At 38.9% G+C, this 72,089-nt stretch overlaps 1 protein-coding gene across 1 annotated transcript; it reads left to right on the forward strand.

Moving 5' to 3' along the window:
• The first annotated feature begins 18,868 nt into the window (after positions 1 to 18,868).
• On the forward strand, positions 18,869 to 49,968 carry HAS2 (hyaluronan synthase 2). The gene is made up of 4 exons (XM_003782374.3): positions 18,869 to 19,510; positions 30,871 to 31,497; positions 46,126 to 46,227; positions 47,952 to 49,968. The coding sequence occupies exons 2-4, from the start codon at positions 30,871 to 30,873 to the stop codon at positions 48,879 to 48,881; spliced, it is 1,659 nt and encodes a 552-aa protein (XP_003782422.1). The 5' UTR covers positions 18,869 to 19,510; the 3' UTR covers positions 48,882 to 49,968.
• Positions 49,969 to 72,089: the final 22,121 nt, after the last annotated feature.

Here is a 72,089-nt window from a genome sequence, read left to right on the forward strand (position 1 = left end):
ACTGCCCACCTGTCTGGTGGTAATGAGGACTCCCTCCCCTGAGGTATCAGTGGAGATGACTTGGGGAACATGGAGCACTGATTCCACCTGACACTAATGAAGAACCATTCTTCATCCATGCAAGTGATGCTGCTAGTGAGGCCCAGTGGAGGTAAAGGGCTTTTACCAATGCCCAATGGTCAGGGAGATATACCCTTCCCCCACCCATGGTGTCAGTGAAGGATGTACTAAGAATAGTAACACCCACAGTTACTCTCTCAGTCAAGAATGCATCTGTGGAGTCTCTTGGGGAGCTGAACTCCCACCTGCACCAAACAATAATGAGATACCCCCTCAGGTGTCAATGGTAGCCACGTGGAGAACCTGGACATCTACCATAACTTTTTACTCCCCAGAGTGATGTCAAGAGAAATATCCCAAGTGTACAAGTTTCACCTGAAACTCATGTAACATACTACAAATGAGGAAGATCTCAAACTGACAACCAAAAAATTCTGTTGATACCAATACCAAGATGACAGATACATTGAATTGTCTCACAATGATTTTAAACAATTATTAGAAAAATCTTCATTTCTTCCTAATTAGCATAGAAATGAGCAATTATGAACACTCACAAACATATGAAAAATACAAAGCCTCAGGAAGGAAATGAAAAAACTAGGCAAAGAAATAGAAGCTATATGCATTAATTATAGTATGTTTCAATACCTCACTTTGGATAACAGAAAGAATGTCCCAACAGAACATCAGTAAAGGAAGAGAGTTCTTGAATGACACTACAGACCAAATGGACAGAAAAGACATCTTACAGAATATTCCACCCAATAGAAGCAGAATTCATATTCTTCTCAAGTGTGGAGAATCTTTCTCCAGGATATGTCACATTAGAGGCACAAAAAAAAAATACTGAAAAATTTAATAAGACTAAAATTAAACAATGCATCTTTTATGAGAATGAAACTAGAATCAATAGCAGAAAAAAACTGGAAAAACTCTCAAATATTGGTAAACTGAGCAACACACTCTTGAAAAATTATTGAGTCAAAGAAATTGTGAAAGAAATTAGAAAATACCTTGAGATGAATGAAAAATGAAATACACCATACCGAAATTTATGGGATGCAGCAAAAGCCGTACAACAGGATAATTCATAGTAATGAATGCCTACAATGAATAGGAAGAAAGATGCCAAATAAATAACTTAACTTTATGTATCAGGGAACTAGGAAAGTTAGAACAAAGTAACTCCAAAGTCAGCAGAAGGGAGGAAAAACAATGATTAGAGAAGAAATAAACATAATACAAAACAGAAAAACAATCTACAAATCAATAGCTCTAAGAGATTTTTTTAAGATAAAATAAACCACTAGCTACACTAAGTAAGAAAAGAAAAAGAGAATATTAGAATGAATAAAGTTAGAAATGAAAGAAGAAACATTACAATGATGCCACAGAAATAAAAATGAGACTATAGTCATATGTCACTTAACAGGAATATGCTCTGAGAAATACATCATTTGACAATTTGTTATCTGAATGTCACAGAGTGTACTTAAAAAAACCTAGATGATATAGTTTAATATATCCCAGGGCCATGTGGTATAGACTATCATTCCTGGGTTGCTAACCTTTACAACATGTTACTGTACTGAATACTGTAGGCAATTGTAACACCATGGTAAGTATTTGTATATCCTAACATATCTAAATGTAGACAAAGCACAAAATGAAATATGGTGTTATAATCTTACAGGACCACTGTAACATAAGTAATTTATCATTGACCCAAACATCATTATGTACCACATGACTGTACTATCAACAATTATCTGCCAACAAACTGGGTAACCTAAAAAATGGATACATTGCTAGAAGCATACAAGTTACCCAAGCTAAACTATGAAGAAATAGAAAGTCTGAATGGAACTATAACTAATATATAGATTGAATCAGTAGTCTAGACTTTCTAAAGCCTCCCAGCAAAGAAAAGTCCTGAGCCAAATGGCTTCACTGATGAATTCTACCAAACATTTAAAAAAATGCCACGGCTTCTCAAATTCTTTCAATAAATTAAGGAGGAAAGAATACTTCAAGTGTATTTTATAAGACATTACTATAATGCCAAAGCCAGACAAAGATATCAAAAGAAAACCACAGACCAATATCCCTGATGAATATAGATTAAAAAAATCCACAGTACAAAATACAGCAAATCAAATTAAGAACAAATTAAAAGGATCATACACCGTGATCAAGTAGGATTTTTTCCAGAGATCCAAGGACAGATCAATAGACAAAAATCAATTAATGTGATAGACCTCAGTAACAGAATAAAAGATAAAAATCATCTGATTATGTTAATAAAGTCAGAAAAAACATTTGACAAAACTCAATACCCCTTGGTAATAAAAAGTCTTAACAAAGTAGGAGTAGAAAAAATTTTTTTCAACATAATAAAGAGCATCTACCAAAAGTCCAACCTAGCATCAGACATGCATATAAAAAACTAAGGCCGGGCATGATGGCTCATACCTGTAATTCCAGCACTTGGGAGGCCACGGCAGGTAGATTGACTGAGCTCACAGGTTCCAGAGCAGCCTGAGCTAGGGCAAGACCTGATCTCTAAAAATAGCCAGGGGTTGTGGTGGGCACCTGTAGTCCCAGCTACTCAGGAGGCTGAGGCAAGAGAATCACTTAAGCCAGTAGGTTGAGAACTGGTCAGTGGGTCACGACCCTTTTTGGGGTCGAATTACCCTTTTCACGGGGGTCATTTAAGACCGTCCTGTATATCAGATATTTATATTATGATTCATAAAAGTAATAAAATTATAGTTATAAAGTAGCAACAAAAATAATTTTATGGTTGGGGGTCAACATAAGATGAGTAAAGGTCTTTAGGAAGGTTGAGAACCACTGACCTAAGCCCACAAGTTTTAGGTTGCTATGAGCTGTAATGCCATGGCACTCCAGCAAGGGTGACACAGTGAGATTCTGTCTCAAAAAAAAAGGAAAAGAAGAGAAAAAGAATACACAATGGGGAAAGTATAGTCTCTTCAACCAAAGGTGTTGGGGAAACTACATACCCACATAGCAAAGAATAAAATTGGACTCTTATGCCACATAAAATAATCAATTCAAAATGGATGAAAGATTTAAATGTAAGACCACAAAACTGTAAAACTAGGAAAACAACAGAAGAAAAGCTTCATGACATTAGCTTTTATGGTGATTTCATGAATAATACACCAAAAACACAGGCAACGGAAATAAACATGAACAAATGGGATTACAAAAACTAAAAAGCTAAGTACATCAAAAGAAACAATCAACGCAGTGAAAAAGCAAAATGAGGAATGGAAGAGAAACTTGCAAACAATATATCTGAAAAGGGGTTAATCTCCAAAGTTCACAAGAAACTCCTACAACTCAATAGCACAAAACTAAAACCCACCTCTGCAAATAAGTCCCACAAAATCCCAATTAAAATATGAACTAAGGACTTGAATAAACATTTCTCCAAAGAAGACATACAAATGACCAAAAGCTATATAAAAAAATGCTCAATATCATTAGAATTAATCATCAAAGAAATTCAAATCAAAGACACAGCTTTTACCTTATGCTGTCAGAATAGCTCTTATTGTAAAAACCAAAAAAGCAGTAAGTATTGGCAAGGATATGGAGAAATTGGAAATGTTGCCCACTGTTGTTGGGAATTAAAAAAGGGTGTAGCCACTATGCTTTGGAAGGTTTCACAAAAAAAGTAAAACTAAGTTTATTATCTAATTCAGCAATCCTATTTGGGGGTATTTATCCAAAAGGATTGAAATCAGAATTTTTTTTTTTTTTTTTTTTGCAATAGAGTCTCACTTTGTCACCCTCGGTAGAGTGCTGTGGTGTCAGAGTTCACAGCATCCTCAAACTCTTGGGCTTAAGTGATTCTCTTGCCTCAGCCTCTCAAGTAGCTGGGAATGCAGGTGTCCACCACAACACTCAGCTATTTTTAGAGACAGGATCTGGCTCTCACTCAGGCTGGTCTTGAACTCCTGAGCTCAAGCAGTCCACCCATCTGGGCCTCTCAGAGTATTAGGATTATAGGCCTGAGCCACTGTACCCAGGCTGAACTCAGGATCATGAAGAGATGTTTGCATTTTGTCTAAATTCATTAGGAATATCATAACAAAATACTTTAGACTGGGTAATTTATAAACAGTAGAAATTTATTTTTTACAGTTCCAGAGGCTAAAAAGACCAAGACTAAGGCTCAAGTCCACTTAGTGCCAGATGAGGGCTTCACAGATGGCACCTGCTTGCTGCATCCTATCATGTGGGAAGGAGCAGATGAGCTCCACAGGGCCTCCTTTATAAGGAAACTGATCCCATTCATGAGGCCTTCATCACCTAAATTCATCATCTCTTAAAAGTACCACATTGAGGCCGGAGCCTGTGGCTCAAAGGAGTAGGGTGCTGGCCCCATATGCAGGAGGTGGTGGGTTCAAACCCAGCCCTGGCCAAAAGCTGCAAAAAAAAAAAAAAAAAAAAAAAAAATTACCACATTGGAGATTAGGCTTTAACTTATAAATTTTGGGGTTTCACAAGCACTGTTATGTTTTTTACAGCAAATAACCTATGAGCAGATATATGCTCAGTTCTGAGCAGAAGCTTCATGACTCCAGTCTGGTCTACAATCTTTTATTACTCCTTTGATGAGATAACCCGTGTCTCCCAGACAGAAACTGGTCTGTCAGCATGGGCATCACCATAAAGAGTGATGAAGTGGTCTTAGTCAATCACGAGGTACACAGTGAGAAATAAACCTTTGCTTTCTTAAATTACTATGATCTAGGAGGCCTTTTTTGTGTGTGTATTGTAGCATAAATAAGACTTAGCTGACTTACATAGGCTGATAACTCTTCTTACTAACCTATCAGAGCACATTCTTTTTTATGAGCTGTACAGGTATTGACACCACTTTTTCTTCTAAATACAAGGATTGAATAGATTGTTTGTTACACAGTCATTCCCGGTTCCAGGTCCTTTTGGATACCAAAATCTAAAGATGCTCAAGTTCTTATATATTAATACAATTATATTTTTGTATAATCTATGCAAATCTTCCCCTATACTATAAATCATCTCTAAGTTACCTATAATACCTGATCTAATGTGAAAGCTAAGTAAGTATTTGTAATACTGTATTGTTTAAGAAATAATAAGAAAAATGTCTATACATGTTCAGTATAGGTGCAACCATTCATTTTTTAAAAATATTTTCTAGCTACTGTAGATGTAACGCACAGATACAGAACCCAGAGATATGAAGGGATGATGGGATAGTAAGTGAACGAGAGTTTTAAATATTTGAAATTGGTTCTACCTAGTAAATCCTGGCTAAGTGCTCAATTTATTTAAAGGGAGGGTGAACACACAATTATTTTAACTTAATAACATTACTTGTTACAACAATAGAAACGTTTTACATTTATCTGTGTAAAGAAAAGGAATGTAAATAAAACTACATTAAAAATGAGAGAATAAATAATAAAAAGTCTTGGAAAATTGATCTAATCTTAACTGGGTCAGTCACTGAGGAAGTTTTGAGAAAATTAGAATTATTTATCAAAATAAAAACAGGTCAATGGCAGGGATTGTTAAGGCACACTATTTCGTAATAGATATCAATATCTAACTCTTTTTTTCCTCCCTCCTTCACTCCTTTAATATAAATACATATCATTTTATACTTTAACTAGTACAAGACAGCGTTCAAGTGGTAGGGATGAATCAAACAGTGGGACAGAATCTCTGCCTGCTCTTAGGGAACTATTAATACACCTGCTTAGTTAGTAGGACACATTCCTTCCCCACCCAAACAAGTCACAAGATTTTCAACAAACATCAATCTTCACTTACTGGAAAAAAAGCGAGACAGGTTACTAAGTAAATGTCCAGTCACCCTCAGGTGTTGCTGGTCTGTTGAAGGCCACTGAAAAAATGGAAAAATATTTAGTCTTCTTCTCCAATTTGTGTTTTCATTCCCATAAAAGAAGAGCCTTCTTGAACACGCGGCTATTCTAAGAAGCCAGTTCCTACAGCAGAGTTCTTTATTATAATGAAATGGGTGAAAAAACTATATTCGGTTAAAAGGCAGAGTGGTATGTTTGGGAAAACACTGGATTTGTGGAAAGACTGTGTGAGGCTCCTGTTGGCCGTAGACAAGTAATTTGTTCCATCTGAGTTCAAGATTCTTCATGTGCAAAATGCACACCATGAATATCAGCTTTATCCTCACATAGCAACGTTAGAAAGATCAAATAAACACAGGAGGCAATGTTCACTCAAATGCCTCTTATTCCACTTATTTGAAGCCCTATGACTTTTTTTTCCCTGCGTTTTATTTTATTGCTGTTCTGTGAAAAGAAGTAGCGTAAATCTGGTCTGGCTTCTCCCAGAACATCCAATGGCAGCACACATTAGGTCATTAATATAAACAGATGTTAATTAATCAATCACTAATTTACTCAACCTGTGTTTATTAACTATATATTAACTACATATTACTTTGAAGGCTTTGTATCAGATGCCCCGGCAGACACAAAGGTCAATGGCACAGTTCCCTTTGACATTATAGAAACCCTAGTTTAATACGTGTATCTCAATTTAACTGTACATTCTTTTTTTTTTTTTTTTGAGACAGTCTCATTTTGTTGCCCTCAGTAGAGGGCCATAGCATCACAGGTTACAATAACCTAAAACACTTGGGCTGAAGCAATTCTCTTGACTCAGTCTCTCGAGTAGCTGGGACTTAACAGGTGCTGGCCACAACGCTGAGCTATTTTTAGAGATAAGGTCCCGCTCTGGCTTAGGCTGGTTTCAAACTTGTGAGCTGAGGCCATCCACCCACCTCGGCCTCCCAGAGTGCTAGGATTATAGGCGTGAGCCACTGCGCCTGGCCTTAACTGTACATTCTTGAAATATTTTAAATAAAGAATATGTCTTATAGAGAGACTTCTGACTTGGGTCTTCCCTTTTGCCAGAAGCTCTGGTTCTTTTTTGCTCCTTCTATATTCCTTTCTGTCTAATAAAATGCTATCTGACCACTAAAAAAAAAAAAATAATATGTCTTATAAAATCTTTATAATAGATAACAAGGAACAACATTCAATAAAAACATATCAGAGCCAGGCGTTGTGGCAGGCTCCTATGCTCCCAGCTACTCGGGAGGCTGAGGCAACAGAATCGCCTAAGCCCAAGAGCTGGAGGTTGCTGTGAGCTGTGACACCACAGCACTCTACCAAAGGTGACAAAGTGAGACTCTGTCTCTAAAAAAATAAAAATAAAACCATATCAGTCAAGGGATATTGGTTAAGTAAATTCTAAAGTATTGCCAGCAAGAATAATAGTATATGGTTATTCAAAAAGACTATGTAGATTTCTATACCCTTTTGTAGTGAACATGTAGAAAAACTAAATGAAGAAAAAGTTACCAAAACCAAATGCTCCTCCTGGTAGAATGTCTGTACATTGATTCATGTGTCTGTATGAATAAACTGGCAACATTTCTCCATTTTTACTTTGTTCTTATACTCTTTTGTGACATGACTCATTTACAATGAATAAGCACGAATTTTACACAAACAATTAAACTATTTTATTGTTTCAATAGATTTGGGGGTATAAGCATTTTTGGTTAGGTGGATGAATTACATAATGCTGAAGTAAGGGCTTTTAGTGTACCCATCAGAATAGTGTACATTGGATCCGATAGGTAATTTGTTTATTCCTCACATCCTTCTGCGCCTCTCTCCTTCATGGTTTTCACTACACCACTTTGTGACCATATATACCCTTCATTTACCTTCCACTTATAAGTTAGAACATGAATCAAAAAAAACACCCTATACCTAAATGTTTACTGCAGCACAATTCATGATTGCAGAGCTGTGGAATCAATCTAAGTGCCCATCAACTGATGAATGGACAAAGAAAATGTGGTGTATATATATTGGAGGAGGTAAGGAAATTTCATACCAAAATATGAGTCGCTGATATAGAGAATGGTTTTAATTGAAGACCATTCAAGGTCAAGAAACACTGGAGGAGAACTTTCCTCTATCAGCATAAACTGGACTGCCCTGATTAAGGATCAAAGGGAACAATTAACTCCCCTTCCCCCTGCCTATTATCTCAAAACACTTTAATAATGAAGGGTCAGGAATATAGGTGGGCCTGGCCTAAATCATTTGGGTCATAAACACCTGTCTCCTGGGTTAATCTACAAGTGAATCTACTTCCCCCTAGCCATTCCTCCTCCCTAGCAACTGTTTATGCCCTATACTGCTCAATTTTCCCCCTCCCCACTAAAGACCTGTAAGGTATCTGAACTTCTTAGAAAACTGGGTTATCACTCTGTGATTTCTCCCATGAGCATGGAAAATAAATCCTTTTTCTTATTAATCTGCTTCACTGTGAGTTGATCTTTCAGCAAACTTCCAGGGGGAAAGGGCAAGTTTCCCCTCACTCCTACGATACTATATGGAGTACTACTTTGCCATAAAAAGGAATAAAATGTTTTCTGTAGCAACTTAGATAAAACTGGAGACCACTTAGCTAAGCGAAGTATCTCAAGAATGGAAAAACAATAAGGCTATTTTCAAAGAATTGCAAGGAAATGAATAGCACAGGCCTAGTCTTCAAAGATCTCACAACCACAGCTAGGAGAAATGGCATGTATAAAATGTAACTATGCAAGTTAGTAAGGGAGAAATAAGTATGATGCGAAAGATAGGCCTGGAGTATCAGAGCTCAGAAAGAGCGATGAAAATTTTTCAACTGGGTTGGAATGTTTAAGGTCAGATCAGACTAAGGAGTTGAGTCTTTGCTGAGCTGACAATGCAAAATGATATTTTTGGAAGGGGAGAATGATACAGTCAGATTGCACAGTGAAGCAATTTAGCCTTCTGTGGATGCCTCAGTAGGAAGGCTGGCAGTACAGCTCTTAGTCCCAGGCATGAATGGCCCAGCTATGACACATTTCCAGAGCCAGAATAAGTTTTTATGCCAGAGTTTGGAGGACAGAGTCCAAAGAATGCAGCGGTGGTGCCTGATTGCTGGAGTTGAGGATGAGCTTCAATGTGCCTGTGAGAGTACTCAGTGCATGTGTGCGAGGCCCATCATGTTATGGGATGTAGCCAGGGGTGGGAGAAAAAAGTGTGCTGAGGACCAGAGGCAGGAGACTAGTACCGGGGGCTGCTGGCCAGCTCTCTTCTTTTCTTTTCTTGTCATAGTAGTAAGAAGAACCAATTTTATCAAATACCTTGCCAGCTTGATTTATAAATATCAGGCATTTAGAAATAAGGCATACTAACACGTTATTCACCAGCAATTTGACATGGAAGCTATCCCATGTCACCAGCTATTATTCTGGTGACACAGTCAATGAAAGCATTTCTATATCCCACATTATCCTGTGATTTAAAAATTGCAATAGCTAATGCAAGTGCAAACAAGAGTTAACTTGTGATCGGTCAACAGTGTTGGGGAATGAAAACACAAGTTAACTCGTGAACCTGTCAAGAATGTGTTAATACTCTTGTGCTGAGTGTCACAAATGCTAATGGCAAGACTTGTGCCTGGCTCACAGTATATGGTCAGTAATCATTTGGTGACTAAATATATGGTGAACATAGTGGCTCAAAATGTGGAGAGATGACATAGAGTAGACCAAATGGCCCAGAATTGTCAAGAGGCAAATTTGACCTCTTCTGCTAGGGGTCAAATTTAATAATAGCATCAATTCAGCTATTTGAAAGGGAGGTTACAAGTCTTATTTGAGTTATTATATTTAGAATTATCTTTCATTTTATTTAGAAATGTAAACTGAATAAAAACATGAATAATAGCAAAGATCTGTTCTCATTGCTCTAAAAACAGAGGTGTAAAGGCTTATTTTCAGTTAACTATTTATTCTTGGATGCTCTTAGAAACTTGCCAGAAGCCCAGACACAAAACTCCTTGATGCAATCTAGCCTGAATCACTGACTCACTGAGCATGACCTGGGCTAGCCGTTTGACCTGCATGCACCTCAGACCATTCCGCAGGAAACGGGGTAAACCAAGGGTGTGCTGAAAACCAGATGATACCTCTTAAGTTAGTTTCTCTGAGTAAATACAGTAGGGAAAAAAAGGCCATTCAGTCTCTAAAACAGTATTTTTAACTTGGATTTTAAAACTTTTTTTACAGAGTGGTTCGTATAATTTAGGTAGGCATAGTAAATACTCATGTAGCTAAGTATTTCTGAATTCCATACTTACTGCTAATACTTAATGAGGATTTTAAAGGAATTTTCTTAAGGACTTAAAAACATCATAATGGTAACTTTGTTCGTTTTTCAAGAACACTTGACTAGTTCTTTAAATTTTTGAATTCTGGGCATCATCCTGAAATAGACAAAAGTGGGAAGCTTACCAGGTCAGGAGAAATCAAACTTCTCCATTGCAACCAGGGAGCCAGTCCTTAGGGATGAATGGACTTGTCATCTTTCAACCTAACAGTGTTTATTGCAACACCCATAATTACAACCGTTTATTTCACACTTATCAGAGGTTTAAAAAGATAATTTTATTTACTCCTATAATAAACTTCTAATTAAGGTTTTACCACCACACCCATTTTTCATAGAATAAAACTGAGGCTTACAGAGATTATGCAATTTTCCCAAGAACACAAAGGTATTAAGTGTAGGGTTACCCAAAAGAGGTCGTTCAAGTCTAGAGCCCTCCTCTGTAATAAAAATCACTAGAATAATGTGCTAGCCCATAACCTAATGACTACATAAACTTTTGTGTTCAAGACGAACATACTGTCACTGAACAGAAACCCTTTGGAATTCATAATCATATTTTGCAAAAGGTCAGTCATTGTTACTCTTTTGTTATCCAATTAGAATACAGTTCTAATTGTATTCTACAATTATACAGGGGACAAAAATACAGTTTTCAAGAGTTATGTGTAAAAAGCTTAGGAAAGATATTTTTTTCATCTGTAACATTCCTAAAGCAAAAGTTCCCAAACTTCAGAGTATATAAAAACCATTATAAGGTAAACATTCAAGGGAGGCATATTCCTAGGGACAACCATTATAAATTCTAATCAGATAGGTCCAGGGTTTGAATATAGAATCTGTATTTATAAAACCAGCCAGGTGATGGCAATGGAGGCCACCCTCAGATCACTTTGAGAAGCATGGCTCTACATTTATTTTCATCTCTTATTCTTGAAGCCATCTGGCTTTTCAAAACAAACAATGAATCTACTTCCCAAATTGCCTAATTAGAAGCCTGACAAATTTGGTGTGAACAAACAACAGGTGCTGTTTACAAGGGTTGAGCTGGGAAGAAAATCAAAATAGGTAATAGGTCCTGTATCTTTGATTAAGGATAATGTAAGAGTTGGATCTGTTCCCTACTAAGTTGTGAAACCCACACTGATGTTGGTGGAACGATGAACCTTCAAAAATGCTATGGGACAAAACATGCCTGTAATTCAGAAAAATATAATTCTTTTTATAAGCATCTCACTTGCATTCATCCTCACGTTATCCTCCCATGGCTTTCAGGGGAGGCAGGATGTGACTAATGCTTGTAAGTCACACTTCTTAATGGCACTTTTAGGAGGATGGGATGGTGGCAGTACCAGTCCTCAAGTGCCATTGGAATGGTAATTCAACTAATTCGGTCTTGGAGCTAACACCTCTCTTGGATAAAGGTAGGGAAATTTTACTGAATTGATTTAGGTTTTTACCCCCAAGGTTTTAGCCACCTCTATTTGAAGGCAAGCTTCTTAATTTGGTAACTTGGAATACAATTTGGATTTCTCTTGTCTTCTGAAAAATATGAAATCAGGTGTTAATACCTGGGGAAAGGGCAATGTAATGGATTCTTGAAAAGTTTTATACTATGTATTCTCAAATGACTAACCCTTTCCCCAAATGACAAATATTTTTTTAATTTAAGATTCATTCTCTCACATTGATGCATTCAAAGAAAATGAATGTATATCATTAGAAAAAATAATGGTTGGCTTAGTTTATTTCTCTGTCTTCTTTTTAAACTGTTAAGTATATGGTATGGTTTCTATTTAATTAGAAAGATGCGGGATTTCATAGTCTTCCCAAAGAATGCACGATACTTCTAATAGACAAGAGAAGTTTTCATCTGCCCATGACAGATTTGAGGAGAAGCAGTCTGTGAAACTCCTGAAATTGTGAGGAATGTTTTAAATGCATATTCATTATCCTAGGGCCAGAGTCATTTTTTTTATCCCCAATTATCAGAAAAATGTCCCTTTATTTAGAGAATTTTAACAAATACACCCTAATAAGAAATAAATCTGTTTCTAGAAGTCCAGTATTATCTTCTTAAGTTTTAAAATGTAAGATAACTTTTCAGGAATAAAATGAGATGCCATATAATTTTTAAAGAAGATAATTGTGTAATGTTACTTTAACCCATTTCCCCAATCAAGGACTATTAGCAATTGCTTGTGGATGTACATATACATTTCAAAATCTTATAATCTATAGCCATTATATATTAGCCATTATAATTAAGAACATTAAAATATCAAGGGACACTTAGCTCCCCTCCCCCAGTAGCACTTTCTGTTTTTGTCCTGTAAAGCATAACCTTTGTTGACAGAAGTTGTTAGCATTTAAAAATCAGGGATAGTTTTGTCCTTTTCTATAATCTGGGTCTGAAAAATACAAGTGACAAACACGTTATTTAGGCTTTGTAAAATGTCGCTCCCTCTAGTCTGAAACATACATGAATCTGGAGCTAATTCTTAAAATTTAAGTTCCATAGTATGAAAGTAAAGCTCGCACATAATTAATCCATGATTTAAGGTTGAAGTTCCAAATTACAGGGTGTTCTTTTCATTGTAATATTAATGCTCTAGGTAGCATTTTGGGATTTTGTTGTCAATCAAATCACAATCATTGACCTCAGATATTTTTGAGTACCTATCTTTCAATTTTTAACCTAAGTCATGTAATATTTTAAAGCTGGTCTCTTCATCTGGGGAAAGGGCAATTGAGGGCGATTTGGATTTTTCTTGTCTTCCTAAAAATATGAAATCAAGTGTTAATACCTGGGGAAAGGGCAATGTAAGGGATTCCCTCAACTGTGGAAAGAGCAATTGAGAGATGATTGTAAAGAGTTTTCAGTGACTTTTGATTTTTGTCCCGTTCCTTTCATTTTGATAATGTTTAAAAAATAGCTTAAAAGTATTCAGAGTCTAATTTGAAATGATCAAAGACTGATAAATAACTACCTCAGTACAGTAAAATATTCAAAAACCATGATTAGAAATAATTCATTAATGGATCAACAAATATTTTGATCTCTTTCAGTCTATTCATTCTAATTTCTTGGGTGTCTGATAGATATTTCGATCTCTCCACAATTTCTTTTTTTATTCTTACTTTTTAAATCCAGAAGTGGATCAGAATCCTTTTGCTTTGCAGTAGATATTAGATTCACTTGCTTAATAAATCTCTCCAGTAAAGAGCTTCAAATACTCAGAGAATAAATCATAATTTTAAAATTCCATGGGTGAGTCCAGTGTACAGTCAAGTTTGAGAACCACTGCACCAGTTGAAGAAACCAAAAGGGACCAAGGTCCTGTCTTTATGAAAGTGGGTGCTATTTTAGTATATAATATCTTTTTTATTTTGTCATGTTTATGTTTTATTTTAAATGTTTACTTTTTTTATTGTTTGGGATTCATTGAGGATATACCTCTTGTACTTGTGCCCCACCCCCAAAAGGGGTGCAAACACTTGACCCCCCGTGTCCCTCCCCTCGCTCTTATCTCTCATTCTCCTATCCTACTCCTTGTATTAAACCATCTACTATCTCATATTAGAATGGAGTACATTGGATTCTTGCTTCTCCATTCTTGTGATGCTTTACTAAGAAGAATGTGTTCTACCTACATCCAGTTAATACAAAAGATGTAAAGTCTCCATTTTTTTAATGGTTGAATAGTATTCCATGGTGTACATATACCACAGCCTGTTAGTCCATTCCTGGTTTGGTGGGCATTTACGCTGTTTCCACACTTTGAAGATTGTAAACTGAGCTGCAATAAACAGTCTAGTGCAAATGTCCTTATGATAAAACATTTTTTTTTTCTTCTGGCTAGATGCCTCGTAATGGGATTGCAGGATCAAATGGGATTTCTAATTTGAGTTCTTTGAGGGTTCTCCATACTTCTTTCCAAAAGGGTTATATTTATTAGTTTGCAGTCCCACCAGAAGTATAAAAGTGTTCCCTTCTCTCCACCTCCATGCTAGCATCTGCAGCTTTGAGATTTTGTGATATGGGCTATTCTCCCTGGGGTTAGGTGATATCTCAGGGTGGTTTTGATTTGTATTTCTTTGATGATCAGGGACCCTGAGCAGTTTTTCAAATGTTTGTTAGCCATTTGGTTATCTTTGTCAGAGAAGATTCTGTTCATATCTCTTGCCCAGAGGTAGATGGAATTGTTCGTTCTTTCTCTGCTGATTAATTTGAGTTCTCTATAGATCTAGTTATCAACCCTTTGTCAGATTGATACCCTGCAAATATCTTTCCCCATGCTGAAGGTTGTCTTTTTGCTTTACTTGTAGCATGTCCTTAGCTATGCAGAAGCTTTTTGGCTTAATTAATTCCCATTTGTTAATTTTTGTTGTTGTTGTGATGGCTGCTGAAGTCTTTGTCATAAAATCTTTCTCTAGTACAACATCAAGAGTTTTCCCCACACTTTCTTCTAAGATTTTTATTGTTTCCCATCTTAGATTTAAGTCTTTTATCCATCTTGAGTCAATTTTTGTAAGGAGTGAAAGGTGTGGGTTGAGTTTCAGTCTCTTAAATGTGGTTATCCAGTTCTCCCAGCACCATTTATTGAACAGGGATTCTTTTCCCCACTGCATGCTTTCGTTTGGTTTATCAAAGGTTGGATGGCAAGTAGAGACTGGTTTCATCTCCTGGTTTTGTATTGTTCCATATGTCTATGTCTCTATTTCTGTGCCAATACCATGCTATTTTGGTTACTGTGGTCTTGTAATATAGCCTGAAGTCTGGTAGGGTGATGCCTCTGACTTTGTTTTTATTACCAAGATTAGCCTTAGTTATATGGTTTTTTCTGGTTCCAACAAAATGAAGTTCTATTTTTTCCAGTTCTTCAAAATATGATGTTGGTATGTTAATGGAGATTGCATTGAATCTGTAGATTGCTTTGGGGAGAATAGGCATTTTGATGATGTTGATTCTTCTCAGCCAACAGCAGCCAAGTTGAAGATCTCTCCACGCTTTCAAAGTTAGCATTGGGGCTCAAAAAATAGTAGCCTAACATGAAGGTCTCAGAGGCAAAAGTTTTTCTCTGATCTTCTCACGTCCTTCTGACTCTTAGTCCCATTCTTTCCTGAGGGTAGAATCCCTCAGGTCATAAAAGCCAGAATCTCTTTTCCCCCAAAGCCACAAAATCGAAAATTACTCTTTGTAATGATTAGCCATAAAGAAGTTATCTGACCTATGTTGTTTGAGACCTTCATTTCAGTCAAGAGACCTTCATTCCAGTAAGGGTCATGAGACCTTCATTCCAGTAAGGGTCCTGCCCCACACCCAAAAAGATGGGTGCATACTCAGAGAGTCCAAGAAGAATCTAGCTAGACTGACAGGCCTTGCTGGGGTTCCCCACTCAATCTGTTGACATTAGATCATACTCTTTTAGTCCAATCATATTTCCACATAGTTCTCCATGCTTTGTTGAACCTAAGCATAAAACATGCCCAATTTTCCCTGTATCTGTGGGACTTCATTCTGAAGGCTCTGTGTATACATGTTAAATAAATGTGTATGCCTTTTGCCCAATTAATCAATCTGTCTCAGGTCACCGATTGTTTAACAAACATTTAAGGCACCAAGGGCTACCAAGGGATACTTTGTCTCTTAGACACAAGAACATTTATTCAGTGTTGTGGAAGGAAGATCGGGAATAAGGGAATAATATATTGCTAACTCTCATTTGCAGGAGCAAAACCTTCTGTGTCTAAAATTGTTTGCTCTATTGTCTTGTACAGCTAAAAAATAATAGGCATGGGGCGGTGGCACCTGTGGCTCAAAGGAGTAAGGCGCCAGTCCCATATGCTGGAGGTGGTGGGTTCAAATCCAGTCCTGGCCAACAAACAAAACAAAACAAAACAAAACAAAAACCAGGCATGGGTTGGAGAAGGTATGCTTTAGAATGTCAAAAGCAGAAAGAGATGGATCAAAGGATGTTATCTTCTGATGTAATAAATACTCATGCTTAAGAAAGAAAGTTATCTGGGCCCAGCGACTCAAGTCAGTAATCCTGGGACTTTAAGTAGGCCTAGATGGGAGGATTGCTTCAGGCCAGTAGATTAAGACCAGCCTGACCAACAAATCCTATCTCTATAAGAAAGATAAATTAGCCAGGTGTAAGGGGGCTTATTTGAAGTCCCAGCTGCTCAGGAGGCTGAAGAGAGAGGATCACTTGAGCCGAGGAGTTGAGATTAAAAAGGAAAAGAAAAGAAAAAAAGTTGAAATGTAAATTCATTATCTAATGTTATTCATTCGGGACGTGACATAGTTTACTTATGAAACTGGAACTTATGTTTCCTGATTTGGTGTTTATGAATTAACTGGATGGCTCGTAGCTATGATTTCAGCCGGGAACTCAGAAAGAAGTTGGGATAAATGTGAAGGTTTGGGAGGTATCTGCAGACACGTAGAATAATTCAATCTACAAGAGTCAGTGAGGTGAACTGTGTCCCGGATCCCACAAAGTGAGCACTGAAAGATTTGAATTTACAGTCTGTCTTATCTGGGATTCTCTTTGCCTTCAAGGAACTTCCACCTCTGGCTTTAAATAGTGCTTAATAGCCTCTTTCCCTGTAGCCTTAGGAGAGGGTAGGGAATGAGGGAAAGTCAAGTCACAGATGTATGATTCGCCATTATATCTCTCCATAGTCAGAGAACATTTTACTTTTGTTCTGAGGTCATGAAATACAAGGGGAGAAACAGCAAATGTGTTTTTTCTTTAATAAAGAAACCCAGTTTTACTAAATGTTTTCATTGCTTGAACTATTAGCATAGGAACAGTTAATTATTGCTGAGTAATAATCAATATTCTTGCATAACATAATAATCATGGAAGTTTAGAGCTGGAAGGTTTAAGTGTCCCCCTGGAGTCTCACAGCTGGACACTTAGCACCCCACAATACCCATCCTACCTCTAAATCAGTTTAATCCATGTTATATGGCAGACCCTAGAAATAAGATAGCATATTTAAAATAATAATTTGGCAATTGAAAACTACTGGAAAAGGAGACATCGGGAAGCTCCAGTCTGATTAAGTGGAATGAAATTGTTTTTTTGAAATTTAAGCCAGTCTCTCAAAAGTTGAACCACCTAAAGTAGAGTTCAAACAAAAGCTGAAGCCATGAAAGTTGCTGAGGGAAATGAATAAGTGGGTTTCCACTGAGCAGGGCGAAGTCCTCAGGCCTTCCCAGAGTGTTAACGCTGTGTGGGGGGGGGGGGGACGGAAACGCCAAGCTCTTTGCAGGTCGGCCCCTGGGGAGCTGGATCACTGGCTACCTGCTACTATAGTAAAATTCTTGATCACTAATCACACCCTCCAACACCACACCTCCTACAAAGTGTTGAAAGCATCATTTCCAGTTTATTCGACTTTTCTGTTTCAACTTGTTCATTATAGCCCAAATATGTCATGAGGACTAAGAATCTAGTCTTCAAGATCTGGTCGAGTTCGAAAGAAGTCCACCCCTCAGCGGAGCCTTGAAGGACAAGAAAAAGAAAGAAAGAAACCCGTTTTTAACCTACGACAATTTCAGGAGAATCTCCAAAGACTAAGTTATTACAGTTACCGGTAATTTCTAAACTCTCTCATTTTTTCCTAAACAGTGCCACCTACTGTCCACATTAAGTCATCAGCAGACTTACTGGCAAGGACCAAAAAGGAAGGTGGCGGGGGCAGGGGGGAGGTGGGGGGACGATGAAGAAAATGATCAGGCTTGGGGATTGTAAGAATAAGAAAAAGCCATCTCCAAGCCAGAACACAAAATTTTGACGCTTTACCTTTGTAGAAGGTTCACGAGGAAAAGCTACTTTCAAACTATTTCTTGATAGATGGTTACACGTGAGCCCTCCAGAAAACAATTCTATTATTTTATATTTAATTTTTAATGCATTCTGCTTTGTACTTTTTCGGTAGGGGACCAGGCTGAACAAAACAATACAATTTTTTCCCGCCCACCTACAGGAGGCTGTAAAGCAGGCTGGATCGTTGATGTCTGCTCAGAAGTTTGAGTTGAGGAAAGAAAGGGTTAACAAGTTGTAGACCCGTCGCTTTAGAGTCCCAGCCTTCTTAGAGACGCCAGGTACTCACTCGGTCGCTTACACAGATCCTCCCCAACTGTTCCTCCTCCGGGCGGTTATTTAGCCTAAGGGCACCATTTGGCTTTAAAACAAATTACTTAAACACAACGGGGAATTTATCGCTTAGTGAGAACTTGTAACTCAGGGATATCGACCAAGTTGGGGCTCCCACCTCCGCCCCCGCAGGAAAGCTGGGAATCAGGTGGTGGCCTCCAAGTACGCACTGCCTTTCTCTGCACACGTTAGCAATCAAGTTAATTGAATTCATTGGAGTTTAGAACCGGCCTCTAGCTCAGAGAGGGCTTTGAATGGCCAATTTCTCTTTCCCTCTCCCCCTCCCCGCCTCCCGCCCGCCCTCCCGCCCGCGCTCCCGGTCCCCTCCCCTCAGGGTTCCCCAGTCCACACCTCCCTCTCCACTCCCCTCACCCTCACTCCCCTCCTTCTCCCTATTAAAACACCCACCAGCTCACTAGTTAAGACCCCCTTAAGTTGGAGGAGGCAGAAAGGCAACAACCGCGAGGAAGGAGAAGTCAAGACGTATGGAAAGAATTACCCAGACCTGGCTTCAAGCAGCCCATTGAACCAGGGACTTGAACCAGCCCCAGCCAAAGACTTTTCTCCCGATTCTGCGCTTCCTGAGTTCTGAGTTTTCACCCGGATTTTTTTTTTTTTTTTTTTTTTTGATACGAAAAAGAAACTTTCCGTTATCGGGGGAAGGGGGACTGGAGCGAAAAAAAAAAAGAAAGAAAAAAAGTTAATTTATTTTTAAAACACAGATAATTATTTAAACAATTAGAAGACTGAAGTGCAACGGAAGATAAAACGAATCATTAGTGAAATTTCCCTTTAAAGTGGGGGAGAATCAAACATTTAAGACTCCCCCATCCTTTTTAAATGATGTTATTAAATTTCTTATTTTTTCTGGCCGGTCGTCTCAAATTCATCTGATCTTTTATTACCTCAATTTTGGAAACTGCCCGCCACCGACCCTCCGGGACCACACAGACAGGCTGAGGACGACTTGATGACCAAGAGCTGAACAAGGTACGTTACACTGGAGCACTTTGGTGAACGATGAAGGTCCTCAAGTAGGCCAGGGAGAGGGAAGAAATTAGCGACGCAAGTGTTAAAAAAATTAAGTCAGTTTTAGCAGAAAAGTTGGCGGTCTGAAAATTTCGAACAGACTGAAAATCAGGGAATATTTCAGTTCACCGTCAGGCTTAGCAACGTATCCGTTTTCTCACATCTGCGCCTCTCGCCAGAAATCCGCTGCCTTTCTGGGGACACAGGTAACCTCTCTGCCTGGGAAAGGCTGCACGTCCCGAGAGGTACTTTTCCATTGCATCTTCCGGAGAGTCAGAGGGGCTCCTGAGTTAGGTAACAAGGATTTCCACTGTGTAAGGAAAATGCACTCCGCACAGCCGCCCCCCTTCCCCTCACCTTCCCACCCCTTTCCATTTTTTTTTTTTTTTTTTTTGGCCCACACACGCTACCTGGGGAGGAAAACCTTGAACAGCCCAGCGAGTTAAAGTTTTTAAGTGAGAAACTCGCTTCTTGCTGGGAATACAAAGGGTTAAGCGATCAGAGTTCTCAGCTCCAAGGTTCTGGGACCCCAGAGAAGGAGGGTCCTCCGTTACCTCAGCGGTGCTACCGGCCTCTCGGCCACTCCTCCTCCCCCCAGCCCCGTCCCCGGCCTCCCCTCCTTTGCACTTCCCGCACCCCATTAAAGTGTCAGGCTGGCTCTGTCCTGGCTCGGCTGAGCTCCGGAAGCCTCATTTTGGCCAGGGGTCCCAGACACTGGCGGTGGCGCTCGCAGGGACCAGCAGGAGGAGGGCGCGCATCCCTCCTCCGAGCCGGGCCAGCCAGCCGGCGGCCCGGGGGCAGGGCGTGTGTTGGGACCGCGCGCTGCGCTGCGGCAGCTGCAACGTCCCGAGAGCCAGTTCCGACGTGGCACCGAGCACGCCGCCGCTTCTTGCCTTGGCTGCAGCTGGGGGACCGTCCCGAGCGCCCAGCCGGGGGATAGGGGCCGAGGGGCCGGCGGGAGCCCGGAGGGAAGCCAGAGTCTGGGTCGGGATGGATAATCAACACCTTGGGTGGAATTCGTCAGGCCAGTTCCCGCCCAGCGGGAGCCAGGGCTGCGAAATGGGTCCCTGTGAACAGGAGGGCGGATCTGAAAGGAGGGTCTGTGTGAGGGTGAGAAATGGGAGGCGAGAAAGCCTTTTTCCTCTGGCCACGGAAACGCAGCCGAGGGGAAACGGCGCTGAAAGGATAATTAACTCTGGAAAGAGGCGCAGGGAGCAGAGGGGCGGTGCCTGGGGAGGAGGGCTTCCAGGACCCGGGTCCTGTTACACCGCCGTAGGTGCCAGTTTCCCCCCGCGTCTCTCTCTCCTTGCCCAGAACGTCAGCGTTGAAGGCTGGGACTCGGGCAGAGCGCGCCTCGGCGGCCAGCGAGCTGCTGTGTCCGCCCCCAAGGGAACGTGTAGAAGCCCTGTCGGCCCCTCCCTGCCCAGCTCCCCACCCTATGGGACCGTTGCTGTTTAACGGGTGTTTAGAGCAGCTGCTCAGAAAGGCTGCATTTCTCCAGCCCACTTGGCTGGGCTGGGATTGCCTTTGACGTCACACCCAGGGGGGAGGTGTGACGCAATAGACCGGGCAGACCTGATTGGCTACGAAGGGCTTCCCCCAACTGGAGGCCTGGGTATATATAGACCGTCAGCACAGCGCCAGAAGAAAGCTAGGGAAACTTAGCTGGGAGATGAGTTTGCTGAGGAAGTGAAACAGCTGATAAGACAACAACTTCTCTGTCCATTGTAGATGTCAAAGTTTTGGCTCAGGTTTCTCACTGTGGTGAAAGCTAGGATAATGTACCTTTGGAAGTGTTAAACTGGATTTTGATTTTTTTAAAGTCTTTTTTTAAGAATAGGATTTCTAACGGTCAACACATATTCGAAATTATGATGCCAGGTTTAAAATTAAAATATGTACTTCTATAGAATGGACTGGAACAAATAACTATGCCCGTCAACTTATTTGTTTAGATTTCATGAAACAATTGGGATGAAAAGAACTCATAAATTTTGAACTTTTTCTTCTTTTCTATCCAATATGTGCTAGATGACTCATTCACTAAATTGATCTTTACATTTTTCTAGAGGCTTAAGATTTACACACCCAGCGGAGATACTGTTTTTTGAATAACCACCGTACTGCACCACGGATTGTCCTAGTTTGACAATTTGTTCACGTTTTCAGTGAAAGTTTAACATTTTAAAGTACTATTGTGGTATAGATATTGTGTTGTGTTTGCAATTCTGGAACAAATAATTTTGAATCTAGGTGGCATAGAATGTCCCTTCTATTTTCTTTTTCTTATATATTACCTAAGTCGGAAGAATAAAAAACTGCATTGTGGCTGTATTGACAAATGCATTATTACCGGAGCTGTTTGTATTGTACCTAAAATTGAATCTTTTATTAAAGAAAGTAACGCAGTTTATAAAAATTCCAAGACTTAACAAATCGGTGACTAGCATTGCATCTTAATGTCACTCTCTTGAAAGCAAAGATATTTTATTAGCCTTCCTGGAAAAAAAGAATTGTACAACAGATAAGTAAGAAACTGTTACTAAAAGTTAAGTCAGCTCGGAACTAATGATTTATGTTAAGTCTATGGAATATACACCATGATATTGAATCTCGTAAGTACCCTTCCATACCGTTTTCTTACCAGCCAAGATTTCTATGAAAGCATTTTTTTCTTGAATTTTTAAACACATACCTTTCACTGGTTGATTTAGTTTCCACTGTTGGCACTAAAGTAAAAGCCATTAGGGATGGATCAAGGTAGTCATCACCTTTGATAGAGTTATACGTGTATTACACAGTTACATTTTAAATCTGAGAAAATCTGAGAAAAAGTTCTACTGTATCAGCTTCCTGGATCTTGCGTGGAGTGTGACCCATGAAGTAATGTAATGGGAGAACAGAGAATAAACCCACGTCTCTTTCTGGGTTCTCCTTTTTATCTATGCACAGTCTGGCTGTGTTCCTCTAAGGCTATAAGGACAGAGTCAGTGGTAGCTGGTCTATCAACTGAGAGGGCTCCCTGTGTAGAAAACTCATTTCCACCACCCCTACTGCGTTTAATCCTCTCCCCTCTCCATAGTAGTAATCTATGGAGAGTAAATATTGTCCTACCGCTTATACCCCTAAATTATTTCAGCATATCTTTAATGTCAGCTATGTGGAGTTCATGGATATGCTGCTTTTCCTGCAATCTAGGAAAATGTTACTAATTTTAGTCAATTAAATATAAAAAGGTCTTACTGCTAAATATTTTATTAAAATTAAATATGCATTAATGAATGCCCCGTTCCTGAATATATCTGTACTGTAGATAATTAAAAATGAGTTAAAATTATACTTATTGAAGTTTTAAAATAACCACATTATAAGGCAAAATCTGACCTGGCTTTTAAGTAATAATAGCTATTGTTTATCCCATATCTAGTGTGTTTTAGGCCCTGAATTAGACATTTTGCATACATTATGTTTAATCCTAATGTGTAAAGGAAAGTTAAGCAACTCACTCAAAACTGCGGTATTAGGAAAGAATACTGATGGAATTTAAGAATTCTTGAATACGATGCCCTGGAATTGGACTGTGTTCCAGCTGAATTAATCTAGTTTTCTAATAGCTCGAATTGAGTAGAAATAACATCTTATTCACAGACCAGTAAAGATTTCATGAAGAGATTTGGCCTTTGTGCTACATGTGACTACACAGAGTTTTGACCTGGAGAGACCATTCCCAAGAGCCAATGTAGTTGTGTGTAGAACTGAGCTTCCATGCCAAGTCTGTCTGTGATTTTCCCCTTTGCTGTAAACTAAGTTTAGGATGATGACGTTTAGGAACCAATAAAGCTTTGGGGAGAATTGACATTCTAGAAATAATTGATAAATACGGATGGTGCAAAGGAAGAAAAACAAAAAATGTAAGTCCAGACACTGCTGAGGACACAAGGGCTTTAAACAGCTATATCCTAACCCTGCCAGCTTGATCTTTGCCAGTAGAACTGGAGCCAGAAAGACAGACTTCTAAGCCTGAGAGGAAGAGGAGGTCAGAAGAGGGGAGTCTTCATGCTCTGTGTTCCAGAGGATAGTGGGCGCTGATGTGAAGACTAGTGTGTGGGGGACGTCATTTGGGTACTTTTATTTCAGATTTCTAATTGGGGATTGTAGCAGAGGAAATGTACATAAAGGACGTGTGTGAATGCAAATGAGGTTATGAAAGTCTTTAACTTTAACCCAGTGGTTGTCAAACATTGCTGTACCTTTCAATCACCTGGGGAGATTTTAAAAATTTGTGATGCCCTAGTCACGCCCCGTACCAGTTAACTCAGAATGTTGTGGGAGCCACACATCACATTTTACAGATCCCCAAGTAATTTGGGTATAAGGCAAAATTTGGAAACCCTGCCTTGTTTATTTTTGAGGCAGGGTCTCATTCTGTCACCCAGGCTGGACTGCAGTTGCCTCATCACAGCTCACTGAAACCTCAATCTCCTGGATTCAAGAGATCCTCTTGCACCAGCCTCCTGAGTAACTAGGACTGGAGGTGCCCATCACCACACCTGGCTAATTTTTCTTTTCGATTTTTTGTTGAGAGGGGAATCTCACTCTTGCTCAGGCTGATCTCAAACTCCTGGCCTCAAGGAACACTTTGAAAGTGCTGGGATTACAGCTGTGAGCCAGGGTGCTTGCCAGAACCACTGCTTTTTAACCTTTTGCTTACCATTCCTACATAAGCCTCTATTTGACTATCATCCGAATACATCTTGTTACAAAGAAGCAGGTTTCCATATTGCTTGCTAGTATCAGCAGTCAAGATTAATATTCCCAATTCTAATTATTCTACATATGAGGTAAAGCCTATTCTCTCCCCCTGCCATACAATATGAGTTTGTGGATAAAGAAAGCTTGTGTTTAAGAACCAGTTCTACTATTTATTAGACATGCTCTTGAGCAATGCCTCATTAGAGAAACATTTTAAAAATGTTTCTTATCATTTTTTGTCTTTAAATATTGAATACAAGTTAAAAAAATTGATGGAATTTTCAGTGGATTTTAGAATATAATGAGAATGAGAGACAAGTGCATTTTATAACTCCAGTTACTCTGCCTTTGGCTTAAAACATTGGCTTGCAACAATTGAGTGAATACCATATATCAAATACTAGGCTTCTATATAAGATATTTTATTTTATTTTATGTATTTATTTTGAGACAGAGCCTCAAGCTATCCCCCTGGGCAGAGTGCCGTGGCACCACAGCTCACAGCAACCTCCAACTCCTGGGCTCAAGCAAGTCTCCTGCCTCAGCCTCCCAAGTAGCTGGGACCACAGGCGCCTGCCACAACACCTGGCTATTTTTTTTGGTTGCAGCCATCATTGTTGTTTGGTGGGTCTGGGCTGGATTTGAACCCGCCACCTTAGGTGTATGTGGCTGGCACCTTAGCCACTTGAGCCACAGGTGCCAAGCCATATATAAGATATTTTAATTAGTTACAGTAACTCTGCAAAAAAGGCATTAATCTCCATGTTGTAGATGAGGAAATGAAGCTGAGAGATTAGATACCGATGAAGATCATGGAAATGGAGCACTTAAGGAAACCTATAGTTATCCTTTTTACAGATACCAGCTATGAGAGGTTACAATATTAAAATTAGGAATTGTAATCATAAAGAAAATTGTAAATCATATCCCTAAAAATCTAAAGTTCAAAGAAATTAACTGAATTGTCCAAGGACATATATCCTACTGACAGATCCTCAAGTGATTTTCCTGAAGTGGCAGAGAGATTGATAGACACAGAATTTAGACTTGAATCCATTTCTTCTGATTACCAGTCTTTTTTTTTTTTTTTTAAACTGTACCCTGGTTGTTATTACTTGCTGACTGACAAGCAGTGGATTAACGGGAAGGAGAGTCAGGTTGATTAGGTATTTTCTGGTAGGAAGCTAGTATCACTGAGATCTAATTGTTAATGATTTCTTTTTTGAAGTACATAGATAAACCGTTTTTTTAATCTCATAATATGTTTTGTGAGTCAATATGATTATCTTCATTTTATAGATGAAAAACAGAAGATAGAAATTATTATGTAACTTGTTAAAGATCATCATTTAAAGGAAGAGCCAGGTTTCTATTCCAACTCAATCTCGTTCCAGAGGCCAAATTTTCTAAGATGGATAGTAGATGGGATTTGCATACTAATTATATCTGACTTTTCTCTAGCTGGAGAAATTAGACAGATTAGCAAACCTACAACTCATTAGAGCCAAAATACAAAGCAGCATATGGATTAATGGGCAATAAATCCTATAAAGGTATTGGAGGTCAATTTGTTAAAAGATGATGCCTCAAACTTGAACCCTGAATGTATGAGATTGGTTGGATTGCAATTTACAATTGCTGTAAATGCTTTTGGGGACCATCTATGTTGTCTATTTTGTTATCTAAAAGTCTTATAGAACTGGTCTGAGACTCCTCACAACCCTTAACTTCAGGCATCTGGTCAAGAAATTATGGATTTTTTTTAAAGTGAAAAAATGGCTGGTTGAGGGGTACCTTTAAGGGCTTGGTTGGCTGTCAGCATCTGTGTACTCTAGCCCTGCCATAAAGATAAAGGTGGCACCTGTGCCCATCAGTCTGCATTGACTTCCTGAGTCCAGATGGACTTATCCATTGATTCAGAATGTATTCATCGAGTACCTACTATGTACCAAGCCCTGTTTTTGGTCCAGGGGCACAATCAGTCATTGAGTCACACAAACTCCTGTAGCTCTGGAGTATGTATATGTGCTGGGTGGAAAATCCAGTGGGGAAAAGGGAGAGGGAATGGCAGGGGCTGAAGGAAGGGCAAGGGTGGCGGAGCTCCCTGTAGAACAGAGTGGCAAGCTACAACCTCTCAGAAGGAGTGGGATCTGACCTAACCTCGTCAGCCTCTCTCAGATGCTGACTCAGCAAATTTGAATCTACTTCAGATTCTCCCACATCCAAAATAGAAAGACGACTTTATGAAAACTGTGGGAACTCAGTTCTCAGCTCTGCTCTAGGGCAGTGAGAGCAGCTGTTATTTTCTCTTCGTGCAACATTTTCCTCTCTGATGAATAAAAGGTCAAGGGGAGGAAAATGCTTGGACGCCCAATGGCCCAGAGGCCCATTGGAGGTATGTGAGCTAACAGCAAGGTGTTTTGTTTGATCTCTTCCACAGGTGGAAGCAATGGAAATAGTAGTGCTTTTTTTATGGTAAAACAGGATTTGGGCTGCTAGCAATACAAGGTGAATTGCTCCCTACAGGTGGGACCAGCAGCTTCCTTTGAAACATCCCTTTTCCATGTCCCTTTAGTTTTACCCACAGAGGGAAATAGGAGTCCATAAGTCTTCCCATTAATGAGCCTGTATTGTACCTGAGTAAATGCTAATTCTCTATTTTCTATAATAGCAATGAATAATTTTCAAAGTTTTCTTCTAATCACTCCTTATACAACATGGTTTTATTAGTCAGAAACAAAAGAATGCCCCGTATGTTGTCTTGAGGATTCACATATATTCAGCAGATGTTCATTGGGAATACTCTAATCATCTGGCCCTAGGCTACTATGTGGATCCAACTCTTGGTTTTGTGACAAGTAATTTAATGAATCAGAATCTTGTTTTACTCATCATTTATATGTTATTTGTGAAATGAGATTAATAATATATTCCCCCCCAAAAGTCACTAAGATAAAATAGGATCATGCTATTTAAAAAAAAAACAACAAAATTTGCCAACTGCCTGAAACCTAATAAATAGTAATTAAATGTTAGCTGATATCCTAACAATAATGATGGTAAATCATGGTAATGTTGATAAATAAACTTACATTCACTCAAAAATATTTATTAAAGACCAACTGTAAGCCAGAAAGTATTTCACGCCCTTGGAGCACATGTATATATGTATATATACACCCATACACACATCTAGAAAACATGTTATTAACGCTGTGGCCCTTGCATTATAGTGTATCAAACTATTCCTTACCGCTTGATTTGGCCTCAACTTTTGGGGAGAATAGTAGTTAGTTAATAATTGATATATTAACAGGCCCAAATGTATCTGATCCTGGGAAAAAGAAATTGAGTTTTAGATTTTAAATTTTTATAGAACGTAGATTTCTTAATTCTGTTTCTCTCTAGCAGTAAGCACTTATGACCTAGGATTGAACTAACCCTATTTTCCAATGTGACAGTAAAGCCATACGACTGAAACAGAGAGTATGCTTAGGAAACAGTGTTTGTCCTGGAGGCTGTCTCCAAAAGGCTAACACATATGGTGCCCATAACTAGGAAATGGTTCCGGGGAAATATAAAGAGACACATCCTGTGTGTCACTCCCTGAGATCAATGCCTTCCGTCAGCATAGGTGGCTCTAAAATGGATCCTTTGCCCTCTGGCCAGTGCTGAGATGCTGTGTGTATCATACCAGGCAGTGCTGAGATACCTGGCAGAAATATAAAAGTTCAATTCTAGCCACGTTGTTGCAGTTTACTCGAAACTTTTCCCAGGCTTCAAAAGGACATTCTGTAGACGCCTATGATGTCAGAGGGCGTTCCCGCTTCAGCTGTGGCCAGCAGATGCTATGTCAACACTCTCTCTGTCCACGTGTGCTGATAAAAGCAAGGAAAATGTGAATAATGGAAAGGAATGGCAGGCAGTTCTTTTGCTGGCTATGGTGATTTTAAACACAAGCTAAACACACACTTAAGCTTCTCCCTGGCAAAGTGTTTTAGTCCTCTTGAAATTTTTCACTCTTGTGAGAATGACTCATGTCTTGGAAATGACAAGTTCCAAGTCTGGTGCTCCCAGCACCTTTAGGCACCGGTTAATGTACCACTGGGGAGTTTTCAGCATCTCCTCAGCTGTGTTAATTAACAAGAGATGCTGGACTCACTGTTTCTGAAAACTCAGCATTTCACCATCCTTTAACCCTGTAAACCTACCATTTGTATTGTGGTTACTTTTATCATTCTCCCCTACTACAGAGTGTGGTGTCCTAGGAATAGGCTGCTGGAAGTAGAACAGAGAAGTTGGGTTTTTTTTTTTATATGTTCTTCAGCTTCCTAGTTAACGGATACATTAAACTGCAATGTGTTTCTTGCTTTATAAACACTTTCACAGACACTATTTCGTTTTGCTTCTCACCATAGCCCCGTGAAGGGTCTTTGACAAGTTCTATTATTTCCATTCAATAAAGGAAAATGAGGTCTACATACTACAGTTCTGATCTCTAGGCTGATTTATATCACCTACCGTATAATAGTTGAGAGAACTGATGCCCAAAATGCATAACAAACAAGGAAAAATCCATCAATTATTTCCTCCTAGTATGAGTGTCTAAGACAGGTATTCCCAGGTGATGGTGGCTCCCTTCTATATGGGAATTCAAGGACCAAACTCTGTCTATCTGGGGGCTCTGAAATCTCCTAGAACCTTATGTGTAGCAAGTTTCCTAAAAACCCTACTGGGGCCTGGCTCACATTTCCAAAAGTAGGGATGCTGTGGTCACACCATGTAGCATGGTCATACCATGCTCAGGAAGGAGAGGTAAGACAGTTGGTAAGCAGACACGCTGACGTTTCCTAGAAGTACTGCATATCTGCTCTGGATCACTGAATGTACAATTATAGGGGATAGTGAGTGACTATGTGAATGCCTCTGGAGCTGTGCAGCGTGGTGCCCATGCAAACTTTTAACAGGCAAGATGAGACTAGATTCTATGTGGATGTGCAATTTCAAGTTTGGATCTGGATTAGAAACATATAAATAGCTAATCAGACAAGAGGGTTTGCAGAGATTAATTGCTTAGCCTAAGTTTCCATTTAAAATGAATTCAGCTTTCAAAACTAAATTGAATTAAAGAAAGAGATTAAGCATTAAATATATGTAGATAGCACAAAAAACCCCAAAATAGAATGGCTAAGGATGCAGATAACTACCTTTATATCAATTATGTCTCTCAGGCTAGTTCATTCTTGGAAGAGAAGGAAAATAAAACTTCAGAGGGAAAAGTGGTTTGCCCAGCACCACTGGAGTACTCAGCACTGGAAATGCATTGAGAAACAGAGAAAAGTGGTCCTCTTAGCCTTATGTTGTCTAATAATTTAATATGGGGATATACAGAATTTCGTGATGACTGCAAGACTGTTATTGCGTAGAAGTGATTCTCCGGTCTAGCGTATGTAGCTTTGCATAGGGTGGAAACTCACCTGCTGAAATTAAGCATGATGTTATTTCTTCTTTCATTTATTCATTATTTCTACAAACATTTATCGTGTGCTTACTATGTTTCAGGAAGGTTCCTGATCAGCAGGATCTAACTGTCTAGTGTTGCTGATGGTGGATGGTGGAGAAAGATATCTGAGCCAAGGAGTATAAAGAGTACACTTCAGAATCACAGGGGCTCTGATAGGTATCTGGGCAGGGTACCTAAAGATGGAGGAGTTTTAAAAATGTCAATAATGACTTTGGAAATAAACCTAAAGTCCCTCATCTAACAGATTTAAAATAAGAACAAAACCTGAGGCCCAGAGAGGTACAGCGACTTATCCAAGGTCACACAGCTAGTTCATGAGATAGTACTAGAATCCAGGTATCCTGATCTCTAATCTCAGCTGGCTGTATGGAAATAATGTAAGTTGACAGATTTACATTGGAAATGAGATGAAATTACACATGAAAAATTCAGCAAAATTCAGTATCAAGGGGTGAGATGACTACATCGTGTAGGAGGAATGGTTGCTTTCGGTGTTAGGAAAGTTATAGGTTGCGTGCCTAGCTGTGAACACATACACAGAGCCTTAGACAAATGATATAACCCACTAAATGTGATGCATACAGGTACTGGTTTAATGCACTGTGGTTTTCAATAGTCTAATACCCTGCATCATCATCTAAATTGGTTCTTTTTTTTTTTTTCTTTGAGTCTCATTTTGTTGCCCTGGGTAGACTGCATAGCATGCCATGGCATCATCATAGTTTACAGCAACCTCTAACTCCTGGGTTAAAGTGATTCTCTTACCTCAGCCTCCTGTGTAGCTGAGACTACAGGCCCTGGCCAGAGCTCCTGGCTATCATTTGGTTCTTAAAACACTTCTCTGAGGCGTGCCAGAAGGGCACCTTTATCCTTATTTTGTAGATGAGCAGAATGAGGTGCAGAAAGTTATACAGCAAGTTAAGTGAGAAAGTCAGTGTCAAAGCTCCTGGATGCTTCTAATCCAACGCTCTCCCCACGGTGCCGGGTATATAACAAACCTGCAGCAATGGTGGTTAACCAAGAGTATCGTTTGATTATATTGCAGATGCATTGTGAGAGGTTTATATGCATCCTGAGAATAATCGGAACCACACTTTTTGGAGTCTCTCTCCTCCTTGGAATCACAGCTGCTTATATTGTTGGCTACCAGTTTATCCAAACGGATAATTATTATTTCTCTTTTGGACTGTATGGTGCCTTTCTAGCATCACACCTCATCATCCAAAGCCTGTTTGCTTTTTTGGAGCACCGAAAAATGAAAAAATCTCTAGAAACCCCCATTAAATTGAACAAAACAGTTGCTCTCTGCATCGCTGCATATCAAGAAGACCCAGACTACTTAAGGAAATGTTTGCAATCTGTGAAAAGGCTAACCTATCCTGGGATTAAAGTTGTCATGGTCATAGATGGGAACTCGGAAGATGACATTTACATGATGGACATCTTCAGTGAAGTCATGGGCAGGGACAAATCAGCCACTTACATCTGGAAGAACAACTTCCATGAAAAGGGTCCTGGTGAGACGGACGAGTCACATAAAGAAAGCTCTCAACACGTAACCCAATTGGTCTTGTCCAACAAAAGTGTCTGCATCATGCAAAAATGGGGTGGAAAGAGAGAAGTCATGTACACGGCCTTCAGAGCCCTGGGACGAAGTGTGGATTATGTACAGGTAGGTCTCCAAATTCCTGCCAGGGCAAACATACATTTAAATAAAGCAGCTTTTGTATCTCTCCAGTCATATGCTATAGCCCATCCTTGTCCCTTCTGAACACAGTGCTTCTTTCAGTTCATTTGAAAACAGCATAACTGTTGAAAGCACATTTGGAACGAGAGGAAAAAAAAATGTAGTAAAACTGTTAAGACTATCTATGAAAATGCCCCACTTGCACTGTGTGATTGGTTAAAAGTCAATATTATTTTGACAGGAGATCCTTCCTTTCCTCTCTCTCTCCCTTACCTCCTCTGTCCCCTTGCTTCTGCCAAGTCAAATCCAACATCATTTTCCACCCTCTAAATATCTCCAGCTTAGTAAGGAAATAGTGTCTGCCTGAGCAGAAGGGTCTTGAAAAACTCTGCAGGCCAAAGGGAGGCTATAAAATGTTTCTTGCAGAGACGGGGCAAAAACGGGGTGGTGAGAACAATTTGGATTTAAAAGAGCAAAAAAGCTCAACATTGAGAGAGAGACGGGGAGGGAAAAGAAAAATGAAAAATAAAAAATATTAGAGCAAAACAAAAGTAATGTTTACTTTGCTTCCCAAACAGCATTACCTCATTCACTGCAACTTGAACTTTGAAAGCATTTGTGATGGTGTTTGCTTGCATGAAAATTAGACAGGCTGTGTCTCTCATTAATTCCCAGCAGCTCACCATAGGCTTCTCCTCCCCTAGTTCTCACTCAAGCTTTCCTCTTGAGAACATTAATAGGGTCCTTGTGAACTTTTTAGTTTGAGTTTTTAAATCCACTGGGACACTCTTCATCTCCTCTTAAAAATGAAAGCCTAGGTTTCAGAAGACTCATTCTACACTTTAGTGGACTTTATTGCCACAAAGTCACACCTGGTATTCTCCAGAAATGGGATTGGAATGGGCATTGGCTATAGAGGCAATTGACTAAGGTTCTAATCACAAGTACTACTAGCTGGTTGACCTTAAGCATAAACATCTCTCTGAGCCTTGGTTTATTAAATAGAATAAACCAATCTCAGAAGTGGCTTGAGATAATTTATTTCAGATGATGTATTCCAAGTGTTCAGAAAAAGTCATTTATGAGATTGTTAGTGTTCATATAATTAAAGCTTTTTCTGTCAATAGTGTTATTTATTATATTATCATTTAGTCCTTCCTCAAAGACTATACTATATGTCAATTGTCACCATAGTATTAATTTCAGTTAACATCTGAAGACTTTGGGGGCATTTCTTCATTATACTAATATGCATAGTAACCTCACTTCTAAGGAGTTGGGAGACTTTCTTTACCAAATTTCTCCTAATTTCTCAATAGTAGAGCTTTCACAGTTAGGGTAGTTTAGGAGTTGGGAGAGTTTCTCTACCAAATTTCTCCTAATTTCTCAATAGTAGAGCTTTCATAGTTAGGGGAGTTTCGGTTATCCTGGGACATTTGGAATTTATATACTCCAACTTTGGGTCTAAATAGGAGGATAAGAGAGTATTTTTAAAGGCAGGGATAATGGGAGAAGTTATAGAGGCTATGAAAAATGAAACTCTGGTCCTAACACAAGAAAACATCTGTTTTGATAATTTGTCTTCAGTTAGAACAACTGCTACATTTGCCATTTCTAATCAAGGCCTCATTGTAGACGGTTTGGTTTTGTTTTCTTTATTTTTTAAATCTGCTCCTCCCAAGCCCTCTTCTCCCATCATTCTTGTTTTGAATTTTGTTTGTATCCTTGACAACTTTACACTGTGCCTGTCCGGGAAGAAATAATGCAAAATATGAAATGTTAGAGTAGCCTTCCCGTTAGAGCCATAGTTAGGCTTGAGAACTTTGGTTTCTTCACTCTGAAAGGGGGGAAATCTCCAGATAGACTGACTTGGAAACTGCTGTAACTAGGTCCTGATGCCTCCTGGGACACACCACCAGTTCCAAGCGCTCCAATGAGGGTACAATCTCGTAGCATTCTGAGACTGGTAATTGTATTCTGCCATCATCATTAAATCCCAGATAGGTAATCATGTCTTACATGTAAGAACAGCAATGTCATAAGGTCAAAACTAAACACTAAACACTCTCTTACCCTGACTGACTGGGGTTTGAGGATTACAAAGCAAAAGCCACAGAAAGCCAAAGGGGAGAGAGGATTGAGGGTGTTGGCTACTAAGCATTACCAGTGAGGGAACTTAGAGTGCAGATTGGTGAGGGAAAGAAGGAAGCAGAATTCAGGTGGCAAAAACACAAGAGAGAGTGGGGCGAGGGATGGAATTGGCCATCTGCTTACAGGCTCGCTGGAGAATACTGCTAACTGTGAAGAGAGACAGCCAAAAGGGTGGCTTCCAGTTGCAGCTGGATCCTTGTCGCTCACCAGCACTTTTTTCACTTGCTTGTGTGCCTCGCTTACTGCTCTCATAACCTATTATTTCATATCTTCCTCACTCTCCCGGGGCCCCACCCAAGCTCCTCCCTGCCTAACTGCTCACACATAACCTTGCCTCCTATTAAAGAGAAAGTTGAAAGTACTGGTTCTGAATACTGTCAAGATCACCTTTACTTTCTTCTGTTTAGATGGTTTCAAGAATATCCAACCTCACCTCCTGTCTTAAAATTATGCTTCCCATCTACACTCCTGGGACCTCTGGGTCTGCCTCCCCTGGCCTTCTTCGGAGCAAGGCTCTGCTAGTTACTGCCACCTCTCCCTCTATCTCTTTCTGCTTTTATCTCTAGTCTTCTCAGCTGACCTGTCTCTGTCTTAGCCATCCGAATAATGGATGCTTGCATGGAACACTGAGGGAAGTTCAAGTCAAGGAGAAAGCCTTGAAGCCAGTGTAATAGCCCATTTATCTGATGATGCTGATGGCTGATTTGAGAGAGAAGACAGAAAACCAGAAGAAAAAAGTGAGAACAGAAGATATAAAGGCAATGAAAAATTAGAAAAATGATGAGGAAGATTTAAAAAATTCAGAATCACTCTATTTCTCAGAGAAACTTTTTCAAAAAGAGACAGATTCTGACCTGTTTGGGGTATGGCTTAACATAGGGTAAAAATGTTGCTTATCTTTTCAAAATAGTGTTCACATTGGCCTTTAGACTTAACTAAAGTAGCACATTTATAGAAGCATGTTTCTAGAAATACAAAAAGCACAATGAGCAAAATTTAAATTATCTACAACGAATTTACAACCTATAGATCACTTTCTGATATATACTATCCTGTTTTGCCTATGTCTTTGTCCAGATTATATACCTTATGTCTGTCTTTTATCATTGAATGCGCATATTACCATTGAATGGCCACCAACCTATGCAACAAAGGAAAAAATTAGCAATAGCCCTGGATATGTGAATTAGGGATTTCCTAGACCCGACATTTATAAAATATATGAACATGTTCTATGCAGGAAGATAACAGCTGGTAGTTTTATTGTTAATTTAATCTGGCAATATCTTAGGTATCAAAATTCTTTAGGGAAAAAAGTACAGCCATATCATTCATAATAACAGAATTAACCCTCATTATCCATGGATTCTGGATATTTGCCAATTGGCCTACTCACTGAAATTCAATCATATCCCCAAAGTCAATTCTCAGAGTGATTTGGTCATCATTTGCATTCACGCTCACAGTGGCAAAAAGTTTGAATCATCTAATATGTATATGTTACAGCTGAGGTTGAACAAGGTGAGGCTTTGCTCTCTTCTTTCAAGCTTTTATACTGTAAATAATTGTTCTCTTCATGGTCTATTTAGTGCCATGTTTTCCACCTTGTTGTGCTTTTTCTCGGTGATATAGTTATTTTAAACTGCCCCTAAGTGTAATGCTGAAGTGCTATCTAGTGTCCTAACCATAGGGACGCTGAGCATCCCTTATGGAGATGGTTTCCTTCAGGCATGGGATATCCTGCTGTTAGACAGGAGTTCCATATTAGTGGCACAACAATACATATTAAATAAGTCGTGTAAACAGAAGCACAGCAAGATTATGTATTGATCAGTAGATGAATATGGTGTGACCAGAGGCTTGGAGGAACCTAAAACTATGTATTTACTAGAAGAAAATGTTCAATATTCAGTAATTCAGCATTCTTGGCCATATTACAGAATATAACTACTATGACAAATAATCATCAGCTATGTGTAACATTTGTAAGCAACTGAAATATTATAAGTCCAGTGTTGAGAAGGGTGTTTCTGTGTACCAATCACTTTGGAGGATAAGATTAAGAGCCCACAGAAATAGGAAAAAGGAAGTCTGAGTTCTGTACCCAAGTCTGGTGTTCACTTGCCAAGGGCCTGGCTTCCAACTGACTCATCAATTTGATCTGATAGAACAGATGATCTCTAAGATCCCTCCTGGTACAGAGGCTAAGATTCCTCTGACATCATAGCTCTTTCCAGCAACATGCTAGAGGCTCAGCTAGAGAGAGATCAAAACAAAAAAGGGGTATCAGAATTTTGTTTTCATTTATCAGTTACTGTCATGTCTCTTCCTTGGATTTATAATCTGCCCTTCCCCCCAAAGTTGGGTTTTGAATTTAGCCTTAATTTTAGGGCCAACATGATGGGTTTTCCTGATTCTTTTCTTTGGAACAAGAATTACAAATAAATTCAGTGTTTCATGCTTTAAGCCCCAGAGGTGACAGCATTTGGTTTCCCACATTTCCAGCTGGCTTGTCACCTTTCCTTTGTGCCTTTTATAAATTTCACTCATGTCTAAGTTTTCCCAGAAAGGAAAAGAGAATAACCAAATGACTCCTTGCTTCTTGCTTTGATGATTAGAAGAGATTATTGGTTGACTTAAGGCAGGAATTATGACAACATGGATAATTAATTCTACTAAAGAAGTCTTATATCTTTTGAATTCTTTTTAAAAAGAGCATCAAAGAAGTGCCAAGCTGCTTAGGTGTCCATAATGTCAAGGCTTTCTGTTGGCTGAGGCTTGAGATCTAGAACATAAACCAAAATGCTGTAAGAGAAGATTGTCCTCCCTATTCCCCGATTCCTTTCTCTAAAGAAAAGTTATCTTTTCTTTGGGGATTTTTTTTTACTTATTAATTTCAAAGGGTTTTTGTAGCTCTAACATTTTTAGATTCTATGATCTTGTATTTGCTGCTTACTCTGAGGCTGGCTAACTTAGTTTTCTGCTTACATATAAATTCCATTTATCTAGAATCCATCTAAATAGAAAATCAAGATTAAAAAAAACAATGAAGTACTACACAGTATTAATAGTCTTAGAAATTTTGTAATATGATTAATGGTCATATACTATGAGTCCTGACTGGCCCTTTTGATTACTGTCATGAGAAATTTAAAATTGCGTGTAAAGGTTATATTCTGTCCTCACGCTGTAGTTTACCACATATTTTGCATGTAAATGGTCCCACAAAAATTACCAGTCATTGTGTACTCTTTTTCACCAATAGTAAACGTTTTAACTATTTAAAAAATGAAATTCTCAGGGTTTAGATTCAAAAACAAGTTTGTCATCTACATTTAAATATTTCTGAAACCAAAGGTGGTGTTCCTTTGTTAGGCAGCATTGCATGGGGCAAGTTCAATGTTAGTGAAGAGATAGCAAGTCAGTTAAAACAAATACTTCGTTTTAAGTATAAGTTGCAATGGGTGCCAGGGCAACCCTTTGCTAATGTGGATGAACTTTCACCTATTGTACCCCAAGGGTATATTCCAGGTCATAAATGAGTGATAATCAGCTGCAAAGTACTTTCTAATTTTTTTTATTCCCCTCTGCCCCAGTTAACAGTCCAATTTAAGGAGTTTTACATTGTCTGCTTAAGAATTCCACTCATTTAAATTTTTGAGTGTTGGATGAGGCATTGGTTTCCATCTTTCTGAGTGAATCCTAGTTTACATATGGTAATTACAGGGAGAACTCCTCTCTTTAGACTACTGTCGTGAATTTGTGCCTCTGGTTTTGGCTTATCACTTGCTACCGTGTTTCCCTGAAAATAAGACCTACCCCCAAAATAAGCCCTAGAAGGATTTCTATGTATTTGTTAAATATAAACCCACCCCAATAAGACCTAGTGATGGGTGTGGCTATGCAGCATATGCAGGAGTTCACGTATCACTAGCGCCAGCCCCACCAACAAGGTCAGCTCCCCTGTCAGGTTCCAGAAGATGACTTAACTGTATTTGAATAAATGTAGATTGTTGTATTATAAATGAGACATCCCCTCAAAATAAGCCCTAGTGTGTCTTCTTGAGAAAAAATAAATATAAGACAGTGTCTTATTTTCAGGGAAACACGGTATACATGACTTTCACTTAAGGACCATTTACTTTGAGGTAGCCACTATTCAGAGCTTTATGTACCTTATCTCATTAGCTAACCAACCATTACAACAAATTTGTGATGTAGATATGATTATTCATATTTTTCACCTAAGGAATTGAGGCATAGGGATGTGAGGTAAGGAGTCCACAGTTAAGAAACCAGCCTATATTTACAAAACTGGTAAGTAGGAAATCTCTCTGATTCCAAGCCCTTGTAAGCATGCTTTCTTTTCTTCTCAGTAGTATATTTACTCTGGGGCTGCATTGTTAGCAGTTCAGGGAGAATGGCACCATATGCTTTTTGCCAGTAAGTAATTACTTGTGAAACTTCTTGTTCTGGCCCATCCCTTTTTATTGCAGAAGTTGAAGGAGAGGGTGCAAAATTTCCATTTACTTTTTTTTTTTTTTAAGGGAGGGTCTTGGTCTGTTGCCTTAGCTAGAGCATAGTAGTGTTATCACAGCTCACGGCAATTTCAAACTCCTCGGCTGAAGCAATCCTCCTGCCTCAGCCTTCCAAGTAACTGGGATTACAGGGACATGCCACCTAGCCTGGGCTAATGCTATTTACTTTTAAATGAAGTCATGGCAGGGACAAAGAGCAAATTCTACCTGTTCTAGATGATAGGTCATGGTTAAGATGAAGAGTTTAAAGTTAAGAAAGAGTTGAGCCTTATAAACAGTTAAAAGGTAAAGCCAGTAGCTATAGGAATCTGGATTTATTTACCACCTGTTACCTCCTTGAAGGAAGCCAGAGCAATTAAGATTTTTCTCTTGCTTTGCTGGCTCTTTGCAAATGCTTTTTGAATTGGTATAAAGAGTAGGGAGGACAGCCATTGGTCTGTTTAGTGAATTTTTTTTTATTATGTCATTTGTACATAGATCATACATTTATGCCATTGTGGGATTCAATGTGTTGATTATTTGTACAAATTGGAGTGTTTACATCCTACTAAACAACATAACCTTCACCTCTGTTACCAATTATAGGATTAAGACCTTTGTGTTCTACACCTGATAGATCCAACTTGTACTTGCCGTATGCTCCACAGGTGTGGTGCCCCTACCGACCCTCCCTCTATTGACCCACCCCACCTTCCTTTCCCTCTCCCTCCCCTTCCCTCCTTCATCCTAGGCTATAATTGTGTTTCATTTATCATATGCTTGTGTGAGTGATTGTAAATTGGTTTCACAGTAGTACTGAGTACATTGGATATTTTTTTTCATTCCTGAGATACTTTACTGAGAAGAATATTTTCCAGTTCCATCTCATGTAAACATAAAAGAGGTAAAGTCTTCATTTTTTAATGCTGCATAGTATTCCATGGTATACATATACTGCAATTTGTTAATCCATTCATGAGTCAATGGGCACTTGGGCTTCTTCCATGACTTGGCAATTATCAATTGAGCTGCAATGAACAATCTGGTGCAAATATCTTTATTGCCAAATGATTTTTTGTCCTTTGGATATACACCTAGAAGAGGAATTCCAGGATCAAATGGCAGGTCTATATTTAGATCCCTGTGTGTTCTCCAATCTTCCTTCCAAAAGAATGTACTAGCTTGCATTCCTACCAGCAGTGCAGAAGTGTTCCCTTTTCTCCATATCCATGCCAAGATCTGTAGTTTTGGGATTTTTGTGATGTGGGCTACCCTTACTGAAGTTAGATGGTATTTCAGAGTAGTTTTGGTTTGCATTTCTCTGATGATTAATGATGATGAGCATTTTTTTATGTGTCTGTAGACCATGTACCTATCTTCTTCAGAGAAGCTTCTGTTCATGTCTCTTGCCTACAATGAAATGGGATCACTTGGGTTTTTTTTTTTTTTTTAGTAATTAGTTCTCTGTGGATTCTGGTTATTAGACTTTTGTTGGAAATATAACTTGCAAAAATTCTCTCCTATTCTGAGAGCTGTCTATTTGCTTTACTTAATATGTTCTTGGCAGTGCAGAAGCTTTTTAATTTGATTAGATCCCAGTAATGTATTTTTGATTTTGCTTCAATTACCCAGGGTATCCTCCTCATAAAGTATTCTCCCAGGCCAATTTTTTCAAGTGTTTCCCCTGCACTCTCTCTAAGAATTTTTATTGTTTTGTGTCTTAAGTTTAAGTCCTTTAACTAGTGAGAGTCAATTTTTGTTAGAGGAGAAAGGTATGGGTCCAGTTTCAGTTTTCTACAAGTCTCCAGCCAATTCACCCAGCACCATTTGTTGAATAGGGAATCTTTCCCCCGATTTATATTTTTAATAGGCTTATCAAAAATCAAATGATGATAAGTGTTTGTGTTCACCTCTTGGTTTTCAATTCTGTCCCATACCTCTCTATTTTTGTGCCAGTACCATGCTGTTGATTGCTATAGTTTGATCACTATTGATTTATAGTATAATCTGAAGTCTGGAAGTATGATTCCTCCCAATTTTTTTTTTTTTTATTTCTGAGTAATGTCTTGGCTATTCGAGGTTTTTTATGTTTCCATATAAAACAAAGTACTAATTTTTCCACTTCTTTAAAGTATGACAGAGATGCTTTAATAGGGATTGCATTAAATCTGTAGATTGCTTTAGGTAGTATAGACATTTTAACAATGTTGATTCTTCCAAGCCGTGAGTATGGTATACTGTGTTTCCCTGAAAATAAGACACTATCTTATATTTATTTTTTCTCATGAAGACACACTAGGACTTATTTTTAGAGGATGTCTTATTTATAATACAACAATCTACATTTATTCAAATATAGTTAAGTCATCTTCTTCTGGAACCTGACAGGGGAGCCAACCTTGTTGGTGGGGCTGGCGCTAGTGATGCATGAACTCCTTTCCGCTAGCTGTTTGCACGTGTGCAATAGGATGCCTATGACCCCAGTTACCACATGCACACCCACGTAAGTGCAAATGGCTAGGAGAAAGGAGCTGTGGCAGATAAAAGGTATTCCAGTCTTCCTTACCACTCTGCTCCAAAATGCATAGCCACACCCATCACTAGGTCCTATTATTGGGGTAGGGCTTATATTTAACAAATACATAGAAATCCTGCTAGGGCTTATTTTCTGGGTAGGTCTTATTTTGGGGGAAACGTGGTATTTTTCCATTTGTTGATGTCTTCATCTATTTCTTTTCTCAAGGTTTCATAGTTCTCTTTATAGAGATCTTTCGTGTCCTTAGATACACTCCCAGATATTTCATCTTCTTTGGCACTACTATAAAGGGAATAGAGTCCTTGACTGTTTTTTCCCCTTGATTATTGTTGGTATATATAAAGGCTACAGATTTGTGAGTGTTAATTTTGTAACCTGAGATTTTGCTGTATTCCTTGATCAATTCTAGGAGTTTTGTAGTTGATTTCCTGGGGTTTTCCAGATATATAATCATATCGTCTGCAAAGAGTGACAGTTTGATCTCCTCTGGGCCTATTTGGATCCCCTTGATTGCCTTCTCTTGCCTGATTGTGGTGGCTAAGACTTCCATTACAATATTAAAAAGCAGTGAAGACAGTGGGCATTATTGCCTGGTTCCTGATCTGAGTGGAAATGATTTGAATTTTACTCCATTCATTATGATATTGGCTGTGGTTTTGTTGTAGATGGCCTTTATCAGTTTAAGAAATGTTCCTTTCTATACCTATTTTCTTAAGCATTCTGATCAAGAAAGGATGCTGGATATTGTCAAAAGATTTTTCTGCATCAATTGAGAGAATCATACGGTCTTTGTTTTTTCATTTGTTTATGTGATGTATTATATTTATGGATTTACCTATGTTGAACCATCCTTGGAACCCTGGGATGAAACCCACCTGGTTGGGTTGTATAATTTGTTTGATGTGTTGTTGCCAAAAATCTATCTGAAAGGAAAGACATTTCATAAAGTGAAACATGGAGACTTAGCATTTGAGACATGGGTTTTAGAATATAAAAGGCATTTGGTAATCACAGTATTTCTAGAAGGAATTTTGATTCAGATTGTTGTTAGGTAAATCAGGAAAGTAAGTTGGAACGGACAGAAATGCTATAGATGATTCCGGATAAATTTGAATTTATCTGTGTGCTATTTGTAATCAATTCTCATATTCCTTTTAGTGATTCTTTTTAAGGAAGCATCTACATATATTTGTAGTAATAATTGCCATAATTAGGTGTAGGTTTACTTTGGACATTAAAACTGAAAGATTATTACCTTATACTAATGGAATATTTCCATGTAGTTCTTTGTAATTCACCCAGTACTTTTACATGCAGTGTCTCACTAGTGTGCCACGATGGTGGCAAATGGCTTGTTCAGGGTGATAGAAGTAGTAAGTTATAGGACTCAAGACTTTAAGTGATGCTTCTTGATTCTAAGCACCTTTATTCTTATAATAAGCAAAATCCTGGCTAGAGAAAATCTAGCTTATTAATATTCTACACTTTATGCAGTTACTGCTCTTCACACTTATTGATAGAGGTAAAAGCTATCTACCAAATTAAAATTGTGGCTTTAAACATAGGTAATCTCAACTTTCTGGTTGTCTTTTTGAAAGCAGAACTCTCCTTCTATGTCCAGTTATTTTGAACCCAGCATTGGCAAACTTTGTGTAAGAAAGGCTATCTAGTAAATATTAGACACCATGGGCTCTATGGTCTCTGTTGTAATATTCAACTCTGCTGTTGTGATGTGAAAGCAGCCGTAAATAACACAACATAGATGAGCCTGGCTGGATTTCAATAACATTTTATTTATAAAGGTAAAATTCAAATGTTATATAATTTCCATGTGTCATAAATACTCTTCTTTTGATTTTTTTTTAAGTATTTAAAATGTAAAACCATTCTTAGCCCATAAGCCATTATCAAAACAAGTGGCAGACTGCACTTGACCTGTAGGTCTCAGTTTGCCAACTCCTGTTTTAGACAGAGAGGAAAGGGAAGGAATTCACTCCTGGCTAGAGTAGGGAGGCAGGAAGGTGATGGTCTGTGTACCGAAGATTCTGTGGTTAAAACTGAGGTAGCCGGTTCTTCCCAATGATGTCTTTTAATTTTGATCTGTTTCATTCTGTTTCTTCAAAAGTTGGTGACTTTGCTTCATTTCCACATCTCCTAGTGAGACATCTTATAAGTAGCGATCATGTGGTTTTACCAAATGACAGTGGTACACTCAGTGTGGCCAAAAAGGTGTTTTGATTTGTTCTGTGTCCCGTGTTCAAAGTGTATCCTGCAATTATTCCCTATGTGAGGTTCAGCTCTGCATGAACTGGTGTATTTCTCCCACAGCTTCAAGTCTGGAGGTAAATAGGCAGCATTCATGAATCACATACTTGTTACTAAGCAGTGAGGAGACAGAAATCCTGTTCCTGTCATCTGGAATTGAAGAAGGGCAAAAACTATGCTTTTTACATCCTAATAAGTAAACGTCATCGTGTCCATGAATACACATGCTTTTACAGATGGTCAAAGACTGTGGTTTTCTAGTTGGCGTTCTATCACCAAACGGCCTCCAGAAGATGATTTTCTTTTCTTTCTTTTTTTTTTTTTTTTAAGACAGTCACTTACCAATGGAGGGAGGGGGGCAGTCAGGGATGGGATGGTTTGTTTTCCCATGTCCCTGACACCACCCCCATAGGTTTGTGACTATTCAAGCTCTTAAATCCACTTGTAACAAACTTTCCCAAGAGATTTCTGAGCTTTCACTTCTGACATAGTTAAACTCACTGCAAACAATCTCTCTCAGAGAACTTCTGGCACTTTTTGCTTCGAGAAGCTGGGAGTGGTGAGGACCAATTTAAATACGTAGAACCTCAGAAATTTGGTTTTAGTTTAGTTTCAAATAGGCAGCGCCTCTGGCCTGCTTGTGCTTGTAAGCAGGCAGAGTTATTTGAATATTAACTCTGGGTTGCTCCCTTCCTGTTGTTTTTAGGCTTATTATAGCTTTCTGGTTTTACCTTTTCCAGCTTGAGTCAACAGAGGTAGGTGTGGCCATAAGTTCAGGATGCTGGATTCTAAAGATGGGTTGGATTTCTGCCTTCACCGCCCTCTACCCTCATCACAGACCTCCTGCCCAGCTTCTAGCCATATACAAACCAGGGACAAACAAGGCATGGCAGAGGCAAAACATGCCTCTTGGAGGAATGTGTCTGGGCTCCAGAGACTTGGCATACTTGGATACAAACCCAAGTGTTAGTAACATCCTATTTTGTATAACGAAAAACTAACGCCTAGCGTCTACCTAATTTTTTTTCTTAAAATAAGTAAGGTTATGTTAAAACTAAATGGAACCACACACACAAAAAATGAGATTTTGTTTAGAAAATGAGCATAACAAAATAAAAATTTCAGACATTAATCTCAAAGTTGCTATAGTTTTGCTAAAGGGGTAAGTTCACTTTTTATAATTTGATTCTGTATGTCTTAAATTTTTTTTTTTTTTTTTTTGCAGTTTTTGGCCAGGGCTGGGTTTGAACCTGCCACCTCTGGCATATGGGGCCAGTGCCCTACTCCTTTGAGCCACAGGCGCCACCCTGTATGTCTTCAGTTTTAATAGTGCATTTAAATTGCTATTTTTACTGGAATTCTTTGTTAACATCAAACCTTTTCAGAAGAAAAGCTATTAGTAAAATTGAGACACTTTTTTAAAATGTTGAGATTCTTTAATTAATAATTAATACCTAAAGTCCCCTTTAATCGAGATACGATTACTTCTACAAACTGATTTATTTCTTTTTATAATTATTATTTTAAAATGGTACATCAAATCCTCTACTTTTGTAGAGAAGTTTAGAGAACTTTTAAGATACTTACTTTCGATAAAATCAGAGTATGAACGTTTTAACTCAATAACTAAGAAAATGAGATGAAGGTTATGTTAACCAGTTTGAGAGTATTTCAAAATCTATATGAAACAGCACACTGGACCCCATGATTGCATTAATGTACACAATTATGCTATAAGAAATAATAAAAAAAATAAAGAAAAGAAAAGAAATTGGTTAATTCTTGATCCAATCCAACCAGCATAGACAGACTTGATGGCAGAATAATGGCTGATCAGTTTATGTTTGCTAGGGTGTTGCTGCATTTAGCAAAAAAGTATACTATATTCAGTTTAGTAAAATGTTGTAGTGAGAGAGGATATTTTTTCCTGTTTCTTTTCTACATCTGATTTTTCTCTGCTCCTGCGGAGGAAATGCCAGGTATTACACACCTGGTCTTTACCCACTGTGTTATTTCTTCTTTTTCAATAGAAGAGGAATACCTTATATGAGTAGTGAGTATGGAAGGAACAATAGGAAGCCTGGCACTTTCTCTCTTTCTTCCAGGGGGTGGGCTACCCCCGGAAGCATGCAGCAGCCACACCTATTGAAAGGGTATATACTATACTGTACCTGCAGGAGGAGGCTAGTTGCACTTAGAGCCTATCTGGAATTTAGTAAGATGTCCAAAACAGGGGAACAGAATGATGACGCCACTTCTCTGCAGATACTATGTATAAGCCCTCTCCTCTATATCAGCTTACAAGTTTATGGGTTTTGATAGTTTGGTTTTGCGTCTGCTTTATTCTTGTGTTTAATTTTTCAATTGACTTAGAGATCATGCTGGCAAGAAAAGCACTAATTATAATCCTGCATCACTTAATAGAAATGTCTATAAAAGGTGCACAGGCATCAACTACCTGCAATAATTTTCCAGATGTTGTTCGTTTGGGTTCAGTATTGCTTTTCTCTTGGCCTATAGAAAGATTGTTTTCAAAAGCAATAATTGGTGGGGCAGTGCTTGTGGCTCAAAGGAGTAGGGCACTGGCCACATATACTGGAGGTGGTGGGTTCAAACCTGGCCCCAGCCAAAAACTGCAAAAAAAAAAAAAGGCAATAATTGGGCATCTCTAGAATAGCTTGAAGTGATTTGCTTGTACTAGTTGAACACTTAGTGCTTTAGAATAAAAGATGCTTTAAAGGCCTTTAAACATCTTTAAAATCTTTAGAGCTAGCTCCTTTCATGAAGTCATTTGCTAAGCTCAGACCATGTGTACATCTTGTTTTGGAATTAAACCAACATCCTTAGAAGAATTGCTCTTCTTTTATTCACCGCATTGAAATGGGAGGAAAACCACTGTTAAACAAAATCTCCCTCTCTTAATAATTTGGTAAGATCTTCTTGTCATTTAGATCTGAGGGAAAGTTGCCTTATTTAAGGCAGACACCTAGAGTGACCAACAATTCTGGTTTGCCAGGGGTACAACCTGGGACACGAGATTTTCATCGCCAGAATTGGGAACCTCCATGGCAAATTGGGGTGGGCCGGCCACCCCAGCAGTCATACCTAGCACATCACACTCATTTGCCCCTTTCTTGTTTGCAGGTTTGTGATTCAGATACCATGCTTGACCCTGCCTCCTCTGTGGAGATGGTCAAAGTTTTAGAAGAAGATCCCATGGTTGGAGGTGTCGGGGGAGATGTCCAGGTAAGCATAGCTCTATATTTCTTGTGAGACACTTTTAATAACACTCTGATTCATTGATTCCTTGAACATATATTTACTACATACTGACTGTGCCAGGTATTGTTCTTGATGTTGGAGACACACATTAGAATTTGCCTTGGATCCAGATTACTGCTGCTTTTACTACTAAATTGGAATGATTTAGGGTTTCTTTGCTTTAGTCCTGGGGGATAACCCATGTCTGTAGAGGTCGATAAGTTATATGCAACGTACCTGTGCAATGATTTTTATCATATGTTCTTGGATAACTTAACATTTCATATTCTGCTCAATTCTGATGTTGGTGTTTAGTTACAATGGTAAAGAAATGGAACTATGGTAGGGAATATATTATATATGTCATGTCTATATATATATGTTATAACAATATTATAACACAACAATAACGATAAGAAATAAAAGTATATTTATATACTTGTTAATCTATGGTTGGTCAAAAATCCAAACTGAAAAACAGGAAGAAAAGTAAAAAACAACTCAAATTTATACTAGTGAGAAAGGGAAAAAAAAAACAACAAATATCAGTGGATTTTCCAGTATGACCATCATTTGCTATTAATGGAAAAAGATTCAGAGAAACAAAATTATTTTTTAAATTTTAGACTACTATGAAGGTAGTTTGACATTTGCGGAATGGAAAAACAAATATGTGAGGATATGTCAAAATTAAAATGAATCCCTTGAAACATGGGGCTAGATTTTAGCAAAAGGTAAGAAGCACACGGAGAATTGACTTTAAACTTTAGACATGGTGGTGTTGCATGTCGCATTTTGTATATGCAGGTTGATAGTGAAGGTAAGGAAATTGAATTTGAAATGACAAAGACATAGCCTGGTGACAAAAAAAAAAAAAAAAAAAAAAAAGGGAGGCATGCAAAATCTAGGTAAATACTGAACAAAATTGAGATAGAGGAGAGAGTTTAGAAATATTTCCAAGAGAAAAACCAAAAAGGTTTTGGTAGCCTTTATACAAAGCCTTATTTTGGGATTCAAGTTTTGCTGGGAGACGAGACCAGACTCTTTTATCACTGGCCTGTGTGAAGAAAGAAGAAGGAAAACCAGCAGCTAATTTTCCTGGATGAGTTGGAACCAGAACAGAAGGGACTAGTACTTAAAAACATTGAAATCTTAGATGGTAGGAAAGAGTGCTTGGGAGAATAATTTGGGAACTGAGAACTAAAACCTAAAAACATCAATATTGTAACACACCAAGGACAAGAATTAAAAAAATAGCAAAAGGTTTGGCGCCTGTAGCTCAGTGGCTAGGACGCCAGCCACACACCCTGGAGCTGGAGGGTTCGAACCCAGCTGGGCCTGCCAAACAACAATGACAACTGCAACAAAAAACAGCCGGGTGTTGGCGGGTGCCTGTAGTCCCAGCTACTTGGGAGGCTGAGGCAAGAAAATTGCTTAAGTCTAAGAATTTGAAGTTGCTGTGAGCTGTGACACCATAGCACTCTACCAGGCAGACAGCTTGAGACACTGCCTTAAAAAAAAAAAAAGGCAAAAAAAGGACAGAAGTATAAAAAAAAATTCATCATCAAAGAATCCCACAGATGCACACACCATCTTCACAAATCAATCCAATAACACAAAATCAAAGATAAATAGGATAAAGTAACAAATCTCACTTTCAGTTTTGTTGGTGTTCTTATCTAAAGCTTGTGTTTTTTTCCTTCCTGCAGATTTTAAACAAGTACGATTCCTGGATCTCCTTCCTCAGCAGTGTGAGATACTGGATGGCTTTCAACATAGAAAGGGCCTGTCAGTCTTATTTTGGGTGCGTCCAGTGCATCAGTGGACCTCTGGGAATGTACAGAAACTCCTTGCTGCATGAGTTTGTGGAAGATTGGTATAATCAGGAATTTATGGGCAACCAATGTAGTTTTGGGGATGACAGGCATCTAACCAACCGGGTGCTGAGCCTGGGCTATGCCACAAAATACACAGCTCGATCCAAGTGCCTCACTGAAACACCCATAGAATATCTCAGATGGCTCAACCAGCAGACGCGTTGGAGCAAGTCGTACTTCCGGGAGTGGCTGTACAACGCCATGTGGTTCCACAAACACCACTTGTGGATGACCTACGAAGCGGTGATCACTGGATTCTTTCCTTTCTTCCTCATTGCCACAGTAATCCAGCTCTTCTACCGAGGGAAAATTTGGAACATCCTCCTCTTCCTGTTAACTGTCCAGCTAGTAGGTCTCATCAAATCATCTTTTGCCAGCTGCCTTAGAGGAAATATCGTCATGGTCTTCATGTCTCTCTACTCGGTGTTATACATGTCCAGTTTACTTCCCGCCAAGATGTTTGCCATCGCAACCATAAACAAAGCTGGGTGGGGCACGTCAGGAAGGAAGACCATTGTGGTCAATTTCATAGGACTCATCCCAGTGTCAGTTTGGTTTACAATCCTCCTGGGTGGTGTGATTTTCACCATCTATAAGGAATCTAAAAAGCCATTTTCAGAATCCAAACAGACAGTCCTAATCGTTGGAACGTTGCTGTATGCATGCTACTGGGTCATGCTTTTGACGCTGTATGTGGTTCTAATCAATAAGTGTGGCAGGCGGAAGAAGGCGCAACAGTACGACATGGTGCTCGATGTATGATCCAACACAGCTGGACGCTTGCAGTCACTTACACCACCGTAGTTTCTGGAGGGGACGTTCAGTGTTGTGGCATCAGGCAATGCCACCAAAAGGAGACATATCACTGCTGCTGGGACTTGAACAAAGACATTTCTATGGGTTTATTTTCATTCTGCCAAAGTAAAACAAAACATCAACAAGAAGAATCTCAGATTTAACCTGTTATCTCTAGGAAAATGGGATAAATTCTTTGTTTATGCACTTTTTCTTTACTGTACGTCCGCCTGAAAGTGTGTTGTCCTATATACCTCACTAGCCATGCTTTATGTGGGTTATCATGGAGGAAAAAGGTTTTGGAAACTCAAGGAAAAGTTCTTACAACCTGTACAACCTAACTTATGGACTGTTTTGATAATTTTTTTTTTTTTTAGGAAGGATTTTCTTTTTAACTTTACCAAATGAAATGCCAAAGGAAATTTTACAGCCCGTGGGCTGTGCTGTATTTTGATATAATTGTACTGTGTTTTTAAATTTTGTATGCCAATTTTTTAAAAAAAATTTACATATTCTATATTTTACTTCTCTGCCAAAACACACCTGTCCTTCCCTTTTTTAAAAAATAAAATAAGTTCTGAAAAGATGAATACTTATAAAACTTGCCCAAAATGTGAAACTTGGTTGACTGATGTTCACGATAGAAAGAATAAAATGTGTGTCTCTCTCTCTACCTTTAAAAATCGAATAGTTTATTTCTGTGAAGACAAATTATTTAAACTTTTCAATATTTTCACTTTTGCTTTCATTTCTGTTAGAAAAGGCCAATATACCCATCACACCTTGGGAATAAAAATACATACTTTCATGTGTACAAAAAAAAAAAATCATTGAAAATCAAGGCCAAAAGGGAAGAGAAGTGCAATTTCTCGTAAGATTAAAAAAAAATAAAAGGAAATGTCAGTTCTTGAAAGACAAAAAGTAGACATCTAGCACTGAACAAGCCATGAGGATCAAAACAAACAAGAATCATCTTTGGAGGTTCTCAGTGCTTTCCCAGGCCAAGAAAGAAAACAAAAGAATTTTCTGTGTAATTTTCCAGTGTAATGCCGTTCATCAAAGCTTTGGTTCTGTGGCCTGAATTCACCAGATCCTATCTAGATATTGAACACGTTTCCGCTGTCTTATTTTTCAGCTTGCCATTTCACTTTACATGTTGAATGATGTTTACACACGTGAGTTGAAAAAATTATAAGTGTAAAATATATAGATTCAAAATGGGCAGATTTATGCTGAAAATGTCCTCTTTTACTTTCAAGGGGGGGAGGATTTTTTATTTCCTGAATTATGCAGATCGTTGCTTCATCTCCTCTGTTCTGGGCCTGAACAAAATCATCTACACAGTGGACATGACACGTGCATTAAGACTCCATAAGTCTCGAGAATTGGCACATATAAAAATAGAGGCTCGGGGGGACTCTGAACTCAGTTACTTTAGTTACTACAGGGCCTCAGGCATCCAGTTTGGCTTTTTACACAATCGATGTTGCCTTGTAGCCGGTGCTGTGTAGACAGGTGTTAAAAACACGATCCAAATATAGGAAGAAAGGAATAACCAGCGTTGCGGTGAAGCGACACGCAGGCAGAAGTGCTGAACGTGTTTCTCGCCTTTCTGCTCTTTCAGGCAGTCATCTGTGTTACATCTATCCTGCCTAAGAAAAAGCCGCACGTTCTACCTTCAGAACACAAAAAGGTCTAGAACATTCTGAAACGCAGGCTCTCACCGACTAGGGAGCTTGTGGGAAACGAACACACCATGCCAATAAATGAAACTAAAACTTGAGTTTGCCTTTTTAACTATTTATGTTCTAAGTTAAGCTTTGATAACATTCAAATGTCAAATCCTCTCATTCTTATAAAAAGTTGAATTAATTGCCTGTATTTATTTTAGCAATTATTCCATGTATTTCCAGTATAGGATGTATAGTATAATTAATTTTTTTTGTAAATAAAATATTTTTGATAAGATTATTGCCTTTTTTTCCTAAGGGAAGGGGGAACTTACTTTTCCTGATTGTAATGGTATGGATTTATTTAAGAATGGGGTTTATCAAAAAGAAAATCAGGGTTGGTAAAAGGTAATATCATTTAATAGTACTTTTCTTTAGGTAGAGATCCCCCAAACTGATGTGGTTTGGAAATCCAGAAAGCCAGAGGGAAGAAAGAGTAAGAGAGAGGAGGAGAGAGAGAAAGGGGAGAAAGAGAAGAGAGAAAGGGGGAGACACTGTCTTGATTTCATTACTGTTGTCTCTGATCTTCACTTTATTCCACAAAATTTAGACAAAAGTTTTATTATAACTTCTAACTTAGACAAAAATTTTATTATAATTTACCAGCAGGAAGGAAATCACCCATATGCAGAAAAATGACAAGCAAGTTTATTATAGCATTATTTACAAAAAAACAAAACCTTAAAGCTGAATAATGAGGAGAGTAATTAAGTGAATTTTGGTACATGCAAGCTGTGGAACATCATTAGCCATAGAACAAATGTTCTCAAAGAATACAGTATATGGGGATGTTAGAGAAATATATATTAAAAATAACCATTTTGTACGGTAACATTCCAACTTTGTAAAAACATATCTAAATGTAATTAACTCTAGTGCTGGGATTGTCATCAATTTATATTCTGTATACATTCTGTTTTCTCCGAATATAAACGTGTTGTTTTTAGAATTAGAAAAAGGACAATAAAGATTTTAAAAGTGGGCTGGCACATCTACTGGCAGTTCCTGGTTTGAGGAACTTTGACAGTAATTACCTCACTTCACCACTCATCCCTTAAATCCATCTTATTTAAGAACTAATGTTTTGGCTCAGCGCCTGTGGCTTAAGTGGCTAAGGCACCAGCCACATACACCTGAGCTGGCAGGTTCAAATCCAGCCTGGGCCCGCCAAACAACAGTGATGGCTACAACCAAAAAATAGCTGCATGTTGTGGCGGGTGCCTGTAGTCCCAGCTACTTGGGAGGCGGAGACAGGAGAATCACTTAAGCCCAGGAGTTGAAGGTTGCTGTTTGCTGTGATACCATAGCACTCTACCTAGGGTGACAGCTGGAGGCTCTGTCTCAAAAAAAAAAATGTTTTTATTTTTCATCTAAGAATCCCTCATGACTTTTGTACCATTATATTAAAACTATAGCCACTGGACATCAATGCTGTGGTAGATAAGAGAAATATTGAGATATATCTAGACCAAATAATTCACTGATAAAGTCACTTGGTAATCTACAGCATAGATAACCTATAGTACAGTAAGCTACATAGTATACGTTTTGCAGTATAGCTAATCTGTAGATAATAAGCCATATGCCATACACTTTAGGCTTTCCTGGCCATATAGTTTGCCACATCAATCCTCAACTGTGCTGTCATAGCACAAGAGCATCCATAGGTAACAAAGATAAGTGTGTGGCTGTGTCCCAATAACACTAATATTTGAATTTTATATAATTTTCAATTGAAAAATTTATTCCTCTGCTAATTTTTAACTATTTTAAAAATAAAAAAGGCAAGCGGTGCCTCTGGCTCAAAGGAGTAGGGCGCTGGCCCCATATGCCAGAGGTGGTAGGTTCAAACCCAGCCCTGGCCAAAAACTGCAAATAAAATAAAATAAAATAAAATAAAATAAAATAAAATAAAGTACAAAAGGTATTAAAACAGTCAATGAGCCTGACTGATCCTGCTGGCATCAGTTTAGTGACTCCTGACCTTTAGGAATCTGTTGATCTATTTGTGCTATTTACTACTCACACGGATACCTCATTTCTGAGTACATCATATCCTCCAGGCACTTTCAGAAGCATGTTTTATAGATCAGCCTTTTTCGTTATCCCATCAGTCCCAAGAAGTTCCATTCTTGCTGCCATTTTAAATGCCAGAATGCTGAAGGTTAAAGAAGTGTGGAAAATGAAGGTCACAAGGAAGTAAATCACGGTGGTCGATAGTGCTACTCAGTGTTTGGTCCACTGTCCAGCAGCATCAGCAACATCTGGGGATGTTACAGAAATGCAAATTCATGACCATATCCCAGACCTAGTAAATCAAAATCCCGGGGGCATCTGTTTAGTAAGCTCTCAGGTGGCTTTTATGAGCAGCCATGTTGGAGAAACCTTGCCCTAACCCAGGGTCTCCTGTTGTTCCCCTCTCTCACTTGTAACATAGCTATTCATACAAATATTTGTACACCTACTGAAATTTTATAAGAATTTCATTTATGGGCATTGGCAGATTTCAGTTTTAATAAAGTTTATGAAGTACCTGTTAAGGGCAATAAGTGAAGAGGTATACATTTTCTCTATACTCAAAAGAGTTTACAATTAGGAGGGATGGAATAATTACACAAAGATTTGATGTGAAACAGAATAATAGAGGTATAAAGAGTGGCATGAGACATAACAAGAAGGAGTAAGCATTAGCTCCACAAAGGCATGCTTTAAGGTAGTGTGGTATTAGAGAGGATTCTTTAAAAACATACAAATTTGAATGGGAAGTAAGGACTTCCCTGGTGAAAGAAATAATGGAAGTACAGTGCTAGAGGTATGATTTTATTCATATGTGGTCCTTTGAACAGAATCAATACCTTTAATTAAGATGTAGGTTGTATTCAACAAGAGTTGAGTCATTACAGAAAATAAATCCCAAAGTGAATCACAGAAGACCATAATCCAACCAGGAGGAATACTAGGAAGAAGTATTTAATGTTGATAGATCACAGGATATGTGGAGGTTTTGCACAAGATGCTAAACTTGTTATAAAATGTGGTACTTCATGATGGCTTGGACTTGAGAAACCCACATCAACAATATGTTCAGAATAATGGTTTGGTCTGAACATGGTTACAAGCAGCTGGTGTTCTTCTCCCAGGCCCTCGACCACATTCGTCACATTTCTTCCCAGTCTGCTTCCTGTTTCACATCTTCAGGACATCACCGCCCGCTCATTACCCAAGCATTATCTTCAGCTTTCTTTGTTCAAGAAGTCCGTCACCAGCTAGCCACTCCAGCCATTCGATCCCACCCTTGTCCCCTCACTCAAATTCATCCCTCCCAGGTGTCCAGACATTCTGTATCCCCTCCCTGAACAACATATTGAATGTACCTCCTAACCCCTTCTCTGCTCCCCAGGTCTGCTGTATCCTATGAATTCTCCATATTTCTGTCAAGCCCTATTCTTGACTGAGCCCTAACTCTGAACACAAAGATTTAACTTCATGGTTAGCAAGATAAAGTCATTAAATATTTAAGAAAACATTCAAGACTTAGAATTATCTCTTCATCTCCTCTCTGCTGTCTTTCACTCCTACTATTTTTTGTGGTCCTATTAAACTAGATGTTTGGCTTCCTCTTGAAGACCCTTTGCCCTTGTCCTTTAACCTTTGTTCACATCTTGTTATAGACCTTAAATGACTTTTCACCTATCCCCTCCGTGCCTATTTGACAAAATTCTTCATTATCTGCCTCAGTCTCCTGAGTTACTGGAACTGATTTCAGGTGTATGCCACCACTCCTGGCTAATTTTTCTATTATTGGTAGAGATGAGGTCTTGTTGTGTTGCTCTTGAACTCCAGGTCTGAAGCGATCCTCCAGCTTTGTCCTCTCAAAATGGTAGAATTATAGGTATAAGCCACATCACCCATCCAAGGGATCATTTGAGTTCCTCTAGAAAGCCATGCTCCCACCCTACCATGGGCATTTTCAGAAGCTCTTTATTATGCTCCTTCCCTCCCACTATCACTTTTGTCTGATTAACTCCTATTCTACCCTTTCAGCCTCAGGTCAATCTTCACTTCCTCAGGAAAGCCTTCCATGATTACCATTACCAGATTTGTTCCTCTATTATATGATCTTACAGAATTTCTTAGTGCTTATATTTTATTGTTGTCTCCATGACTCCCTGTTTAATAGCTTTCTCTATCATTAGTGGATAGAGCTCTATTTTGGAGGGAACTTTGTGAAATAGTACTGGCATCTAATACCTGATTTTAGTACATTGTCGTAGGGTAGGAGTTCAATATACATTTGTGGATAGAATAAATAGTCAGGGAATCAAATGCCCATTATAGGTTGGGAAACAGCCTGAGAGTCAGAATTATAACATCAAATTCTCACCTTTTTATTTACAAAGAACTCCTTTACCCCTGGGAAAACTCATTATATATTACATGAGAGAAGATAGAGACAGTGATGGTTTCATCAGGGTAGGAAAGAAAAACCGATGCATCAGAGACTATTCTTTAGTTGTAAGAACAATTAAGGGTTAAGAATTCACTGGGGTTCTTATAACAAGGACAAACAGATCTCCCTACACAATTTTTTTTAACTTACTAACTTAAATGTTAAATGCTACATTTCCCATTTTGGTCCATGTTTTATATTTTCCTTGTATGTAATTTGGATAAGCCTTGTTCACAGGCTTGTTCAAACCATGTTCTTGTATTATCTGGTTTCCTGAAATACAAAACCAGTTCTCTCATTTAACTAAGGCATTTCTGGCACAATTTTACCTTCAAAACATAACATATGCGCGTCCATTTATATCTGCTTAATAATTGCAACGCTGTTCATCTGCAGCCTTTCCTGTGTGGGCACATCATATACATATTTGTTCGTGGAGCCACATCTGCCGCCCAACTTGATATTACCTTCTCCAGAAATCTTTCCTGACTCCCCCTGAACCACCTGTATTCCATAGCACAGTACACTTAGCTATCTCTCTTTCACACATGATTGGGTTACCATTATCTCTACCATTATTCTAGAATTCAGGGGTCCTCAAACTTTTTAAACAGGGGCCAGTTCACTGTCCCTCAGACTACTGGAGGGCCGAACTGCAGGCCCTGGGATGAGTTGGCTGCTAAGCAGGACAGGCAGCAGCAGGAAAAACACCTGGCAGGCCACATAAATGTCCTAGGTGGGCTGCTGAGCTTCTTGATACCTACCGTGAAGCCACTCAAAAAGCAGACACTCAATAAACAGGGCTCAGGCAATGTTATGTGGGTTCCCATAGAAAAAATAGTATTTGCAGGACAGGTCTGTGCATGTAAATATTTCTCCATGTGTTGATATATAAATATTAAAACATTAAAATATAAAATATGAGTTTGTTAATCTTTCCTATGGATGGTGACCTCTGGGACACCCTGTATATGCCAACTTTATATCATTTTATTTGTTCATGCGTTCATTTGACTTTCAGCAAATATTTCTCAGGTGTCTACTACATGTTTAGGAAACACAGAGTACATCTGGTCATTTTTGCTGCAGAAATTCTCAGAAAACTTTCATGCATTGATGAGCTGTATGAATCTGTAAAAGAGGCCTGTAACATACAGAAACCCCCAGGCTTCAATGACTATGGTACCCTTTCTGTGGGGAGGTTGCTTAACATCTGGATTAATGGTATTATTCTACAGAACATGGTTTTGGCAACTTTGGTCTATAATTCCTGCCATCGCAAGTTGAATTTCTTTTCACTCAAGATCTAGAAACACCACTCAGAGATTAACCTCCTTTTTACTTGAGTCATCAGCTCCAGGTATGGAGACCTCAGAGGCAGCACGGAAAGACTCAGGTTCATTTGGCTTAGCCTCTGAGCTGCAGAAACAAGCTCTTCTCTAAAGAGTTCAGTTTACCTGTCTGCTGTCAGAAAGCTTTTGACAACATTGCAGAGGCAAATCCAAGTGACCTGTTTTGAATCTGCTGTTCAGGACAACAAGGAGTTTAATCCTAATATGTTGGGAAAATGTACAATTAGTGGGTTAGCAAATCTTTGAAACAACTTTGGCAGTGTATGGGAACATTCACTGCAAGGAAGCACAGTTACTCCATAAACTAAGAGAAAGACTGTCTTTTATTCTCTTATCTTGAATTGAGCTGACTCGTTGAGTCATAAAATTAATCGTTTTTTAACCAGGTCAGGACAGAATCACAACACACATGTTTATTCTCAGAACCAACAGAGACTTGGGTATGTCATAGAAGTAAACATTTCACCTCTCTAGACAACACAATGTGTCTCTACAATTAATTTTTTTTTTAATTTAAGAAAATAAACCTAAAGAAGGACTTTTAAGAATCAAAGTTAAATGGCCATCTTTGGAAGCTTTTAGTAGAATCTCTGTAGATAGGAAACTTAAAGCTCATTTAGTCCAACTCAGTTGCCTCAAATATTTGTTGCCAAGGTGTAAAGAAAGAGAAGGAGAGTGGAGAAAGTTCAGGCTCCTTATCTCAAATAAGTAAAGTGCCATCCAGTTGATTTTACCTTCTAGCTTGAGGTTTCACGACTGGTTACCAACCCTGCTGCTGGCATCTATTTATTTTGGTTTTCATTCATTCGGTTGTTTGTTTGGTTTGGTTTTTTGAGACAGAGTCTCACTTCGTCACCCATGGTAGAGTGCCAGCTCACAGCAACCTCAAACTCTTGGGCACAAGTGATCCCCTTGCCTCAGCCTCCCAAATAGCTGGGACTACAGGTACCTTCCAGGATCCCAGGCTATTTTTAGAGACACGATCTTGCTCTAGCTCAGGTTGGTCTCCAGCTCCTGAGCTTGAGCAATCCACCCGCCTCAGCCTCCCAATGCTTGTTTGTTTTTAATCCAGTTGGGTGTTTGGGGCCTGCTTTATAATGCAGAAAACCTCAAGTTTACAACTTGTAGGCAGCTTCTCCACTCTTAAACCTGACATATCAAGACTATGCTTAATCTAGGCAGGGCACAGTGGTTTGCACCTGTCATCCTGCCACTCTAGGACACGGAGGCAGGTGGACCGCTTGAGCTCAGGAGCTTGAGACCAGCCTGAGCCAGAGTGAGACCCAATTTTAAAAATAGCTGGGCATTATGTTGGGTGAGTGTAGTCCTACCTACTCAGGAGGCTGAAGCAAGAGGGTCACTTGAACCCAAGAGTTTGAGGTTGCTGTGAGCTATGACACTATAACATTCTATCAAGGGCGACAAAATGAGACCTTGTCTTAAAAAGAAAAAAAAATTCATTCTCCTTGAAAGAAGCTGGAAATCATAAGCTTTCAAGTTATGGGTCTGTGATATTTAGATGTTAAATATAAAGCCCCCTGGGAAGTCTACCGTAGTATCTGGAATTTTCAGCTCCATTAAGAAATATCATAATACATCAAAAATGGAGATAAATTCTTACCACAAATTGCTGCATTATTACCCATTGGGAAGGGCAGGTAAGTTTGGAGCTCTCATTGTGGACTTGGGCTTTGGTTGCAGATTGACTTGTATTCCAGCCGCCATTCTGCTATTAATCAGCAGTATAAACTTGAGAAAATCACACCACTTCTTTAAGCCTTATTTTCCTTATCTGAATAATAAAGGGAATGACACTCACCTTTCAGAGTCACTGTGTAATCAAAATATCTTACAAAAACTGCCTGGGAAAAATACTTGCTACACAATAGGAATAAAATTGTTCTCTCTTCCTTTCTTTTTCAGAAAAAACTAACTGCATTGATGTTCCTTCTTTGCTGTATTTTTTTTACTCAGCAAAACACTGCACTAAGGACTTGAGATATGGAACTCAAATACCAAAGAATTTCACCATCCATCAGTTTGTTCTACATCTGTAAGATCGACTCTAAGAATAGGTGGCCACCTTTTTCTTCATATAGAGAGTTGACAAAGTCTTATCATTTTCTAGCATGTTCTGCCATCTAGAGAAACACTCAATACGGACAAGCTTGCATCTGTCAAAACAAATGCTTTGGACTATCTACAGTGTGGTAGGTGGGTCAGCAGGGAAAACATGACATTGGCATTAGATGGATCTGAGTCCTGGCTTCACTGAATTCTGGTTGACTCTTCATGGCTACCCACTTTCTTCATTTGTAAAAGAACTCTCCTGCTAAAAACTACACAGGAATGATATACTGATAAAAAATAATAACTTTCCCTTTCCCTAGAAGGGAAAGGCCATTGGAAATTCAGAAAAACTCAACTCTTCAGATGTGAATTTCTGTTCTTCGTTCTGAGCTTTAGAAAGGGATATTGGGCTTTTTACCAAGAGAAGTCAGATTAGGGCTGTGAGGCCCAGTAGATGCTTTTTGTTCTTATTGCTACCCTCCTCGGCCTAGTATCGGACCTCTGTCCTATCTTTCTTCCTCTTCTCAGACCAGTGTAAGATCATATCACTCACCTGTTCCAAGTCTTCAGCTTCTTATCTCTGGATAGTTTTCCAAAAGGCCCACCACGATCTTCCTTCTGTGTGTTTCCTTGACTTTCTGTTGAAACTCTTTCCTCCTTAATATATGACACACTATTGTTTTTTCTGTTCCTCAGCCAAGACAAGTCTGTTTCCACTTCAGAGCCACTAACTGTTGCTATTTATTTTGCTAAAGTTCTTTTCCAAAAACTTGCTATGGTTGATTTATTCTTATCACTGAGGTCATCTCATCAGAGGGTCTTTTCCTGGCCGTGCTAGCTAGAGTGACACCCGTCCTCTAGTCAGTTTCTACCATATCATCATGTTATTTTTCTCAAAATATTTATTATTAGAAATTATTTGTTTACTTGATTGGTGTTTGTCTCAGCACCTAGAGTATAAAATTCAGAGAATAGAGACAGAGCCTGTATTTCAGAGCCTATGATTTTTCCTGGCATATAGAAAGTACTAAGTCAATATGGTTTAACACACACAAGTATAAAATAATGGTCCAAACACCCAAATTCTGTAAATCTTGCACTTTATTACCCAATATTAAATCATAGACAGGCAAAAAGGATAGTAAGCATTTAAAGAATGGCTTATTTGTTAGTCTAAAGAAAAAAGCCCCCCCTTTCCCTCTCTGCTGTCATTTCCATGAACTAAGAATTTGTTCCTGTAACTTAGACCCAAGAAAATATTTAAAAATGTTATCACTTGCTTATGAATAAACTATGGAACTAGAGCTTTGTTTTTTTTTGTGTGTTTAACAAATATTTTAATAAATACTGCATGAATGCATATTCAAACTCAGAAGCCAGTTTTTTTTTTAACTTTTTTTCTTGTTTCTGATTAATATGAGAGTACATATAATGAGGTTACATTGTCTGCACTTGTAAGTCTGAGTTGCAGTTGAGTCCTTCACCCATGAGGTATGCCATATACCCCTACATTGTATCCATTAGGTAAGATCTTAGGGTGAACCCCCTCTCTCCATCCCTCCCACTTCTTGAATTTATTTGTGTTTTTCTCTTGTGTGGTCCTCTAGTTATTAATCTACTACTTTCAACTTGGGATACTTGCTGTTCCATTCTTTAGATACTTACAAAGGAGAATCTTCTCCACATCCATCCAGGTAAGCACAAAAGATGCAAAGACTATCTTTTTTATGGCTGAGTAATACTCCACGGTAGACATATACCACAGTTTATTAATGCATTTGTGGGTTGATAGGCCTTTGGGTTGTTTCCATCTCTTTGCAACTTTGAATTGAGCTATTATTAGGGTTTTTAATATTTAACTCTTTTTGATATCCAGTAAGATTTTTCAATCTGAGTATTCAGAAGACAGTGTAAGGAAGGGAAATGCAAGAATTCTCTATGTACTGATGAGAACAGTTATTGCTTGCTCCCTTCTTATCCCTGACCAGGAAAAGTTTTACTTCATATAGCCAAGAAGCTAGGCATTGGCTAGTGATTTGTCGCCAGCAATAATCATCCCTAAGCTGATTTTTGGCAAGAGGAACATAGCTAGAGATTAGGGAATACAGAGAGGCTGAGAACTTTCATTGACCTTTCAGGACCATGACTAAGGCTGCTTATGTTTCTGTGACCCCCTAGATGGCTACCTTCCACATTGCTCAGAATGGTGCTTCCGGGCATAGAGAGCTGATTCTTCACTATATGGACAGAGGCCCAGCCTGGACAAGGTCTGATTAAGACAGTGTCTCCATGAGAATGATACTATCTGGCAAGGGACAAATTCAATGATGCCATAGGTATTTTCCATCCTTCCTTTCCATGCTTGAGTCATTTCCTTACTAGACCAGATAACGGGGAGTCTGCAGAATTATGACTGGGTGAGAGTCTATGTATAAAGGTTGATCTATTTCTCCAGAGTTGATCTAACCCAGCTGTGCTTCTGGAGTCAGACAAATATGGGCTTTCACAGTTTCAGGCTTATTCAGTCTTCTTGTATTCGGTTGTGCATAAAAACACATGGACCAATTTTTTACCACTCTAAACACATTGATAAAGTAAATTTATTTGCTTTTCTGTTTAAACTAAGTTGACAGATGGGAATAGCAGAGTGAAGGGAGGCTTTGATTTGGAGTAAACATTACATAAATGATCACTATAATTCTACCAGTTTCTATTCATGTAATTGTTGTCAATTAATTTCTTTAAGCTTTACTCACCTTGTCTCTTTACCCTGCAAGGCCCCAGGTGAAATACCAACCTCTTCTGAAAAGCCTTTGTGGTGGTCACTAAGCAAGAGTCGGTGACTCCATTCTTGATTTCCAAATGGCACTTGTGTATTCTGGTAATAATGCATTTAATACATTTCATTCCCTTTCTAATAGACATAAAACATTCAAGGGGAATGCTTATGTTTTATTCATCTTTGTAAACATAGTGTACCACTGTGAAATGTGTATTCACTAAGTCAAAACTTTAAATTTGTTGATCAACTGAATTAATAAGTGATCTTCCCATTTATGGTGATTTAGCAAAAAATACAGAACATCTCTGTTAGTCAATAACAAGTAACTATTGGTTGAGTGCCTACTAAAAGACAAGCAGTTTTAAGCATATGACTTAATTTATCCCAAATAAGCCTGTAATATTCATAGCTTCATTTTATGATAAGAAAATTGACACTCAGAGGTATTAGATGATTTTTCAGAAGTCCATTAACATATAAAGATAGAATCCAAACTGATTTATTCTCTTCAAGTTTGACATGCTTTTTAATTTCCCAAAACCATATTTACAAATATTTTCTTCTATAAATGCTACTGGCATTAAATTAAATCATACAAGGTGGGACAATTAAGTTCATGAACTCATTCTAGAAAACTTATTACGTACCTTATTGTGGAATATTGCTATGGAAACCAGGTGGGCAAGGGGAGAACTGCTAAGGTGACGTAATGATATTCAGCAATGAGGTATGTAGCAATTTTTTAAAGGATTAGTTGTGAACTAATTAGTTGTAAATTTAATTGTCAGACTGTATATATCAATAGACACATTTTTGCAGGGTGCTAAAATGATGGACTCCATTTATGTTACCTTATGATCATAAACAACACAGAGATTTATAGATCTAACAATATGCAGCTTAGAGAATCTAAAAGACTGATGTATCTAAAACTAGAGTGGTTAAATGCATAAGCTTTGGGCTAAAGATGTAAATTAGAATTCCAACTCTGTCATTTTTAAAATGTGTGATCTTAGGGCAGATTATGTACACTCACTGATTTCCTCATCCTTAAATAATCTTTTTTCTTACATGGAAGAGAGCAAGACTCTTCAATAGCCATTGTCATCAATTCTTGTGCATTAATAAGGCCATCAATTCTTGTGCATTCTCTAAGAGATTATAGGGGTCCTCTTACCAAAAACATCCTGCCAGAAACAGCAATCCTCAAAACAATATTTATGGAACTCCTTCACAGGGCTAGTGTGAAGATGAAATGTGTTCTAAAATGTCTGACGGTGCTGGGCTTATAGTAAGCATTCACAAATATCTTCTTCTTCTTATTAGTTTTCCCATTAGAGGTATCTTCATCTTGAAGAAATGATGCTGCATATTGATTGGAGTAGAATGCCTAGATTCAAAACTTGGTTGTTCCAATTATCACCTGTGCTATTGTTGGCAAGCTAACTAACCCCTGTGATTCACTTTCTGCATTTATGAAAAGTATCATGAAAATGTTAATGTCAAGGGTTATGAAGGTTATTTCTTTCTTTCTTTTTTCTTTTTCTTTTCTTTTTTTTGGGGGGGGGGACAGAGTCTCACTTTGTCACCCTTGATAGAGTACTCTGGCATCATGGCTCACAGCAACCTCAAACTCTTGGGCTCAGGTGATTCTCTTGCCTCAGGCTCCCAAGTAGCTGGGACTACAGGTGCACGTCACAATGCTTAGCTATTTTTAGATATGGGGTCTCACTCTGGCTCAGGCCAGTCTCAAACCCCTGAGCTCAGACAATCCACCTACCTCAGCCTCCCAGAGTGCTGGGATTACAAGAGGCCACCGTGCCCAGCCTAACTATAAAGGTTGTTTCGATTGTCTAGAATGGGAAACTAAGCATCCCAACACTCAATGGCTTAAAAAAATAACAACTTACTATTTCTTACACAAATCTAGTTGTCTCGATCATAATGATTTCTCAACTTGGCATTGTCATCATTATTTCTCTGTCCTCTTTAATGCTCCCTGTAACAGGTTAGCCAAATCTCGTCATGTAAAATTAGCCAAATCAATTCACATGATCAAGTTCAAAATCAGTGTGGAAGAGTGACATACAATATACATAGTTCATGGGATGTTCAATAATCTACCACATGATTAAAGGAGATTGTAAGACGCTCAAACAGTGCTTAGTGAATATTAGCTAATGACCCAAGTTCTTCATTTTACAAAAGAGCAAAAAATAAAGATTCATTATGAATTGCCAGATATTTCAAACAAAATCCTTGTCAAATCTTGATCATAAGGCTCTCTTGAGTAGCTTCTCCTACTGAAGACTTAAAGCCACAATATCTTGCCTAGTTAAGGGAACCATACGTTTTAGACACCAGACTTTTAAACGGCAAGATAAGCATTTTATAAAAGACTTTTTACTTTCACAATTTCATTTCCACAAGAAGACAGGCTACAAGATCTGCATCTTGGGCCAAAAGCTTTCTCTCTTCCTTTAATGTGTTTTAAATCTGTTCAAACACTTAAATGATGATTCGACTGAGACTCAAAGTTTCCTTTTACAAAGATCTGAAAAGTCTTAAGAGCAGGTGTTTACAGTCACTCATTTAGATTATGAAAGAACTCTGGTGAGGAGTCTTGTTGTGGGTCCAAAATGCATCCTGATGAGTGAGGATGACAAATCTGGAAAGTTACTCCCCCGCTGAGTTTACTTAGTATCGCTCATTTACTGGGTTTCCCAAATATGATTATTTTTGGTGTCAGGTGTCTTGGTATTATTTTAGACTACAATTAGTTAGCAGATTTCACTCTTTTGAATGTCTGACACACAGCAGTGTTGTGTGAATATTAGGTTCCTTCTGTGTCCTTGACCCAATGTATTATCAGAGTTTCTTTGGTTTCAAGTTAGAGGAAATAAAGAAGCAACTCCCATAAAGATGAAAATTTATTTTAAAGTCATTGAGGGAGAAGGTGTGATTGGGCCACTCAGCTCAATAACCCTCTCCATCTGAGAAGATGTAGCCTGAGATACAGGTTACCCTCTCCCCCTTGGTGATCATGGAGAGCAGAAACCAGAAGATGAGGGAGGATGAGCAGACATTTGCATATATGTCAATCACACATATTTTACCAGATTCTATGGGTAAAGCCACAAGTTGATAAAGGTAATAGTTTCCTAGTAAAGCTACGTAAGAGTATGGGAGAGCCAACTCCCACTGTCTTCCCCTGACTCTACTCCTAATAGCACTCTGGTCATTGAAGTTTGTGCCCAAGCAACTTGCTTCCATGAGGGGTGAATGCTGCGCCCAATGCAGCCCTCCCTCTCCCTGGACAGCCTCTAATGCTGTGCTCTTGTTCTGTTTAGGCTGCCAGCTTCTCATCCCTTCCAAGCACCTGCTCCCTGTAACTACCACTCCACCGTCCAATGCCCAGGAAACTTGCTGTTAATAGCCCGAGTATATAGGTGATAACTTGGGAAGATTAAAGTGCCTTTTATAAGCAATATAGCTCAGGACTGGGGCCTTTTGTTGCCAATTTTTTCTAAAGTCTGGAGACAAGCACCCACAACAGTACTGAGTATTTGCAGTGTATCTTAGAATTGTGGTCCGAGATTTGTTTGGCAGATGGTTTACTGGGAAGTCTTTTCAGAAAACAAAAACAAAAACAACATCACCTGTAAGATAGTGAGAAAAGTGTAATAGGCAGAAGAAAAATTGTGCTAAGACGCAGTTGCCACTGAGGCCTCAGCCTGTTTCTCAGGAGTTGTAGAGATGGGATGACACCCCAGAGTTGTCCTAAATTTAGAGAACAGGGCTTTGTATCAACCAATAATTGGATGAAGGCTGTTTGGCAGTGGGAGGCACGGGAAAAGACTCAGTTTTGGGCAAGGCAGTTCCCTTCAGTCCAGGGAAATTTCTAGGGACTCACTCAACCATCCTTCAACAATAGTCAATCTCTCGGCAGCTGGAGGAATGAGTATCTCTGTCTCGAAGCAGGGAAACAGGCATTGCATGCCTTACACTGTGCTCATTGGGAGTGCAGCAGACCCCAGGTGGGCCTCAGGAATCTGTGCCTCAGAACAGCAGCCAAGATGATTTTCATATAATTTGTGTCTTGTCTGTATTTTGGTAAAAAGAAAATGCTCTAATATTGGGTAAAATCAAGTTCTCTCCTTAAGAGCATTTCTCTTAATATTTTCCTTTCCATTCTCAGGCAGAATTTTCTTCTGTGCATCGGCAGATCTTCTCCTTACAAGGTTTCCCAGCTGTCTCTGTAGATTTATGACTTTCTCTAACACTTAAAAATTAATAAGTGCAAGGTCCATTCATTGTTTTCTAAATTATTTCTCAGCCATAATTTTCCCTACTTTTCTTAAAAGGTTATATCAGGATGCTAATTTGTAAAAGGCAACAAGTCCAATACTATTTAACTTGTAATAAAATCTGACATTTTGTAACCAGTCCTTGGGAATACTTCTCGAGGCATCTTGGAGATACTTCACAGACACTCCCAGCTATACATGAATGGAAATTTTAGATAAGAGGATGTCCCTAACTCTGTTCTGTAAAACTTTGCTCTCTATATCAAAAACAAAGCATGATACCTCCTGCTACTTTCTTCAAAGCCAAAATGTGGAGGGTTATTTGCTCCCATAAAAAGCCAGAGTCATAACTTTTCAGATGTAGGAGGGACCTGAGCAGATTGCTTTCCCATTGCCACTCTATCTCCACATCTTCTTGAATTTCAGAAGAGCAATCTAAGGATCATGAGAATCCTTGAATTGAACAAGGATGCAAAAAACCAACAGTTGTCACGCCCTAGATTTGAGTTCAGTTTTCCTGAATACAAAGCTAAGAATCATTTTTACCATCCTAGGTGGGTGTAAATAACTCAGAAGCACAACAAACCAAACCTGGGCCAGGGTCTTCATTCTTGACCAGGAAAATCCTATGTGGAACAAGATATGTTCATCAATTCCACTCTCTCTCACCTTAGAAATCAAGAGATTCCTTTCCCTAGAAAGGTAAATCATTTTTACAAAGAGGAATTGATACTAGAGTCAAAAAAAGGATGAATATAATAAACTTCATCTGTCACCCACAAAACAGTTCTCTTTGAACTTAGGACTTTTTAAATTAAATTTTCCATTTTCAGATAATTATAGATTAGATGTTTTCATGAGAAATAATATGGCAACATACCATCCCCTTTATTCAACTTTCCCCATTGTTCCAGTGGTAAAAACTTGAAAAACTATTGCACAATATCAAACAGGAAATGGACATTGATAGAATACAAGATTTTCTTCTCAGATCTCCCCAGTTTTACTTGTATTTGGTGTGTGTACATTTCTGGGTATATTTTGTTCTATGTAATTTTATCACACATGTAAGTCCATGTGTCCACCACCCCAGTCAAGGTACAGAACTTGAATCTCTTGCATTGATCTTTTATGGCCACACTTGCCTACCTGCCCTGCCCCCTTTGACTCCCTAACTGTGGCAACAAGCTCGCCTATCATGTAAAGCACAGAATTCAAAAGGACAAAATAGTGGGGCAGCTGTTGCTGCAATGTGGCAAACCAGGGATGATGCTCAGACTAAGATGTTTGTATCAGTGTTGGGAAGACTAGATTGTAAATAAACTTTCAAGGTAAGATCAACAGTATTTCCTCCTGGGTTGGAAAAGCATTGTAAGAGAAAGGAATCAAAGATGCTTCCACGATTTTGTTTCAAGTAAGCAGAGAGATAGAGTCGCGACCAGTAGACACGGGGAAGATTGTGGGTGGAATTTATTTTAAAGAGAAGATGAGGGCCATTTATGGTGGCTCATGTCTATACTCATAGCATTCTGGAAGGCCAAGGTGGGAGGATCACTTGAGGTCAGGAGTTCAAGACCATCCTGAGCAAAAGCGATACCCCATCTCTGCTCAAAGATAGAAAAATTAATCAGGTGCAGGCCACAGCTACTTAGGAAGCGACAGTGAGAAGATTATTTGAGCCCAGGAGTTGGAGATTACTGGGAGCTATGATGATACCACTGCACTCTACCCAGGGCAGTGCAGTGAGACTTTGTCTCAAAAAAAGAGAGAGAGAGAGAGAGAGAGAGAGATTAGATATATCGGTTTTGACATTTCTATTAGACATCCAGGTAGAGATGTTAAGGGGTCAGCGGCATTTAGAAAATAGGTGGGAGCTGGGAACATAAATATATACATTTGTGAGTTACTACCGTCTGGACTGTATTTAAAGCAGTAGGACTGTGTGGAATCATCACAGCAGTGAATGTGGATGGGAAAAAAAGGATTAAGGATTGGATTTGAAAATACTCCAGTGTTAATAAGAGAAAATAGAGTACCCAGATGAGGAGGCTGAGATCCTGTTCTCCTTCCTGACTTCACTCCCTATTCAGTTCTCTCCTTTATTTTCTTATTGACATGCTCCTTACTTTCTTCATTTATTTATTTCTTACTGCCTGCAGAAGACTGAAAGTTAATTTGAGGAAAAGTATTATGTTCTCCTTTTGGTGGGAATATGTGTATTAGTCTGGGTCCAATCAGGAGAGAAAAACCACACATAATTTAAACAAAGTTTGACATAAATAGTTATTAATTATAAGCTGGGGAAGAAAGTAATGAGAAATAGACTTATAAAAATTCAAATGTAAAAATTGCAAAGCTACCTCTCCAAAAGTTGAGCAGAGAGCTCAGGGAAGGATACTCCCGCCCTCATCTTGGAGAGGACATGCCTGTGTTTCGCTCAATAGCCTGCAAAGTCATTTCTATGCCATCCTATAAAACTTGTTGGAAGTCACCATTTTAGAACTTTCCAGCAATATGTCCTCTAGGGTGCCCCATAAAGCTGTTACAGGGCAGTATTACCTGATGGGAAGGCGCTAGATGATGGGTGTTACTGGCTGCCACACACTGTGGGATCTGGGTTCCAGAGAAGCTGCCTGTGATGCTGGAGCCTGGTGCGAGAGCAGCCACTTGCATTGTGGCTGCCAAATGCTGGGGAAGTTCCCTGCACTGCACTGGAGAAGACGCTGAGGACAAAAACCATCCTGTGTAGCAAACTTCTAAGAGGAGCACATCAGAGCTAGGAAGCAAATCCCCTTCCTCCCAGAGTGGGAGGGTGGCTCTAATAAGGCATGCTTGTTATACCTCTACTGACAGCTTAATCATGCCAGCTTTCACAAGACACATAGGCACACACGCACACATACACGGGGTACCAAAAAATGTATATCCATTTTAAGAAAGGAAAACTCTGTATTAGAATTGTAATACTCAATATCTGATAACAAAAGATAAATACAAGTCACGTTGAGCACCTCTTGTAATTGCAGAAGTTAAATGGGACTTGACTATTACAATCTTTTTCTCGACTATTACAATTTTAATACAGTATTTTTTTCTCTCTTAAAACGTGTAAGCATTTTTTGGCACCCTCTGTATATGCTTATATGCTGTGTGTCTCTCTCTGTATATTATGTATACGTGTTTGTGTGTGTGTGTGTGTGTGTGTGTGTGTGTGTGTGTAATTAAAGGACCCAGATCCACTTTCACAGAGCAGGAAAGAGTGGGTGAATTTGGAGCTAATAGGCATAAATCAGCAGGCAGCACAGTATTTATTCAGGCACCGTGCTAAGCACACCGATATTTAGGTGTTAGTACTATTTAAGTTCAATGTCGAAGGGAGAGAAGGGGAAGGGGAGAAAAGGAAAGGGAGGCGGTGATTGAAGGGAGAAAATTGGGAGGGAGAGATAAAGGGAAGGAGGAGACCCTTGGTTTTCAAGCCACAGATTTCTGACTGCTATAAATGTTCAGGATTCCATGATAAAATCTCACATATTCTGCTTTTTTGATATTACATATTAATATTATCGCTCTCTTGCAGTCATATTTTTAGGCTAATTTGCCTGAGATTTTAAGAGTTGGAAAGTCCTATGGAATTGATTATTAATTAAAAACAAGGAAGAATTATAATGGTTTCACCTTGCCTGCTATGTTTTCTTGTCTATAGTACTTCCTTCATGAGGTTATTGAAGCTACTTTGTAGGACAAAGGCACAAAAATATCCGTCATAAAAACATAATTTTAGTCAAAAAAAATTTGATGTGTTGAGTCTAGGACCCACATGTGAGGAAAAAAATGTCTTGTGGGCCTACTGTATGGTTTGTGCATTCTGAAAATGACTTGCAGATAAGGAGTCAAACCCCTAAAAGTAGTGTACAGACATCAGTGCTAAGCCTGGTCTCTGTACAGAGCCAAATGGGCCGGTCCCTACCTAGAAAACAAATGAGATATGATCTGCCGTCTCACTTAACTCCTGCAGATAGGAGTTTCATTTGTTCAGAGGTCACTGGTTAGGTAAAAGAGGTTTCTTAAATATCCCTGTCTTCTGTCTCCATTTCTGGAATAAAAATAAAATCTTAATTAAGCAAAAAATCTGAGAGCTATATGCAACATACACAGGGTTCGGAAGGCTTGGCAGAGAAATCAACTTTCTGAGATACCTAATTAAGTACCCTGATTTCCTTATAACAAAGAGGAAGGTCCCTGGCAGGCTGCCCTCATTACAAAGATTGTTCTCAAACTTCAGGCTCCCCCAGGGCCTGCCATGATGGTTTTCATTTAGGCCTGGTTCAGCCTCCCAAGTCTTGGAGATTGCTTCTGAATCAACTCTGTCATGCAACACTCAGGGTGCCAGGTTTGGAGGAAAAAAAGAAAAAGAAGAAGAAAGAAAATCCAAACAAGAAACACTCTTGAAGCCCAGAAAAGTTTGGCTGAAGCCTATGCACATAATAAAAAATAAAATAAAATAACAAAGAGGAAAAAAAGTGTGAGTTTGTTCCTACAAAATATGGGGTCAGAACTTTTATTTACCATCAAACTTCAGTGTCAAAACTCAGCCACAGCTTTTGCGATAGGCACTGAGAGGGAGCTGGGAAGAGAGCACCTGGGTTGGGATGATGCGAATCACTGCTCAGGATAATTTTCATTCCAACACCCAGGCCAATTATTCAGGCAGGACAGCCTGGCCGCTGACTGTCTCTGACAGAGAGATTGGATTCCACACTCAGCTTAGCAACTTACACCACCCTGGGTGTCCAACTTCTGCTTTCAACCCACACTCTGAACAAGCTGTCCTCAGTCTCAAACCCCAGAGAACAGAGAAGGCAAAGCGAATTTTTTTTTTTCCAGCTCTTTAAAATTCCAGCTGAGCCCAGACTTCAAAAGGCAAATGAAAGATTCCCATATCCTTGCTCTTGACCTTTCCTGCAATTCAATCCCCAGGATTTGAAGGGCTTTAAATCAGAGCGTCTCCACCCTGTTTGGAGAGTGTCATGGAAATCTCCAAACAGAGTTGTATTTCACTTTTACTCTATCCCTTAGGGACATCCTGTGAATCCCCATCATGTGTGCCACTCCCTGGCCCTTAGGTTTAGATGGCACTGTGCCAGCTCTCCAATAGTTCATGGGCTTAGTGATATAACTACTTAATGTAGAGTGTACAGGTTTTGAACACAAGCTGTGGAATTCAATTGTCTATGGCTAAGTCTCAGCTCTACGCATTAATAATCTCCATATAGTCAGTTAAATCTCTTGAATCTTCATCTACAAGATGGAGATAAAAGAGCAAACATTTGCTGAAATCTTCCTCTAGGAAAGGTGTTCAAAGCATTAAACACTTTCAGGCCATGTAATATTCACAAGGTGCCTAGGAAAGAAGCAATTTTATATTCATCACCCTCATCTTACAAACCCCAGGTAACCCAACCAGGAAACAGTGCAGCGATTGAAACCCAGCAAGGTTATCTATCTCTAGTGACTAACAACTGTGGTCTAGGGTCTAACTATAGGCTATATCTTTTTGTTTTGTTTTTGGGACCAGCTCTTACTCTGTTGCCTGGCCCGCTGTCACTATAGCTCTCTGCAACCTCAAACTCCTGGGCTCAAGTGATCCTCCTGCTTCAGCCTACAGAGTAGCTGGGACTATAGGCATAGACCACTTTTCCCAGTTATTTCCTGTCTTTTGTAGAGATAGAGGCTCACTGATTTTGATCTCCTGGCCCTAAACGATTCTTCCACCTTGGCCTCCCTAAGTGCTAGGATTGCAGGTTTGAACCACCATGCTTGGCCACTTCTTCCACTTGGACAGAAAAGAATATTACCTAACTCAGAGGGTTATGGTGATGCTTAAACAAGTTCTACATGAAAAAATTGTTAGCACAGTGCCTGGATCAGAGTAAGCATTTAATAAATGTTAGCTACAATTATTACCAATGCGCTGATGGCAAATACAGCAGTTATAAGAAATGTGATGAGGGTAATAATGATGACAGTTGGGAAAATGTCATCTATCTTTCTCACATATAAGTCACTTTCTGGTGGGAAGAAATCTAGGACAGTGGAGTGTCTCATTGCCTTGAGCTGATGGCAATAAAATGAAGCTCTCATCTTTTTAAAAATACGTATTTATTGCCCGACAATTCCTGGATGATTGTGTGGAAAGAAGAAAAAAAAGAAAAGAAGTAAAGCAAGACTTTCTCAATTTTCACTCCTCAGATTTGCCCTGAGCCTTGTACCAGGTGATTCCTGCAGCAGACTTTCTGGGTGGGCATCATTATTTCACCAGCAGAAAAACTGAGCATTAAAGAGTCTGCGGTAAATGCTGAGGAACTACAACCAAGGGATTACTGACAGGGCCAGGGTTTCATCCAGGCCCATGGCGCCAGGATACTGTGACGGTACTCAGTGATTGTGGAAAATGACTGCGTAAACGGCTTGGATCCCCCAGGAA

Source organism: Otolemur garnettii, unplaced genomic scaffold (assembly GCF_000181295.1).
Source record: "Otolemur garnettii isolate 467f Iridium unplaced genomic scaffold, OtoGar3 scaffold00004, whole genome shotgun sequence".
Taxonomy (NCBI): Eukaryota; Metazoa; Chordata; class Mammalia; order Primates; family Galagidae; genus Otolemur; species Otolemur garnettii.

Coding starts and splice junctions, on each gene's coding strand:
- HAS2 (XM_003782374.3), top strand. CDS start 30,871: ATGCATTGTGAGAGGTTTATATGCATCCTGAGAATAATCGGAACCACA. Junction 31,498..46,125: donor GAAGTGTGGATTATGTACAG/GTAGGTCTCCAA, acceptor TCTTGTTTGCAG/GTTTGTGATTCAGATACCAT. Junction 46,228..47,951: donor GTGTCGGGGGAGATGTCCAG/GTAAGCATAGCT, acceptor TCCTTCCTGCAG/ATTTTAAACAAGTACGATTC.